The 72,089-nt window shown below is 44.1% G+C and overlaps 1 long non-coding RNA gene across 1 annotated transcript; it reads left to right on the forward strand.

Annotated features, from left to right (window-relative positions):
- Window positions 1-18,282: 18,282 nt before the first annotated feature.
- Window positions 18,283-57,370, forward strand: LOC308484994. Its single transcript, XR_013990277.1, has 3 exons — window positions 18,283-18,407; window positions 20,076-20,111; window positions 57,195-57,370. It is a non-coding gene; the product is annotated as an uncharacterized lncRNA (long non-coding RNA).
- Window positions 57,371-72,089: the final 14,719 nt, after the last annotated feature.

Below are 72,089 nucleotides of genomic sequence, written 5' to 3' on the forward strand. Positions count from 1 at the left end.
GTAAGATGAACATGAGCAACAGAATGTATAAGGAACCTTCTGCGTTCCTTCCCCAGGATCGTGGTTTAGCAACTTTGTAATGGCCATCACAGGGATAAGAACATGGGTAAGCAACCTAAGGCCTGGGGGCCGGATCCTGCTCAATCATCTTCTAAATCCGGCCATTGGATGGTCCAGGAATCAACATGTTTTTACATGAGTAGAATGTGTGCTTTTATTTAAAATACATCTCTGGGTTATTTGTGGGGCATGGGAATTTGTTCATTATTATTTTTCTCAAAATATCGTCTGGCCCCCCACAAGGTCTGAGGGACAGTGGACCGGCCCCCTGCTGAAAAAGTTTGCGGACCCCTGGGTAATAAGGACCTGGTGTGGTGTGCAGTACTGCCTTTTAAAAATCTGTCTTGCGTAGGGCAGGCCATCTGCTCTGCCTGTTGGCCTGTCTTCTTTTCTCTACACTTCCAACTAGCCAGTACAATCCCTCTTGTTACCAGTATAGCTTGCCAGCTTTTGGGCAAAGGTTGTGCAGTTTCAGGGCTATCCATTATATTATTTTTTTTAAAAAAATGATGAGGTCCCAAGGGAAAGTATATTCAAGCTTGGGCAGATTTGAGGGTAAACCACACACAGCACGGGTCTGCCCTTGTGGCTCGTTGAAAGTTGAAACTGTTTCACATGTACTATTACGTTGTCATCCTTATGAGGATATACGTTTGACTTTTATTACACCTGTTTTGCAAAAGTCCAGGAAAGAATCGGAACACCATAGTTTAAAATTACTGCTAGAGGACAAGAATCCCAAGACTACATTAAATGTAGCCAAATTCTGTGCGTCTGCAATTAATCGCAGGAAGCAAGTGGTATCCCATAATGACCAAACCCCCAAATGTTAATTACAGGGGGCACGCTAATAATTAACTTTAATTTTTTATATTTAAATCCTTGTTATATTCATATTGTCCTCTGTATTTCTGATATTTTATTTTTTTATGATCTGTGATATCGTGTGTGTTGACGCTGGTCTGTGACCGTATTAATAAATTCATTCATTCATATATTCAAGCTTTATGGGTCCAATAGTGGTTTCTTTGCAGGCAGGCAACAAATGTCAAAGGCTTTGTCTGCCTGCCTCTCCTGTCACTTTGGAGAAAGAATGGACTGGAACTGGTACACTAGCACAAAACTTTTTGGAAGGAGAGCAAGGCTGGCATGCAAAGACCTCAGGAGACTTTGGCCACTGAAAACAAAATGGTCCTATCCTCTTTCTTTTTGTTTCAGGTAGCCAGCTGGAACCTCCCCCTCTTGTTCAGGTATGGAAAACAGAGGTTGGCAAGGAACAAGGCTCTTTTATTTTTACAGGCATTTTATAGGAACAGCAAAGCTTATTGCAAGGGATGTAGTCAAAATGGGAGGGTGGACTTTTGAAAGAAAGAAAGAAAAGTGCTACTGTATATTCAGTTCCCAAATACTGTATCTACCAGATTGTCATCATGTTTCACCCATAAAAAGCTACCCCTGACCGTTAGGTCCAGATGACTCTGGGGTTGTGGCGCTCATCTTGCTCTATAGGCCAAGGGAGCCGGTGTTTGTCCGCAGACAGCTTCTGGGTCATGTGGCCAGCATGACTAAGCTGCTTCTGGCGAACCAGAGCACAGAAACACCATTTACCTTACCGCCAGAGTGGTACCTATTTATCTACTTGCACTTGAAGTGCTTTCAAATTGCTAGGTAGGCAGGAGCTGGGACCGAGCAACGGGAGCTCACCCCATCACGGGGATTCAAACCGCCAACCTTCTGATCAGCAAGCCCTAGGCTCTGTGGTTTAGACCACAGTGCCACCCGCGTCCCATAGAAGTGATATAGGGAGGGAAAAATTATGGTTTCTTCCGCTGTTCATGCAGACTAGGCTTTTAAAAACAGGAACAATCTTTTCCTGTATGCTTGTCCACACTTTCCCCTATTTTTTTGTATTTTGGTAAACATTTTCTTGCTTGGGGAACTGCATTGCAAAATTTTGGGGTGGGCAAAATTCAAATAATAGCCGCACTTCAGTTTCAACCCCATCACGGGGATTCGAACCGCCAACCTTCCAATTGGCAAACCCTAGGTTCAGTGGTTTAGACCACAGTGCCACCTGTGTTTCACCCATACCTATGACCAAACCATAGAGAGAATATGCTCACTGCAGGATAGTTTCTGTATATTCCTGTTGAGTGATAAGAGGAATTCTACCACACATTAATTGGTGATATGCCATAATATTTGCAGAACACATGTTATCTGCAGCCTAAAATGGTACAGGCCCAGACATCAGTTTACTACTAATATAATATCAATGTTTACTACTACTACTACTGCATTATCATTTAACTCCTTTTATGGAAGCTGATGTAGGCACTGGATAGAACAGTGGGGTGGTGGTGATGCTACCTTAAAGCGGACATTGTCAGAGAATCTACATGTTTTGGATCTCTTGGTATCTTTTTTCCTTTCCTTCCAAGCAGTCAAGGGGAGCTGCAAATTTAATAATGAAAGCTCTGCTGCTTCAATGGGAGCAGTCCCACTTTGACCTTGTAGAGCTGCTAAGGAATAAATGGTGTGCAGGTTGCAGCCAACATATCCAAGCCATGTTTGAATATGGATCATTGTGCAGTTACTGTGAAACTACTGATGAGCTCTGATCCTTGATGCTTGACCAGCACAATCCTGATTCACTACTTTGGATCTTTGTACCACTAGAGCAGTTCAGTGACAGAGTGGTTAGGAAAGGATATCATTTATGGACAGGCTTTCAAAGGCACCTTCAGAAATCTTACCCACCAAACGGAATTTTAATCAGGCTTTTTCTGCAAGGGCTCTGTTATGAATGTGCACAAAAGCCCACTCATTATTTTGGGAGAGAGGTGATCATCAAAACAACTTTTTATATGAATGATTCCCAACATACGTGCTGGACAACACTAGTGTGTCTTGAAGGGAACTGGTACGCCTTAAAGAATTAAGCAAGGGGTCAGCAAACTTTTTCAGCAGGGGGCTGGTCCACTGTCCCTCAGACCTTGCTGGGGGCCGGACTATATATTTTTTGGGGGGGATGAACAAATTCCTATGCCCCACAAATAACCCAGAGATGCATTTTAAATTAAAGCACACATTCTACTCATGTAAAAACACACTGATTCCTGGACCGCCGCAGGCAGGATTTAAAAGGTGATTGGGCTGGATCCGGCCCCCCATGCCTTAGTTTGCCTACCCATGAATTAAACCATGAGGTTGGATGCATCCACTGTCCCATGCCTCTTAGAACCTATGCAGAAAGCACCCTGAACCTTAAACTGATTGGAACAAAGAGGAAGGCAGGATGCTAGGAATCGATATTAACTGGTCTAGCCTACAATCGCAAGGAGGATGCCTAAGAGGTGACAGAAAAAAATAAGCATGTATATTTTTGCACATAAAAGGGTTCTGAATGCTGGTGGAGACAATATGTACTGAGTGTAAGTGTGCCTCTAGTTTTATTCCAGGGCGGGGAAAGACCTCTGCCTCAAGTATCAATAATTCCTGCTTCCACAAGAATTGGTGGCCACTGCTTCTCACACCACTGGGTAATGCGAGATGTCCCGGGACGTGTGGGAGGAGCCAGTGCCACCAGCACCACTCCCCCAGAAATGGCAGCATCCCTTGAATGGGGAGAAGTTGCCTTGGCCTTTTCCCATTGTCTGAGTGGCATGGGAAAATGTTGAACTGGACCAGCTCTCACACCACAAGCATACAATGATGAAGAGCCCTCTAGTGTTCAGACTGCAAGACCCTTGGAATATATACTGCATTGTGGCAGGCAAGCCACAGGCCCGAAGTTAGCTGGAATTATCCCATGGAAAGCTCACAACTTGAACATTCTCAGCATGCAGAGAGCAGAGGTGTCTGTCAGGAGCTCATCCTACACTTGAGTAGGACCCTGGCAGAGACACATGCCCGACTGGCATGTTCTCTCCCTCCTGGTCGATCGTTCAGGAGTTTCAATAGCTTTCTTCTGCCCAAACATCACAGCGATTGATGCCAACAGACACCGGCACACTTAGGGATCTGCAGAGTTTGCACAACTTGCATAACAGACCTCAGCAACTCAGCATTTTGGCTAATCTACTTTATTTACGTATAAACACACACGGAGCACTGCAACATGGCTCTCTCTCTCTCTAGCATCAGACAGCAAAGAGGAAAAGAACAAAGGACAATAGTCCCACTTCACCGAACACAGTAACACAAACATCCTGTCTCCATCACTTCCCACTCTGTGGAGTCAAAACATATACCGTCATGTGATAGACAACAATCCCATGGCTGCAATCATGGAGCAGGAATTCTAACAGTGTCAACATATTTGTAGTTGTGTATGTGTGTGTGTTGGGAAGGAATATTTCCTGTTTGGCTTGGATTAAAACTTCAAACAGACCCTGTCTGGGTCCATTTACAGGGAAAATCTCACTCCCATATTACAACACCTTCACTGGCTACCAGTCAGAGGTGCCAAGTTGCCCCCAAGATTGAGGGGGGTGGCGTTGTGCAGTACATCACAAGGTCTGGAGGAGGCTGAGCGCTCTGAAGGAGCCAGCCACTGAATTTGCATCACACTCAGCTCTGCACTCAACTTCCTTTGCCCCCTCAACATTGAGGCAGTTCAGCCCCCTTCCAACAAATATTATGGGGACCAATTATACCTCACCCCCCCTAGAGGTGGAGCACCTGCTACCAGTCCGTTTCTGGATTCAAAGTGTTGGTTATGACGCAGAAAGCTCTAATGGCCTGTGACCAGGCTATGGGAAAGATCATGTTCTCCCATAGAAGACTACATGGGTTTTAACATCCTTTCTTTTCTGCCAACATCTGAAGGCAGCCCTCTTTAGGGAAGCTTTTAATGTTTGATGTTTTATCGTGTTTTTAATATTCTGTTGGGAGCCGCCCGGAGTGGCTGGGGAAACCCAGCCAGATGGGCGGGGTAGAAAGAATAAATTGTTGTTGTTTTATTATTTGGTTGGAATTCAAAAGAAGGCATTTCTCCATTTTTATTTACACAGACCTTTGGCCCATAAAATGATTTGTAAATATAGCATCATATGGCTTTAAGTGATTGTTTTTAATGCTGTTTTACCTGTGAGGATGGTATGTTTTTAACGTCTTTATTTAATTGTATTTTTACCGCTGCCACCTTGAGCACCATTTGCTGGTGGGGTATACAAAATATTCAGATAAATAATCGTTAAAAACAACTTGTGGCTGTTGGATGGAAGTCTTGGGGAAGCTGTGTATTTTTTGAGGCAGGTCTAGCAGCTAGCTAGCTAACCTTTTTAATCTCATGGACTCCTTTCGCACATAATGCATCAAGGTAACTGCAAGTATCATGAAATGGTCAACCCAAACAAGCCCAGAAACAGGGAGGGGAGCTTGCTGCTTTGCACTCATTGGCTTGAATTAAATGGCCAATTCTTTGACTACGGGCTTCTGGCCACACTGGGAATGAGTACTGAGATGCAAGCTGCCTCTTCAGATTAACAACCTGAAATCTACACTCACAAGGAGAGGGGCTCTTTTATCTCCAGTCATATCAGCATCCCCTACAAGTTCATTTTTAAATGCAAAAATGATCACAAAGCAATGAAGAATTCAGTGATCTCCCCCCCCCCCTTTTCCACTCCACTTGCTTTTGAAAGTCTGGGCTCTATTTGTTATGGAAGTAACAAGGGTGGGTTTAGTTTGTTGTTATCAGAGGGAGGGAAAGAGAGAAAGAGATGAAGGGGGTGAGGTTGCTGAAATCTAAGCAGCTGGCTTATAGAATTTTTGCTGCCGTTGCTCGCGCACGTCAGCTTTATATAGTTCCTTGATCACTGGGGACGTTGTGATCTGTCTTCAGCTATTTGTGCTCCTACAATAACTCTAACTGCTAGCTCCATGATTTGTACAATTTGTAGGGAAGACTAAACTGTTTCTGGAAATAGGAACAAAAAGGAGATTTAAAAGGAGAGAGATGATTGGGATGAAGGAGGTAAACATTACAATGAAACTTATCAAGGCAATACTTCCTTTCTCCAATGGAAAAAAATCAGGGCTTAGTCCTGCCTCAATGATATTTCGACTGTCATGGTAGCCTTTCTTCTCAGAAGTATGGAGGCTGATACAGTGGTACCTCAGGTTACATATGCTTCAGGTTACATACGCTTCAGGTTACAGACTCCGCTAACCCAGAAATAGTACCTCGGGTTAAGAACTTTGCTTCAGGATGAGAACAGAAATTGTGCTCCGGTGGTGCAGCGGCAGTGGGAGGCCCCACTAGCTAAAGTGGTGCTTCAGGTTAAGAACAGTTTCAGGTTAAGAACGGACCTCCGGAACGAATTAAGTACTTAACCCGAGGTACCACTGTACTGCCTAATCCAGGCAAGGCCAAACTTGGCCCTCCAGATGTTTTGGGGCTACAACTCCCATCATCTCTAGCTAACAGGACCAGTGGTCAGGGATGCTGGGTATTGTAGTTCCAAAACATCTGGAGGTCCAAGTTTGGCCATGCCTGGCCTAATCAGATACATATGCCTTTATGCTCTAGTCCCCAGAGTATTTGCAAGAAAGGGGGGTATTTTCTCAAGGAGCTCCAATCAGACATTTTCCTAGCAATGAGAACAGATTCCAGTTAGTACTGCCTCTTGATGTCCTGCTCTTCCAGTTGCCCAGAATACACCAGAGCATAACATTATGGGGGAAATGGCCACCCCTATTACTATTCATGCCAATCACCATTTCTCTACCTTTTCAGTATCACCTACAACAGGACAACATGGAGTGGCAGCAAAAGAGAAAGAAGAAAAACACAACTGCTGCCACAAGCCACTGATAAATGTTGGATAACAAGCCTCCTATAACCAATATGCTTAGGTCTAATTAATGCCTGAAGGGGTTAATACCACAGAGTAAGCTGTCCTGTCAGGCTTAGCTATGTCTCTTCCTCTACCTTAGAAGGAAATAGGTAAGCTGATTGGCCCCCACCTGAGATACTCAGCCTGTGAAGAGGTTTGTTGCTCAGCTCAGCCGCAAGGCTCTCCCTACCCACTCTTGAATTCCTATACAAATAATTTAGGAACTTTCACGAAGCTAAGTTTTAATGCCTGTGCAACTTTTCTGACTGATGCATGGAAAAACACATGAACCAGACTTTTGAAGGGTAAGGAAGCCAATTTTTAAATTACTAAATATGTGGTCTTTTCCTATTCCGGAGGAAGGGGAAAATTTTGGAATTCACTTGGAAGGGCACATTTTACAGCCTATCTTTCCACACTTTCCTTTGCAGCATATGTTGTGATTTTAAATCTCTGTTGGGGTTCTTGCCCCAAACTTGGATCTGGGCATCTAGAAATTCTCCTTTCTATATATATATTTTGCACCAACAGACAATCCTCTCAATTTTGCCCGCAATCATGCTACTCCATGAAAAACAACCACACACACAATTTTGTTCCTCATGTTTGCCCCTGCTCCCTAATTTCAAGCCAATTGTTCAAAAATTCAAGATTTCAGCTTGAGTATACTAGATTTCTTCTGGCACATCCAACCATACAAAAACCACCATTGGTCTAGTGTGTGTTCTGGTTGCCTTGGCAACTGGTTGATAACTTGCTTCCCCCAAGTTATGCAGCTTAGCCTAATGTTCCAGGTAGCTTCAGGGCTAGGGACAAGGGTCACACACCTCCTGCAAGTGTCCATTAACCTCACACAATCATTAATAGACAAATGTATCTAGGAAGTTACCATTCCTCAAACACAGGACTGTTGTATTTGAAGACTGAGTTAAACAATGGCCATAGCCTGACCTATTTGAACAGGCCTAATTTTAGAGGTGCTCGTTTGGTTATCTTCATTATTGGTTTCATTTATGGCAGGTCCATTAGTTTCAGCTTCCATTTGTTATTGTATCATTTGTTTTATGTCTCTTTCATTTCTGTGCCACTCTTCCCCCAACCCCAATCATTTCAGTTCTATCTTGATTACAGTGGACATCCCGCCTGTTTTCTTACATGCATAACACAGGTGTTTTCCATGTGAATAGCATGTTATTCTGAAGTGCTACACAATTCACCTAAGACATCAGGCCAGCCATGTTTCATCACCCACATGGGACAAAGACTTGCCATTTTATAGGAATTTCATAAAGGGATATCATCAGTGCCGGATTTATGTATAAATCCGCCCCTCTATTGGGGGGCCCCCAAAATTTATTTGTTTATTTATTTATTACAATATTTTTATTAAGTTTCATACAAATATAACACATACTGCAACAAGTGTTGCACCACCAAAAACACAAAAAAGAAAGAGAAAAAAGAAAGCAAATAAAAACAAAAAATATAACAACAAACACATAAAGAACACAAATTAATCAATTATTTAAACTTCCAACCTCATGAACATATTATTTGACTTCCTCTAGTCCCTCCCATCTGAGTTTCCTTGTATCTGAATGTAACAGTTTTCCAATATCACTATTAAAACACAATATTCCAGTTATAAACAGATTTCTTAACATTTCTTAACGTTCTAAATCTCATTTATTTAACTAACTCCTAATTTAATACTTTGGCCTGTTTGGTACTTTCAGGTAACTTCTAATTTTTAATATTGGCCCCCAAAAAATTTAAAGAGAAAAAAACCTGATGTACATTTCCAAAATATAAGATAAAAAACAAATAAAATAAAACCTACATACAGCAACAGTGTTTTGTGTTGTGTAGGTTCCTATGATGTAAGTGATGGGCCCCACCTGCTAGCCTGCTCCCTAAAATATCACTGGTTTGCTCATTTCTATATATAGGGTACCTACATTCTGCATCCTATTAGGTCCATAAATTACCATATAGCATATATTCAACACAAAAAACAGCAACAATTTGTTGTTGACAAAGGACAGCTGGACATATAAAGGGCCCCATTACCTTTAGTAGCTTAGGGCCTCATCAAACCTAAATCCAGCACTGGATATCATCCTCTAAAGTTTCCCATTGCTTTATGCTTCCGACTGGACAGTTTTCATGTCTTGTCACACTCTGAGCATCCCAAGATCACCTCTCTCTATGGAACGTTCCCTGAATATATCAGTTTGTATCAATTTGCTAAGCAAAACAATACAACCCCTTTTGTCAATTTAGAAAACCCTCCTATGATACGAAACAAATGGGAGAAATGAAATGAAAGGATTTTCATACTTTCTGCCCTTCATTTTTATATTTTCATTCCTTACTCACATATGTGAATTAGAAGCAAAACCGGGGGTGGATGAACAATCATTTCATTTTTCATTCAGATTAAAAATGAATGCACTTTGTTACCTGTTTCTGAGCTTCACATATCCTGTCAAACCTTAGAACTGAGGCATAGGACTTATCTGCAATTCCTCTTGTCCCATGGCTTTCCCCCAGGGAAAACCACTCTTTAGTGCTAACTTGGAACAAACAGCAACCTGGTTTCCCACTGATAGCTGGTTGTTCTGATTTAAAACTAAAGAGCAGTTTTTCTCTGGAAAAGGAGCAGAGAAATGGGAAACCAGCTTGGACCTGTCCTTAGAAAGCCTTCTGGCAAGGGGGAAACCACTCAGACCAGTGCTTTCTAGGCATGGGGCATGTGGAAATGTGGAGAAGCCCATACATTAAGACAGCCATATGGAGGCAGCTTTAAAGCATTTCAGACAATGCTTGGTTCACCATGGAATCTCCCCCTCTCCGTACCACCACAAAATTTGCTCTGTGGCAGCATGCTATCACTGGATGTTCTCTGAACACTCAAATATTTGTCCAGGATATGTGATATCTGTAGTTGACATCCACAGATATATTTTTTTATGATTTCTGTTGTTTGGAATGGGGGGGGGGTTGCATATTCACAGCAAAGTATGTCTGTCCTAGACAAAGAAAAACAGGTATTCAGACATTTCCCCTGGATCCACAAAAGAGTGGTGATTTGTTATGAAAAATGATACACCGTTACGATAATCACACAGAGCAAGGAAGAAGAATCAGTTTTCTGCGCCCCATGTACAAGAGCAAAGTGGTCAGCACTTTGATGGAGAGCTATAAGATATAATGCCAAGCTGGTCAGCACTTTGAGTGGTGAATAACACTGTGCAAAGGCCTGGCCCAGGTGCATGAGGAAACAACTTAGCACTCTGAGTGAGGAGAGGGTGGTGAAGCAGGAATAGTCAATGTGGTGCCCTTCAGATGGTGTTGGACTCCAACTCCCATTGTCCTGGGCCATTTGCCATGCTGGCTGAGGATGATAGGAGTTGGAGTCCAGCAATATTCAGAGGGGACCACATTGGATACCTGAGGTCTAGACCAATTAAGTTTGTTATTGGTGTGAGCTTTCGTGTGCATACCAATAACAAACTTAGCTGGTCTCTAAAGTGCTACTGGAAGGATATTTTTTATTTTGTTTCGACTACGGCAGACCAACAGGGCTACCTACCTGTAACCAGGTCTGGACCGTGAGCCAACTACCGTATTTTTCCGTGTATAACACGACTCCTATTTTTTGGGACCCCAAATAAAGAAATCCCCCATATGCACTATCCGTATATAAGACAACCCCCCAATTTTAAGCTTGAATAAATCAGGAAAATATATGGTCTTGTACACGGAAAAATACGGTATTTGGAAGGCCCTTCCCAGCAAAATTTGCACATATTGTTTTTATGAACCAATGTCCTGGACATGTGATGTCACATTTTGGAAAGACAGAAATACCTGCGAAAATCACACAGGAACTTTCACTAGATATGGGTGACTCTGTCTACCTCTGGTTTGTTTTCCATTTGTTTGTTTATCCCCCACAGTTCCATTCCATTTCTGCTTTAATCTGTTAAAAGATTTTTTTTTTAATTGTACCAAAACGGTATTTAAATTAATATTTCAATAAGCGTGAAACCTGTTGCATAGCTAAGTTCAGACCCAAAGGTCCAAAGGTGCCAAAACAGGACATTTCATACAGTAATTTTCAAAGAAGGGGAGAATCAGCATTCACATTATTGGAACCTGAAGATTTCTGGTGCAAATAAATCTGAAACACTCTAAATAGTTAAAGCAAAACCAGACTGCAGAATGCATGTGTGTGTATTTTTATATTTTGTGCCTGTTTGAGGCTAGTGCTTGCTGGCATTCTCATTGCTTATTATTTCCATGTTCCTGAGTCCCCATCTCTTATTGTCAGCCTCACGGAAGCTTGTTAAAACTTCTTTTGTGTTACTGCATTTTTGTTCACCCCTGAACATTCAATGGTAAATCACATGGAAGCTAAGGTAAATAGAGGATATTCACATTTACAACAACAACAACTGTGGTGTCCCAGTGTTAAAAATCAGTTTTGATTGGTTTGTTTTCATTTAGTTTTGATGTGGGAGATGGCTGGAAGCACCTCTTTAAATAGTAGGCATGAAGTATCCAGTGGGTAAGATCTGAAAATTTCTAACAGAAAGGAGATTGGTTAAGAAAAGTTTTGGAACTGTGGGCCAGACACTGGCTATGATCCAGACGCCTGTGTATTGAAGCAGTGGTTCCGTTGCCAACAATGGCATAGTGGTTTAGTACAACGAGTGTGCTCTAGAAGTCAATAATGACTTTAACAATCAATAATGGTAAAGATTTGCCTGGGAACTGTCGCATTGTTCAGGGCCAAGGGCCAAATGCTTGCCAGGTCCAGCTTGCACTGTCTATAGAGACAAATCGGACTGTTGCTCGGAGGTAGAGGGGAGCCCCAATAAGGCTGTTAACCACAGAATCTAAAATCACCGAACTAGTCCACTAATTGCTTATCTGTCACTTTTCCATTTGTTCAGTCATTTCATTTTTTATGCTGTAATTATTTAATTTTTTTCTGATATAAGCCATCTCAAGGACTGGAAAGGCGAGGTAGATGTTTCTCCACATTAGTCAAACATCTAGTTTGGTCTATCAGTTAGTTTTACATTTATGAGGCCCATCTAAATGTTTCCAGTTTTCACATCATTGAACAGCTGAATAATGTAATCCTAACCATGTCTACTTAGATATTTTTAGAGGTTCTTAACTTTAAAAATTGTTTAAAATATTTAAAATTGCTTTATTTTTATTTTTCAAATAGTACTGTTATATCACTGTGGTGTTTGCCACCCTAGGCTCCTTTTGGAGAAAGGCTAGCATAGAAATTTAATAAATAATACTCAGAACCAATACTCAGAACTAAGTCCTACTGAATCCAATGAGGTTGGGGTTAGGATTGCAGCTGAAATATTTTACAGAGTAAAAACTTTTCCCATGCATAGAATTAGAACCCTTTTTAAGGAGAAAAACTTATTATATGTGTTTCATATTTTCTATTTATTAAAATGTTCCTATTTTAATAAGATGTTAATGTCAACCTACCCATCAAATGTTTCAGTGAATTATGCATTCTTGCAAGTCACATGATGCTCCATCCGAAAACTAGCCGTTCAAGTAAATGGGTGACAACCAACAGAAAATGACGTGCTGGCTGTTACCCTGTGTTGTTGGCTGTTCTAGTATTTCCTATGTGACATAAGATGCCATGCAGAACCATGTTTGGTTGTTTATTGTTTAGTCGTGTCCGCCTCTTCATGACCCCATGGACCAGAGCACGCCAGGCACTCCTGTCTTCCACTGCCTCCCGCAGTTTGGTCAAACTCATGCTTGTAGCTTCGAGAACACTGTCCAACCATCTCGTCCTCTGTCGTCCCCTTCTCCTTGTGCCCTCCATCTTTCCCAACATCAGGGTTTTTTCCAGGGAGTCCTCTTCTCATGAGGTGGCCAAAGTATTGGAGCCTCAGCTTCAGGATCTGTCCTTCCAGTGAGCACTCAGGGCTGATTTCCTTCAGAATGGATAGGTTTGATCTTCTTGCAGTCCATGGGACTCTCGAGAGTCTCCTCCAGCACCATAATTCCAAAGCATGGATTCTTCAGCGATCAGCCTTCTTTATGGTCCAGCTCTCACTTCCATACATCACTACTGGGAAAACCATAGCTTTAACTGTGCAGACCTTTGTCGGCAAGGTGATGTCTCTGCTTTTTAAAACCATACTTGAGTGTAAAAACAATTTGATTCTTTCCCATAACTTTGACAGTGTAGAATTCGGACTAGAATAAGCTCTTTAATATTTGCAAAATACTGCTCAGCCATTTCAGGGTTTTCTGTTTCCCAAAAACTATTGAGCTCAATGCCCAGTGGCAATTCCCAAAGCCACTTAATCCCTTCGTCCTGAGAGACTTAATGGGTTTAGCTGGCTTCCCATTGCTGATTACCAAAATAAGAAACTCCTGCCTGCGTCAACGGAGATGTGCTGGTATTTAACACAACAAAGCTTTATTGCGAGGTACAAAACAGATGGGATGAGGCAAAATCTGTGACTGGATTTCCCCACTTTAAAAAAAGAAAAGGGAAAAAAATCACAGTGGGGAGTTTGGATTTTGATCAGTGCAATGAGGAGGAGGGGGAAAGGGGCATTTAACTCTTTTTCATTTCAATTTTCCCCCAACCTAAATGGCCACTAGCCTGCTGGAGGGGAAGAATATATGTACTACACAGGTACTTGAGCATGTCTGAAGGCACCTAAAGCTAAGCAGTTCCAGGTTTGGTCAGCAACTGCATGGGGATGTGCCAGGAACAAGACAGTGGTACTTTGGTTCCCAAACTTAATCCGTTCCAAAAGTCTCTTCCAAAAACAAAAGCCTTCTAAAACCAAGGTGCGCTTTCCCATAGAAATTAATGCAAAATGGATTAATCCGTTCCAGACTTTTAAAAGCAACCCCTAAAACAGCAATTTAACATGAATTTTACTATCTGATGAGACCATTGATCCATAAAATGAAAGCAATAACCAATGTACTGTGCTATAAAGGAAAAAAGACAGTATTGTAGTTGATTAAAAAAAATTAAATTTTTTTTTACCTGCTCTGATGACAGTCATTGTTTGGATGGGGGGCTTTTATCCATTTCTGCAGTCACACAATCAATCAATCAATCAATCAATCAGTAGCTGAATTGGGTTCCACACAGTCACAAAAACAAGTCACAAACAAGTCACATTGTGGTCTGTTGAAATTTGGGCTGTTACCCAAGAGCGACTGAGAGAAGACCATTCGCTTACTATAAAAAGCTCAGTGTTTCCCCGCAATTCATCCCACCCTCTTCGAACACTAAATATAGCACCTACTGGTGTGCTCTGCAGAGTTGAAGTGGGGAGCTTCTTGAGTTTTCGAAAAGATACACTTATTTCTTTATTTCCCATTGTACAATTGGTGCATGTGCATCTGGGATCTCTTATTCCAAGATGTATATCACATGCACATGTGTGTTTTTGTGTGTACGTGTGTGTGATGTATTTATCTCGAGGGGGGGGGGTGTTAAAGAAACCCAACATCTGCAGGATAAAATGAGCCTCTTGACGCCAGAATTGTCATCAGTGATGACTTTGACAAAACGAGCAATACATAATTTGCTAGCTCCCTCGCAAAGCTGAGACAGATTGACGAATAAAACACCAGAGGAGTCACATATGGGATGAGTAGCGGTCCGGCTTCTGAATAGGAGCATGTGCAGGTTATAAGAAGCTTAGCAGTGGTTATAAGAAGCAGGACATCCCTAATTTGGAGGGCTGTTTGCATTTGAAAACGCTGAGCGCTCAAGAGCGATGAGTTCCCCACAGTAAAGCAGAGCTGATGCTTGCCAAAATAGCAGTTATTTTTGTTCCATGGTTAACTTGAACAAACCAGACAGCCCAAGGCAAAGCAGTGAGTGGTTTACACTCCAGCGAATTGGCCATTAATGGTGGCTTAGTAATATATCCGGGAGGCGGGATCGCTCTTCAGCAGCAGTCCCATGGTCCCTCATAGTTAATGATAAACCTTTCAGAAACAGAAGCATAATCAAGTTATTGCTTTTACAGGTGTAGACTGTATAATGGGCAGCCTTGGAACCATCTCTGCTTTCTGAGGCCTTGTATGAAGCAGATGAAGATGCTCAGAATTTAGCCAATCACCTGCCACATATTTCAGGACACACTTGCCTGCTCTCCATCCTAGTTTGAATTTAATGTGCATGCACCTCTCTGCAGTCCGTCATTTACTCTTCCTGTTGGAACTGCACTCATCATCCCTTTAATATTAATAATACTTGCTATTATTAAGGAGCATGTAGGTGTCTGCTGTTGAAAACGAAAACTGGACTTGGATTGCTTTGATCCAACAGGTCAGTGCTTTTGCTCCCTTTTTTAAATGGGAAAGGTAGTCATTTTTGTATACAGTTCCCAGGCATTTTAACACATTGTTGTTGGATTCTTTTTTTTAATGGATGGGATCTAGGCAAAACTAAACACCTTTTTCTATTTGTTCCAAGAAATCAAACATGCTTAACTTTGGCACAACTTTGCTCAGTGTTAGTTTTGGTATATATATACAGTGGTACCTCGGGTTACATACGCTTCAGGTTACAGACGCTTCAGGTTACAGACTCAGCTAACCTAGAAATAGTGCTTCAGGTTAAGAACTTTGCTTCAGGATGAGAACAGAAATCGTGCTCCGGCAGCGTGGCGGCAGCGGGAGGCCCCATTAGCTAAAGTGGTGCTTCAGGTTAAGAACAGTTTCAGGTTAAGAACAGACCTCCGGAACGAATTAAATACTTAACCCAAGGTACCACTGTGTGTGTGTGTGTGTGTGTGTGTGTGTGTGTGTGTGTGACCAACTCATCAGTTTAATCTTAGCTGCTTTCTATTGGATGATTGATAACAATATCGTGCTGCAAGCGGTCCCAATGGTGGCTGGTGCCCTCTTAGCCCTGGTGGGGCTGCTAGGAGATCATGTGACCAAAGGAGTTAAAGAGGTGTGGCTAAATTGTTCTCATTTTCTCGCCATACCTTGCTCAGGACTGCTCTTAAATCAGTCTTCCTCATCCAACAGAAAGACTGGACTTGCCTTATAACAACAAAAGGGATGGGAAATCAGTACAACCAGGGCCAAAGACCTGGCAGTCCTACTACTTCTCAAATTTCACATATTTTTTCTGCCCAGAGATATATGGAAAGGGGCACTTTGTCATAGCTACCTTTTGGATTAGCCAATCCTAATCCAAAAGACCTGATTGGCCAGAGAACAGCAGATTAATGGAAACATTTGCAGGTCTTCTCTGAGTTCAAATTGAACTGTAAAGTGTGTGAGAAATGGGAAAGAGTATGTGGCTTTGAGATTATTTTTGTGTGCATTAAAATGCTCAAAATTCTCCTTGGGAGGACTTTGGACCAGCCTTCACTCAACAGTCCATATAGACCATTCAGATTTGTTGATTCTCTTCCCTCACACTTCTCCTACTTGGTTAAGAGTGTATAGATTGGATTGGGGTGGGGGTAGGAAATAATAGGCAGTTCTGTTATTCAAAAGCCATTATTCTGAAATGAAAGTGACATTTTCCTTTCTTGTCTAAATGATCAAATCGTGGAGGCCTCATTTCAGCCACTTGCAGCTGGACTCCATGTATATTGAACCTGGCAGCCCAGTGGTATGCCGTGTCCAAACTAAAATGACCACAGGCCATCATAGGTGAATGCAGAGTGTCTTCCGAAATGGAATTCCTACACCCTGACTGGCTGTTTTTATTCCTTTTCATTACCTCCTATTAGTGGCTTTTCTGACTATCAGGGACATAATCAGAAACTCCAAGAGTCTAAGCTAATGAGTGTGTCAGAAGTCGGTACAAGAAACAGCATGGTGTGCCTTGACACTGAATACTTAATGGGCCGTCCTCGGAAGCCATGGAAAACTACAGTAATTGAGAAGCGAAGACGGTTTGACTCCTGCAGATGACGTTTTATGAGCACTGTGCAGGTTCTGATACACTAGGGATCTTTGAAATGGACAACATTACGTTATTACAAGCCCTTGTAGCTCTGTGATGTCAACAAGTCTTACACTTTGCTTTCAGGGGTCTCAGAAGGTCTTTCCAAGGCCGGAAAGCTTGTACAATCTGCTATTGTCATCTCAAGCATTTTAGCCTATCTAGATGAGTAAAGGATCAGGAGTGATTATACACAGACACAGGTGTCGCTGTGGTCTAAACCACATAGCCTAGGGCTTGCCAATCAGAAGGTCAGTGGTTTAAATCCCCGCAATGGGGTGAGCTCCCATTGCTCGGTCCCAGCTCCTGCCAACCTAGCAGTTCGAAAGCACAACAAAGTGCAAGTAGATTAATAGGTACCACTCCGGCGGGAAGGTAGATGGCATTTCCCTGCACTGCTCTGGTTCGCCAGAAGCGGCTTAGTCATGCTGGCCACATGACCCGGAAGTTGTACGCCGGCTCCCTCGGCCAGTAAAGCGAGATGAGCACCTCAACCGCAGAGTCGTTCATGACTCGGCTTAACTGTCAGGGGTCCTTTACCTTTTACTAATGCATAAGTTGAAATATTAAGAAATGTGTATTCATAACTGGTGACTATTCTGAATATTATTAATCTTGTGTTTGTATTAACTGTACTAGGAGCTGTACCCCTCTTGTCCCACTTGCCAGACACCCCATCACTGTCCCCACGTTAACCTCCAGAGCTTCACAATCCACGCAACTACTTAGCTCCCTTTTCACCTTTCCCAGAACCCTTTCTGAAGCCACTTCTCTCTTCTATTCTGCACCCCCACGTTGCACTCCTCTTTCCACCTTCACCCCATGCCTCCCCACTTTTGTGCAATCCCCCTTGCTCACAGGCCACCTCCTGCATCTTCTCCCACAAACTTCAACTACTAAACACCCCTTTCACCTTCCGCTAAATTATAAAGAAACAATTCCTTTCTGTTCTCCAGACCCTTTCATGCCCTTGCTTACATCTTCACCCCATTCCTATTCCTCATACTCTCCGTGTGCTTGCAACAACCCCTCATTTCCACCTTCACCTATTTTCCTCTTTCTCTTCCTCCTTCTTTCATTTGCTCAACTGCCCCCGCACACGAACTCGCCCCATTTCCATGCCTTCTCCTTTCTCTTATTTTGCATCCCCCTTCACACATGCACTCTCTCTCTCACACACACACACACACACACACACACACACACACACCATAATTATCAATGTTGCTGTGGCTGCAAACGCCTGTTCAATTGTGAAAATGCAGGTTATCTCACTATTTCCTGCAGAGCGTACCCCTTAACTGCCCTGACGAGACCACATAACACCAGTCCTGAAAGACCTACATTGGTTCCCAGTACGTTTCCTTTATTGCCTTAGGAGCAATGCCACATCACATGGCACCATTTCCAAGAATTCAGGGATGCATGACCAACAGGACGCTGTGCAAATCTCTCTACACATCTTCCTTCTGGCTGGAATTCCTGAGAGGGCCCAGGACCAGGTAAGAAGCATTCGCTTGCCCAAAATTTCAGAGAAATTTCTTCCCTCACTCCTGAAAGCAGAAGAGCAGTCCGTATTAGACTGTTAGACTGTTGCATGTCAAGGTCCCCAAGCCACCCCTCAAATAACTCACAGCACACACACAATTTTTGTTTAAGGTTTTTGGCATAATTTTGGCCACAACTTTATTAACATACATGATTGTTAGTGGTTGCTTAGGCATTGGTTAAGGCTATCTGTGTCCCGTCCCCGCCGCCCGGGGACAGAACTGATTTCCGGATTTCACCGAAAGCCAGTAAGGGAAAACAATATTGGGGAGAAATGGAGCTGAGGCACAGGCCCTCACTTCTCCCCGCATGCTCCCCAGGGTTTGCCGGCCCTAGCCCCTTTCCAGGGATTCGGACGAAAGCATGGCAAGCCCCTCGATTCCTTTAACGGAATTCCCTTTCCGCAGCAGCATTGGAAGGGCAGGCCCAGCCAATCCTTGCCCCTCCACCAACCAATTTATAACCATTGCCTCACCGCAACTTACAAGTTGTGACGATTTGCTACTCAGTAGGCAAAAACCAAATGGCCCAGCCAATCAGCCAGAAGGACAAAATTCCTACCAGGCCCCTGCTGCAACAGCAGATGACCCCATGACAGGCATAGCAAGGTCAATGCAAAAAAAACCCTAATTACAGGGTGGGTGGGCTGTTGTTCTGATGCACTCAGCAAAAGAGAACGTTCTAAAGCTGCATGCACAGGATATAAAGCCTTAAATCCCTCCCACCAAATTGCAACGCACCAATTGCCCCAGGAACTCGACCATCCAATCATTGCCACAGGCCGACCTCCCAATTCTGCCCGGCAACAGAGGGGCGGCCTGGCAGACCCCACCACAACCCACGTTCTCTATTAAGGAGAACACTCTTTCTAAGGGCATTGAGGGGGTTTGTCCCGACTTATTCTGCACAACTTGCAAGACAGTTCTTGGTTGCTAGCTCCTATTCTTCCAGGAGTGGCTTCCCAGGCTTGTAGCTTCTGAAAATATGGGCACCATGGGCGCCATCTCATACTCCCAGCTCTGCTAATTTACCTGGAGGTGAATGAATTGTTTGGCACGTCGAGTCAAGTCTTTTCTCTGCTTTGTAATGGCCCACCTGAAGAGTGGATTTCTTTTATGCTCTGCCTTTGTTGCATCCATTCACCAAGTGTAAAGGACCTGAAGGTTTAAATGAAAACTCCAGTATTTCACCAAAGCCTTAAAAGCAACAACAGCGCTGCAATGCATATATGAGAGGTTGGAATAAGAAGAATGCCTGGCTATAAAAACTCTGATAGCTTTAAGGCCAATGTGATTGTTAGAGGCGTTATTCACTGTCACCCTGTTTAGTAGGATGCAGGCATGAGTTTTTAGTTCTGTGGCATTTTGCTGACTTTACAGTAAAATTGGGTTTTCCTCCTCAGATTTTAATGTGCTATGTCAGGAGTAAATTCTATAATAGATGCCTGGGACTTTCTGTCTTATGGACTGATTTTATAACAAATTCCCCCCTTCTTTTCCTCGGAGAGGGTAATTAATGGGGTGTACCATTATTTCCATATGAGATAACGTTCACGGAAGTTTGTCCGTTGATGTTATGTAGCTTTGCAAATCCTCTCCCCCCCCCCCCACTTTTCTTTTTAGGAAGACAGCCAAGATCTTAAAGCGACACAGACTCAAGTAAGAGATCCAACTTTATTCTGTGGTACACTGAAAATTTCTGTTGGTATTCTGGTATTCTGTCACGAATACCATGATGTTCAATACAAGCGTGGTGGAAGTGTGGTAGTGACTATATCGTACCCTCCAAAATGTCACGGCCCAAAACCGAGCCACGTTTGTCAGGCCATGCTCTCAGGCGCGTCACAGGACGTGTGAGAATATGGAGCCCCAAAATGGGATGTTCCAAATGATGATGATGATGATGATGATGATAATTTTTATTTATACGCCACCCATCTGGCTGGGTTTCCCCAGCCACTCGGGCGGCTTCCAGCAAAATATTAAAATACAATATCTCATCAAATATTAAAATCTTCCCTAAACAGGGATGCCATCAGATGTCTTTTAAAAGTCAAATAGTTGTTTATTTCCTTGACATCTGGTGGGAGGGCGTTCCACAGGGCGGGCACCACTGACAAGGCCCTCTGCCTGGTTCCCTGCAACTTCACTTCTTGCAGTGAGGGAACCACCAGAAGGCCCTCGGCGCTGGATCTCAGTGTCTGGGCTGAATGATGGGGGTGGAGACGCTCCTTCAGGTCTACTTGGCCGAGGCTGTTTAGGGCTTTAAAGGTCAGCACCAACACTTTGAATTGTGCTCAGAAACATACTGGGAGCCAATATAAGTCTTTCAGGACCAGTGTTATATGGTCTCGACGGCCACTCCCAGCCACGAGTCTAGCTGCCGCATTCTGGATTAGTTGTCGTTTCCAGGTCACCTTCAAAGGTAGCCCCACATAGGCACTGGCGGAGGAAGAGGACTGTGGGAGGAGCACACTGCCCCCAGCATCGCAATCCCGGTGGGATTCCATCGCGGCTGCCCCCCCTGCACTGGGCACCACACCCCCAGGACACACGCCCCGCCCCTGTGGGCAGCGCGACATGTCCCAGGGACGCACGTCAGCCCCACCCCCGGTGCTGGAGCATGAAGCTCTGCCACTGCACATAGAGCGCATTGCAGTATACATACATACATACAAACATATATAAGGAAGGTAATCAGCAACCTGCTCATGACAACAACTAGGAGCTATAGGTGAGAGTTGAGTGCAGGCTGGGCACCAAACTACCCCAGAACTGGCATGACACGTCCCCCACCAGAGGTACTACAGCTCCCCTAACACCCCCACACCCCTATCTGTTGCACACACATTAATAAATAATTAAAATGACGCAATGCTTTTTTGTTATCCTTTCTTAAATCTTCCCCCATTTGGAGCTTGGTTCAATTTCCTATGACGAAAGCCCATTTGGATTTCCTATTAGGAAACTCGGATGGATTTGTTTGGAATCCTTTAGAAAGTATGCCAGGGTTCACCTCATCACAACACTGTTTGGCTAGCGATCAGTCAGAAGTCCAAAGATCAGGACACGACTCCATGTGGGCTTGTAAGCATTGGCGGCGGCGGGGAGGGGGAGGAGGCATCACAGAGACAACGGTTGGGACAGCACATTCTAAATCAGCAAACAGGCCACTTGTTTGTACTGCGGCGTTTACTGAGCAAGATTTCTACCACGTAGATTATGGGAGCATACCTAACAGAGGAACTGTGGCAAGGTAAACCCTGATGAGTGTTTCATTACATATTAGTCCAGTGGGGCCTCACTGCTCTCTACAAGTTCAACGTACTGAGGGATGAAAGGAACAGGGATCAATTTATAGAGTAAAAAAAGAGAGAGAGAGAAGGACCAGCTCTCCCTGAACTACCACTTTTTCTGGAAGGAGACGATTAGCTACTCTATAAAATACTTCCCCTTGGCCAGTTAAGATTAGCACTGCAGTGAGTGTGAGCATCTGATGGTGCCTTAGCCGCTGTTCATGTTTCCAGCAAATGAGCTGTAGAAATTATTAGACCCCTAAATGAGTATTTCAAAGGCAACTTCAAATGAGGAAAGTGCCAGTGTGCACATTGGAAGTATTTTTCAAGGAAAATAATAATAATGTCCTCCATACACACCCCACCCTTCCTCCAAGTTGTTTAGGAGTGAGCAAGCTGAGATGGAGGCACAGCAATGTTTATTTATTTAGCTAAAAGTGAGGCATGGGGGCAAATTATACTCAATAAGGGGGCACGGGTGAGGGGGGAACTCTCCTTTTCCCCTGCCTTGGCTCCCGCCCTCCAGCTGAAATCAATGGGACAGAAAAGCAATTAGGTCTGTCTGAATTTTGCCCATAATTTGTATTTACTGGAACTTCAAGGACATATTGCACCACAGACAAGCCGAGTTAGTAGTTGTTTCCTGTCCTTCATAAGCCCTGGAGATGGTATTCCTGTAACTAGCATAAGAATTGGTTAGGCAAGAGATCTCAACAATCTCTGGAACTACAATTCGCAAGGTTCGTATACAGGTCTGTCATGCAGCTATACCTTAATGTTGCAGAATAGTTATTTAACATGAGCTGGGCAGGGACAGATGCCAGTGTCACCCACACCTTAGTCTCACATTGTTTCTCTTCTGCCCATGCCTCTTCTTGGATTCACAAGTTGCTCCTCCAAATGCAATGCCAGCTTCCTGCATTGTCTCCAGTCCTTACTTTGTGTGTTGCTGTCCCTCTGCATTGTTGAACCAGCTGAAGTTCAAGGCAGCATGGGCAGCAAACCATGGACAGTGGGGTTGAACCGAGTCCTGAATTTCTAAAAAGAAAAAAGGGCTGAATCTGAACTACCCACCCTGTGATCTGGAAGCCTACCCTTCTAATCCCTGATTTGCAAGAGTCACCATAAAGGTAACAGACCCTTGACAGCCAAGTCCAGTTGCGAACGACTCTGGGGTTGTGGCACTCATCGTGCTTTACAGGCCGAGGGAGCTGGCATTTGTCTGCAAACAGTTTTTCTGGGTCATGTGGCCAGCTCTGGTGAAGCCAGAGCAGCGCACGGAAACGCCGTTTACCTTCCCGCCGGAGCAGTACTTTCTAACTGCTAGGTGGGCAGGAGCAGGGACTGAGCAACAGGAACTCACCCCGTTGCAGGGATTTGAACCGCCGACTTTCTGATCAGCAAACCCTAGGCTCAATAGTCCTCTATAAATATAGCCTGTAACGCCATTCAATTCATTCATACACACACACACACATATACATACAGTGGTACCTTGGGTTACATATGCCTCAGGTTACATACGCTTCAAGTTACAGACTTCGCCAACCCAGAAATAATACCTTGGGTTAAGAACTTTGCTTCAGGATGAGAACAGAAATTGGGTGGCTGCGGCGCGGCAGCAGCAGGAGGCCCCATTAGCTAAAGTGGTGCTTCAGGTTAAGAACAGTTTCAGGTTAAGAACGGACCTCCGGAACGAATTAAGTACTTAACCCAAGGTACCACTGTGTGTGTGTGTGTGTAAAGGAACGTGGGTGGCACTGTGGTCTAAACCACTGAGCCTCTAGGGATTGCCGATCAGAAGGTCAATGGTTCGAATCCCCGCAATGGGGTGAGCTCCCGTTGCTGTGTCCCAGCTCCTGCCAACCAACCGTCTGAAAGCACGTTAGTGCAAGTCGATAAAAAGGTACTGCTCCGGCAGGAAGGTAGATGACATTTCGATGCGCTCTGGCTTCCGTCACTGTGTCCCATTGCACCAGAAGTGGTTTAGTCATGTGGACAAACCCCAGCTCCCTCGACCTGAAAGCGAGATGAGTGCCGCAACGCCATAGTCGCCTTTGACTGGACTTAACTGTCCAGGGGTCCTTTACCTTTTGTATATATTAGATTCCTTCAACCTGGATAAGCCAGCTCATAGTCTGGCATTTGAAATCCTCATCAAACAAAGAATCATTGAACTGTAGGTTCCAACCCCCTGCAATGCAGGGATCCTGGCCACAGCCGTACTTGGGTGGACTCGAACCATCAACCTTCTGGTTAACAGCCAGAGACGCTTGGGCTTTAGAGATCTGATATTCAAGCCTCACCATGTTTTTCAGACAATCACCAGCTCTCCCCTTTTGAGATTAAACACATTACAGTTAAATGCAGGAAATAGGAGTAAGGCATGTGTATCACTAGAGAATCCTGAAAAAGATTTCATGACTTGGGAAGAGCCCTTGTTTGGGTAGGGTCATTGTGGCTTAAGTGCGAGGGGAAACCCCTGAGGTCAATTGTTTTAATGAGTTACTCAGTGGTGAAATTCACATTGCATCTCCTGAAAAAATATGCTTTCCTCTTCCTTTACCTCATTTGCTTCAGAAGGGAGCTGAGAACCAGCCGGGGCACAAAGATCAGATAAGCACACATGGAAATCAGCCCGTACTTTTAAAGGGGGTTCCTGATTTAAACAGTGGCAGGAAAACATCCAGAGTGAATGGATGTTCTGAATGGAACCAAGAGTGTCAACTGCCCTCTGAGGCAAGGTTTAAGGGGTGATGACGACAGCAAAGGCAGTTATGGGGTGGGGAGCCCGTTGTGTGTAATGTGTGCATGACAGCAACAGAGCAAACTAAGGAGAGTCTAACATCCTCTGGTATATTTGTGTTCCTTTGAACTCTCCTGGTTTCGGACGGAAACAAATGTCTAGTCCAAACAAACAGCATACTTCAGCTGTAACCCAAAAGCACGGGGATGCATCCAGGACCGACACCCCATCCCTTACCAGCAGCCCAACGAGGCTGTACCTTGGCCTTGCAATAAGAGACAAGCTCAGCTTCTATCCTAGGCCCTCAAGGAATTTTCCAGCACTGGGTGTCTCTGTGTCAATTGCATTCGAAAGCTGTCACAAGTTGTAAAAGAATCGAGAGGGAAGCTTGGGTTTTGCCTGCTCCAGCACATTTTAAAGGAGATACACACGCTCGCCCTCCCACTTTGCCCTGTTTTTTGTTTGTTTGTTTGTTTGCTTGTTTGTTTGTTTGTTTGTTTTCCCTGAACTTCATTTTAGGTCGTTTGCTCAGTGTTACGTATAGGATTTTTGCAAAGAAAAGAAAAGAAACTAATTGGCTTGCTTTAATGCCCCAAAAATATATCAAACACCTTTATAATTGCTTTTATATATGCATAAAAGTTCCCTGCTAGGTTTGCCATCAAGGTCTGCACTTTATCTGTCTCATCTGCTGCTTTTGAGATCAGAGGGTTGGGCTTCCCCCTCCCCCTCCTCTCTCTCTCTCTCTCTCTCTCTCACTCAAATCACATCATTGCCTTTTCGATATCGCTCTGTATGTATATTGCTATGGCCCCTTTCATATAAGCTAATAATCTTCTAAAAGATGAGAGAATTGTACCTTAAGCATTTACATTATTGTGGCCGGATTTATGTTTTCTTCTTTTTTTGTGTGCTGTCAGATACTGCGAGGCAGCAGAAATCTGTCTTTAGGGTTTTTCTTTCTTTAAATAATTATAATTTTCCTTAGACATTGAGATGTCTTAAGAGTGCAGCCCTATACACTTCTACTCAGAAGTAAATCCCACTAGGTTCAATGGCGTTTACCCGCAGGTAAATGGGCATAGGATTGCGATCTTATTACACGTGGTTTGATTTTGATGCCTGGCGGTTACTTCCTGCTTTGTTTGCAATGAGCAGAACTGTGTGTTATTTTGGACAATTTACACAATCAAGTATGTTGGGATAACAGCTCCTTGATTCACTCATTCAGCGTCTTTGTTTCCATATTCAAGGAGTGATTTACAGAGGGTGGAAATGAGAGATCTGCAATCTCAGGCAATATGAGGGACTCTTGGCTCTTTCGTCCACCCTAAGACGTGTGACCCTGCCTGTGAACCAAATACATCCACAGAATCCACTTGAAATTTTGAAGGAACCCCATTTCTCCATTGACATGTTTGCCTGGTGCACTGCGGATGATTCTGGAGGCACTTTCAAGTCACACAGGGCACTGAGAAGCCTCAGAGTCAACCTATGAGAAGGGAGAACTCCATCAGGAAAACATTCAATGTTCCTCTGTGACTTCACATTTCACTGGTCATAATGAGTGGGCTATATTTCAGGAAAGTTGATCCAGCATTATAAACCCTCACAGTAAAGCACACCAGTGTCAGGCCTTCCAAGTGTCCCTACTTTCCAGGGACAGTCCCGGATTTACAGAAGCTGTCCCAGTTTCTGACTTGATCCTGGAATGTCCGGCTTTTACTTAAAAGGTAAAGGTACCTCTGACTGTTAAGTCCAGTTGCGGACGACTCTGGGGTTGCGGCGCTCATCTAGCTCTATAGGCCGAGGGACCCAGTATTTGTCCACAGACAATTTCTGGGTCATGTGGCCAGCATGACCAAGCCGCTTCTGGCGAACCAGAGCAGCGCACAGAAATGCCGTTTACCTTCCCGCCGGAGTGGTACCTATTTATCTGCTTGCACTTTGACGTGCTTTCGAACTGCTAGGTTAGCAGGAGCTGGGACTGAACAACGGAAGCTCATCCCATCGCGGGGATTAGAACCGCCGACCTTCTGTTCGGCAAGCCCTAGGCTCTGTGGTTTAGACCACAGTGCCACCCGTGTCCCTCGCTTTTCCTTAAGATGTCCCTATTTTCATTGGAGAAACATTGCAGGGTGTGGAAGAGGACATCCCTATTTTCATCAGAGAAATGTTGGACGGTATGAAATAAGCTCCGAGGAAGTCTCAAGTTTCCTTGGGAAAAATCTGAAACCCACTGCTGTAAACCAGGGTCAACTGTTCTCTGTGAGGGTGGGGGGGAAACCCTGCTCTCCAGATACAGAAGGAAAGACTGGAACCTCATAATCTCAAAGCTCTATATCAAAACTGGTACCACACAGCAGCAAAGGCTTCACGGTCATGAAACACATGCAGTGAGGCCTAGTTGGGACAGTCTTGTATAGACACATAGGGCTGTATCCAGCCCAGAAGTCTTCCAAAACGGAAAATGCATTTCCTCAACTCTGAAACTTCCTGCCCACCCTCAATATCCGTTTCAGGGGGTTGGCACAGAGAGGGCTCAGGGAGGGGAAGGGCAAGTCGCATTGCACGAGTGGGTCTCCATGTATGCAACATTAGATACAAGCCACAACATTAAAGCCTTAGATCAGTGCTTGCTTCCAAACCTGACCTGCAGTTTCTTATGCCTGCTTCCGGACATACCTGTCTGCCTGCCCAGTGCCTGCTTTGCTTCACCTCCCCCAGACTTGCTTCCATTCAGTGATTCCTGACATTGATGCAGATGCACTCTGAGACTGCTAGCCTTGACACCTGACAGCTCAGAACTTTACAATCAGCAGTTTAAGCATCAAGCCACGCCATATGCTGTAGGCGAAGACAGCATTTGTCCAGACTTCATCCGAGTTAATGCTGGTGGGATCAGAGAATCGGAGAACTGTAGAGTTGGAAGGGATCTCGAGGGTCATCTACTCTAAACCCCTGTGGATGCAGAAATCCAGCCCACAGCCATCCCTGGGTGGGCTTGAACCTTCCCAGACTCCTTTGGGTAGTGATAAAGCGGGATATCAAATCCAAACTCTTCCTCTCTTCTTCCGGTTGGCAGCCAGGCACACTGACCCATTGCACCACAGATTCCCTTTGTTCATTCCTATCCATAATATAGTGTTGCCACTTTCTTCTAACACGAAGAAGAAGAAGAAGAAGAAGAAGAAGAAGAAGAAGAAGAAGAAGAAGAAGAAGAAGAGGAGGAGGAGGAGGAGGAGTTTGGATTTGATATCCCGCCTTTCACTCCCTTTAAGGAGTCTCAAAGTGGCTAACATTCTCCTTTCCCTTCCTCCCCCACAACAAACACTCTGTGAGGTGAGTGGGGCTGAGAGACTTCAGAGAAGTGTGACTAGCCCAAGGTCACCCAGCAGCTGCATGTGGAGGAGCGGGGAAGCGAACCCGGTTCACCAGATTACGAGTCTACCACTCTTAACCACTACACCACACTGGCTCAGGTGGTGATAGTGGCAGCAAAACCTGGGAGGTCAAGGGTGAGATCTATCAGACTGAAATGTTCTACTCCAGATTGCTTTCCAATGCAAAATAATTACCCTGCCTCCCTGTGTTGTTGTTTTTAAATGCATGGTTTGGTATCAACCTTTTGTTTAAGGCTGAAGCAAACAAAAGAGCAATCAGATTTTCCGCAAATCGCCATTTGCTGCGATTCAGCGGTTAAAAAGTTTGTTTTCCACGGGACACCTGAGGGGAAACGCCAAACCCCTCAGACCTGAGAGAGAACCCTAATGGAGAGAATCTTGGACAGCCTCTGAAAGTCAGCATAGAACTAGATGCACCAAGGTTTCAATCAGTAATAAGACAGCTTCCTCTGTTCCTGAGATTTATAGCATGGGGGGGGCAGGGGGGCAGCTGCCCCCCAATCAAGTTAATCAATAAAAAAATACTTAACAAACTGACCAAGCATGTGGCAGATAGCTCGGTTTTGCCCCCCACCCCAAGTCCTGCCCCACTAACATAAATCCTGGCTACGCCCATGACTCATGCTGTGTCAGACAATTGGCTCAGTACAGTGGTACCTCGGGTTACATACGCTTCAGGTTACATACGCTTCAGGTTACAGACTCCGCTAACCCAGAAATAGTGCTTCAGGTTAAGAACTTTACATCAGGATGAGAACAGAAATCATGCTCCGGCGGCAGCAGGAGGCCCCATTAGCTAAAGTGGTGCTTCAGGTTAAGAACAGTTTCAGGTTAAGAACGGACCTCTGGAACGAATTAAGTACTTAACCCGAGGTACCACTGTATTGTCTATTCCGACTGTCAGTGGCTGTTCAGGGCTTCAGGTGGGAGTTTTCACTGACCCTAGTACTTATATTACATTGGATTGTCCCCAAATGTGTTCAGGATGAAGTGGGATCAGACCTTCTGTTTGTTTCTGGCTGATTTGTTTTCCACACCACCCATTTTCTACCTACCGTGGCAAAACCCCAGTTGATTCTGAGGGAGCTAGATTACCACCCTAGACTTTATATAGGTCATGCTGCACTGTTTGAGCAGTGCTGCTCTTTCCTCTGTGCAAAGAGAGAGCGGTGTCACAGTCTTCTTGATGGAGAGCTCTCTGGAAGTACTTAACCAGTTGTTTTACTCTCTCTCTCTCTCTCTTTTGCTGCACCTTGGAAACTTTGTTCTTCATTTAATAAAAAGTTAAACACTTTAGCAAACAACTTGAAGTGGGTGCTCTTATATATCATCTTCAGTTTATATCCAGCATTCATTTATGATTTTATTTCAAGTATGCAGGCAGTGAGGACTAATCTAATCTTAAAATCTAGCTAAAAACAAGTTTAATTTCTACAGAGCCTTCACAGTTTCCAATTTAAGAAGCAAATTGACTATTTTGCAATACCGATACACCAACATCCTTCGCTTCCCCCCTTGTAATGGAACCGATGTGCCCGTCTTAATATTTCCATTTAGCTCAGAAAATGTGTCCAAAATATTCCTGTGGAAATTAGGAAATGATTTTCAATATTATCAATGCTGTAAATGCAATAATACATTATAATCTTCCATTTCCAGGCTCTTTCTCCATGCAAAACATCCCAAGGCAAATTGCAATCAATATGAAGCTAAACTTAGCACGGAGGCATTTGCCAAGCAATGACCACATGCTAGTTCAGACCCGTTGCTGTACAGGGGTTTTTAGAAGGATTGGGTTTATTGCATGGTGGTTCTGTACATTGCTTCAGAAGAGGCTAAGAGAAGTGGACTCTTAGGGAAGTGGTTCCCACACCATTTTGGCCCCTGTGCCCTAATGCAGTGCTAATGAAGCTGAAGACGTGCCTAGGCAGTACCAAGTCAGACTGCAGGTGGATGTGGATGTTCCTCTATGCATAAACAAAGTTTCTCTCCACACACAAAAATACAATATACGTTAGAGATAGGTGTGGGGGATAAATTTATTAGAGGTTGTCTACCAGCTCCCTCTGGTATGCAGGCAGAGACCCTACCTGCCCGCAGACTGTCTTGCCAGAGTGGTGCATGCTCTGGTTATCTCCCACTTGGACTACTGCAATGTGCTCTACGTGGGGCTACTTTTGAAGGTGACCCGGAAACTACAACTAATCCAGAATGCAGCAGCTAGACTGGTGACTGGGGGCAGGCGCCAAGACAACATAACACTGGTCTTGAAAGACCTACATTGACTCCCAGTACGTTTCCGAGCACAATTCAAAGTGTTGGTGTTGACCTTTAGAGCCCTAAATGGCCTCAGCCGAATATACCTGAAGGAGTGTCACCATCCCCATCATTCTGCCCGGATGCTGAGGTCCAGCGCCGAGGGCCTTCTGGCGGTTCCCTCACTGTGAGAAGCAAAGCTACAGGGAACCAGGCAGAGGGCCTTCTCAGTAGTGGCACCCGCCCTGTGGAACACCCTCCCATCAGATGTCAAAGAGATAAACAACTACCTGACATTTAGAGGACACCTGAAGGCAGCCCTGTTCAGGGACGTTTTTAATGTGTGACATTTTAATGTATTTTTAATCTTTGTTGGAAGCCGCCCAGAGTGGCTGGGGAAACCCAGCCAGAAGGGTGGGGTACAAATAATAAATTATGATGATGATGATGATTTGAAATTTACCTTACTTGCACTTCCCGAAAGAACATATGTACTGAAATTCAGGCAGCCTGAAAATTCACACTTTTCCAAATTTTGCAATGCAGCTCTCAAAAAATGCAGATACCATGGTAAAGTATGAATGAATGCATATATTTAGGGAAAATATTTTGCAAAAGTGTATATGTTAAACAAAACAGCACAGAAAAATATGAGTATCGGGAAATTCGTACTGAAAGGCTAATGAATTTTTGTGAGGACTTTAAAAAAGAACAACCCTCAAACCGTTATGGAAATCATAGAATCATAGAACCATAGAATCATAGAGTTGGAAGAGACCACAAAGTCCAACCCCCTGCCAAGCAGGAAACACCATCAGAGCACTCCTGACATATGGTTGTCAAGCCTCTGCTTAAAGACCTCCAAAGAAGGAGACTCCACCACACTCCTTGGCAGCAAATTCCACTGTCGAACAGCTCTTACTGTCAGGAAGTTCTTCCTAATGTTTAGGTGGAATCTTCTTTCTTGTAGTTTGGATCCATTGCTCCGTGTCCGCTTCTCTGGAGCAGCAGAAAACAACCTTTCTCCCTCCTCTATGTGACATCCTTTTATATATTTGAACATGGCTATCATATCACCCCTTAACCTCCTCTTCTCCAGGCTAAACATGCCCAGCTCCCTTAGCCGTTCCTCATAAGGCATCGTTTCCAGGCCTTTGACCATTTTGGTTGCCCTCCTCTGGACATGTTCCAGTTTGTCAGTGTCCTTCTTGAACTGTGGTGCCCAGAACTGGACACAGTACTCCAGGTGAGGTCTGACCAGAGCAGAATACAGTGGCACTATTACTTCCCTTGATCTAGATGCTATACTCCTATTGATGCAGCCCAGAATTGCATTGGCTTTTTTAGCTGCCGCGTCACACTGTTGGCTCATGTCAAGTTTGTGGTCAACCAAGACTCCTAGATCCTTTTTACATGTACTGCTCTCAAGCCAGGTGTCACCCATCTTGTATTTGTGCCTCTCATTTTTTTTGCCCAAGTGCAATACTTTACATTTCTCCCTGTTAAAATTCATCTTGTTTGTTTTGGCCCAGTTCTCTAATCTGTCAAGGTCGTTTTGAAGTGTGATCCTGTCCTCTGGGGTGTTAGCCACCCCTCCCAGTTTGGTGTCATCTGCAAATTTGATCAGGATGCCCTTGAGTCCATCATCCAAGTCGTTGATAAAGATGTTGAATAAGACCGGGCCCAAGACAGAACCCTGTGGCACCCCACTAGTCACTCTTCTCCAGGATGAAGAGGAACCATCATGTGGAGAACTGATCTCAAAATTGGAAAAATGAGAAACTGAGAGAACCTAAACAAACAAATTGACCCATCTCTAGTTAGGGAGAAGGGTTCTAGCCTACTGTATTCCCTGTGTTTTTCGGAAAACTTCCCCCCATAGAGAACCGTTTGATCAGATGTTTTTATGCCTGCATTGTGAAATGGTACTGTGCCAACACCAGTTTACCACGTCAGTGGGGTCAATGAATTGTGTGTCTCTTAAGGCCAAACTCAGCAAAAAGTTGGAGTTGCATGACTGGACCTTCCAGCTTTTAAACAACCTTTAGAAAGGGGAGGGAAGTGGCAGGAGACCCCAAAATGCATCATGACTACTGTGCTGGGAAAGCTGTTTATCCCCCTGCCCTGGACTCCTCCAGGCCATGTTCCCAGTGTAAATTGCTTCCCCTCCCCACAAAGCTGTGATTTCCCCAATGAGGGGAAAACTACAGGTACCTGGGGAATATTGGAAGCTCCTCAGGAATGAGAATTTCAAGAATGTAGCTACATTTTCCCGAAATACAATTTTCTCTTTGATCATCCCACAATGTGTACTCACACAGAATGCGTTCCAGTGGACTGGGCAACAGCCAGGCCAATAACCCACGTGAACCAAATCTGGAACCCAAAACACACTCACAATCCTCCCAAGAATATTAGAGAATTGTGAGACTTCCGGGTTAGCGCGATCGGCTAATGGCGGATTCCCTCCGAGCTCCGGAGGGAATCGGCTTGACAGGGGCTGGGTCTTGCTGTGCCGGCGACACGGGGACCCTCAAAAACCACGGGCATAGGAGCCCGTGGACATGGTGACTCGGCGGGCACCGTTAGCGCCCTCCCGACGCGTGAAGGAGCCTTTTTAAAGGCTACGGAACGGGTGCCGGGGAGTGGCGTGGTGCTGTGAGTCTTCTGCTTCCCCTGCCGAGCGAAGCCGCATGCCATTTGTCGGAGAGCGCTGACTTCTTCCTACTAAAATTTGGACTCAAAATCAAGAACAACAACTCGTGAGTAATTTGGAAATTGGATTACAAATAATTTGATTTTGGATTCGGTACGAGCGAGGGAGGTGAAAAAAAGGGAAGTCCGCCTCCCCCTTATTGTAAACAGTTTGAAGCAAGGATCTGTCAGCTAAGGTTGCGAGAAGAATTGTGGTGATTGGATTAAAGATATAAATTCCACAGATTTAGGACTAAGTTAATGTGCCGGAGGACAAGAGTTTAATTGTTTGGATTAAGTACCACCTTTCTCAAGCCCGGGAGTAACCCGTGAAAAGAGCCTGCGAGGATTTAGAGAACTTTTGACAGCTGTCAAACTAGCTGTCAAAGACAGGAAAAATAAAGCTTAAATTTTAACCGGTGATATTGCTACAAAATATTGAAAGTAAAGAAAGACTGTTACAAACAAATCTGACTTTTGGATCGGAAGGGAAAAGAATACTAAGTAATCAGAATCCCTCTAGAGGGGATTCTAGGATATTACAAGAATGGAGCTAGGTCGGGAAATACGAGCTGATTTGCAAGAGCTTACCTTTCTCATGGGAAAGCTGCAAGAGAGGATCGAGCAAGGCCATGTTTTGTCTACAAGTCCTACAAAACCGAAGTTAATAGAAAATATATTTACTGAGCTGGAAAGGGACTTGATGCTCAAAACACAGGCAGCTAGACAAGAAAAGAAATCAAAGATTAAGACATCAGCTGAACAGGAGGAACAGAAAGAAGGGATGGTTGAAAAGTTACAGAAGATGAAAGAGAGCCGGAGACCTGCAAAGAAGAATTCGAACGTGACTAAGATGAAAACTGGACTATTTGGGACATATAGACTTAAGAAACAGAGTTGGAGCTCCACCTTTAAACAAGTAGGCCTGGCTGGAAGAAATATGGTCAGTATTGAGAAGGTATCTCTTCGATTTGGGGTGTCCAATATGAAAGATCCTCGAAGAAGCCGGCTGAAAGGGACTGAGAGAGATTCGAGAGCCTCGGACGTAAGGTCACCAGGCTAAAAAGATGGACTAACTGGATTTTGATTTGGGATTGAAACCGGGAAGAGAAGGGTGGGGTTTAGGAGTCCAAAGGGGGTTTGATTTTTACTTTGTAGTGTAAATTTATATATTCTTTATTATTATAAGAATGGGGAATCTGTGGATGGGAACCAGGGACAATCTTAGGAAAGGTATCTTTTTATTTGTTGCTATATTTCTTTTTTCTTTTTTTTATATATGATTAAGGTATATATCTTAAAAATTGTTAAACAAATTAAATTGATGGATAATAATGAATTAAGGTCTAAACTTATTATAAAGAATCATATTAACAAATTATGGTTAAGTAAATTAACAAATTATGATTAGGACATTAAGGATAAAAACTTGTTTGAACAAACAATTGGAGTTGGAATACAATAAGGGGAGGCGTGGGGAAGTCTTGAAAAGAAGTAATTGAAAATGAGATCTAAAAGGTGAAATCTTTTATGTTGTTTTTTTTGTGTGTTTTCTTTTGTGTTTCTGTTTTGTTTTTTGTAACCTTTTGAAAATTTAATAAAGATTATTTATTAAAAAAAAAGAATATTAGAGAATTGTACAGTTGGAAGGGACTCTGAGGATCATCTAGTCCAACCCCCTTCAATGGAGGAATATGCAGCTCCCCTGCTGAGTGCTTGAGGGCCCCAGTCCTGTCACTCACCACCTGGCCTAGGGTGAGGCCTGACGGGCTCCATAAAGATTTTGATTTATGTGGGAATTGTTTTCCATTTGGTTGTGTGTTTTTTTGATGTGGTTTATTTATTGTTTATGACTTTTGTAATTATGTAAATCTTGTCATGTTGTAAGCCACCTTGAGCATTGTTTTTAACTGTGGAAAGGCGACATACAAATAAAATGATGATGATGATCCAGTATACCTGAAGGAGCGTCTCCACCCCCATCGTTCTGCCCGGACACTGAGGTCTAGCGCCGAGGGCCTTCTGGCAGTTCCCTCACTGCGAGAAGCCAAGTTACAGGGAACCAGGCAGAGGGCCTTCTTGGTAGTGGCACCCGCCCTGTGGAACGCCCTCCCACCAGATGTCAAAGAGAAGAACAACTACCAGACTTTTAGAAGACATCTGAAGGCAGCCCTGTTTAGGGAAGCTTTTAATGTTTAACAGACTACTGTATTTTAATACTTTGTTGGAAGCCGCCCAGAGTGGCTGGGGAAGCGCAGCCAGATGGGCAGGGTATAAATAATAAATTATTATTATTATTATTATTATTATTATTATTATTATTATTAGTTAAACCTGAAAGCTTGGCATTATCAGCCCCACACTGTAACCAACTGAGCTACCCAGGCTGACTTAACCCATTTTAGTAATTTTCTCAACAAACTGGATTCAGGCCTCCACTCAAGTTGGGCTTGGCCGTCTGTCAGTAACCATCTGCTCCACCCCATTCTGATGTCCCCCGAACTTTGGCACCTCCTTCCTTTCTGATCCTTTTCTCTTTTCACTCCCCATGGCCAACTGATGTCTAAGTTTTGTACCACTGCCCCTGGACTGTCTAAAACTCAGTATGGCCTTGTGGTGCCCTGGACAGTATTGGGTTTAGAATGCAGGTATCAGGGGGCCAACACAACCACTTTGAGGGCTTTGGTTTGTTTTGCAATCAAGCAGCATGTACATTTTATGAGGGACATGGGTGGCAATGTGGGTTAAACCACAGAGCCTAGGACTTGTCGATTGAGAGGTCGGCGGTTTGAATCCCCGTGACGGGGTGAGCTCCCGTTGCTCGGTCCCTGCTCCTGCCAACCTATCAGTTCGAAAGCACGTCAAAGTGCAAGTAGATAAATAGGAACCGCTCCGGCGGGAAGGTAAATGGTGTTTCCATGTGCTGCTCTGGTTTACCAGAAGCAGCTTAGTCATGCTGGCCACATGACCGGAAGCTGTACGCCGGCTCCCTCGGCCAATAAAGCAAGATGAGCGCTGCAACCCCAGAGTCAGCCATGACTGGACCTAATGGTCAGGGGTCCCTTTACCTTTACGTTTTATGAAATAAATTAAAAGGATTGTGGCATAAAACAGTACGTTGGCCCAGATGCCCTGTAATCCATGGCCAACTCTGCAAAAGCACTTGGCATTCAATGCCTGGCAATGACCATATCATCCAAGGCCCATCATTCTTTTTCACATTGTATGTTGTCAGAATCAGCACCCGTCAGAGAATGTGCCTCTTAGGGATGGTGTGGGAGGTACTGTATACATCTTGCTATCTATGCACATTCAGTGTTTTAGACTACATGTGTTCGTAGAGAATCGTTGTTCGTTATTGTAACATAAAAATAATTATAACAAAAACAGCTAAAATAACCTGCAGGGGCTGGGAGGAGACAAATTTTAATTATCCAAAAGCACCTCACCCCTTAGAATCTTGCTGTGAGTTTTGTCCATCCCACACTGGAACCAATTCCCTCTTCCCCACTACTGAAACCTAAAGTGGTGCCTCTGCCAGCAGAACTGGAACCATCTTGAATGCGGACTTCAAAATGATAAAATGGTCTGGGTTCCAAAACTTCTGCTTGTATCAGAAAAGGCAGCCCGATCACTGCCAGCCACAAAAATCCCAAGAGGGGGCAGGAGATTTTGATAAATTAGCAAAGTCAGCTCTCAGCACTTTTGTTTAAACCTTAAAATATATGCTCTGCCATCCAGTATTTGTACTCTGCCAAAGTTGGATGACAGAGCAGGTTCTCTGTCTTGGGGCATCACTCGAACGAGCAAAATAGACTTGCCTGTCATTTCCAAAGCAATAATATTTCACATCATACTAGTATCTAAAAATACGTGTAAGAGGAGAATTTAGATGCAAAGCAGGGGAGGGTAATAAAAAAATATGGAGAACACCTTTCACTTCACCATTGCGTACGCCAGATATAGCTACATAGATCAATAATGAAATGTATTAATTCTTAAATGCTGTACCTACCAGAAGTGAAAATGTAGGAGAAGAAAGAGGACCAGAGTCTGGGGAGAAGAAGGAAATTATGCCCATTTGCTTATTTGGGAGAAGGGGAATCAAATGCCAAACGTATTTGACTGATCACTGTTGGGACAGAATTCAGGATGATCCTCTGGTTCTATACAGTTAAACAGTTCTTATACTCTTATGAGTAAAAGAAAAGTTCCAGAAGTTCTAGGGGATGAGGGACAGACATACTTCTCCCTGTCATGCTTGTGTGATGCACAATATGTTCCACAACCACCCACCCCCCACAAATGTGTTCAGGAGCATTTAAACATGCTACAAGAGCCAGTGTGGTAGTGTGGTTAAGAGTGGTAGACTCGTAATCTGGTGAACCGGGTTCACGTCTCCGCTCCTCCACATGCAGCTGCTGGGTGACTTTGGGTAATAGTCACACTTCTCTGAAGTCTCTCAGCCTCACTCACCTCACAGAGTGTTTGTTGTGGGGGAGGAAGGGAAAGGAGAATGTTAGCCGCTTTGAGACTCCTTCGGGTAGTGATAAAGCGGGATATCAAATCCAAACTCTTCTTCTTCTTCTTCTACCTCACAAATGAAGTAAGTTATCAGGGACAAATTTAGGTTTGATGAGGCCCTAAACGACTGAAGGTAATGGGACCCTTTATATGTCCAGCTGTTCTTTGTCAACAACAAATTGCTGCTGTTTTTTTGTGTTGAATATATGCTATATAGGGACGTGGGTGGAGCTGTGAGTTAAACCACAGAGCCTAGGACTTGCCGATCAGAAGGTCGGCGGTTCGAATCCTTGCGACGGGGTGAGCTCCTAGTTGCGGTGCTCATCTCGCTCTACTGGCCGAGGGAGCCAGCGTACAGCTTCCGGGTCATGTGGCTAGCATGACTAAGCCACTTCTGGCGAACCAGAGCAGCGCATAGAAACGCCATTTACCTTCCCGCTGGAGCGGTACCTATTTATCTACTTGCACTTTGACGTGCTTTCGAACTGCTAGGTTGGCAGGAGCAGGGACCGAGCAACGGGAGCTCACCCCGTCACGGGGATTCGAAACGCCGACCTTCTGATTGGCAAGCCCTAGGCTCTGTGGTTTAACCCACAGCACCACCCGCGCCCTCCCCCAAAAGCAGTGTGTACCAGGCACTAAATCTCAGTGGGGCAAATCCTTTAAAAACTGATGGTTTAGCGGCAGATAAGCCTATGGAAACTTAGTTTTCAGCTCTGCCCTGGCCAGGCACTCTTGAGGTGTGACAGTAAACTGCAATCAGAAACCTAGACAATATCCCATTTTTGGAGAAACCCACCACCCAAAAATATAGTTTGACATACCACTGACATAGCTAGTGGAAAAGCCAACTTAAAATGAAGTGTAGATTTAGCTTTTAGCTCAAGTTCAGTGTAATATTCAGCTTAGATTGTAAAGGACAGCACCATAGGCTATGTGTCAGGGTAAACCCCAGTCCAATTTAAAAGTCTCAAATTTCAGTTCAGTTGGCTAAATCTGGCTACATCTGGTTGAGTTTTTAAAACTAGAAGGTAACTTGCATTTTAACAAACCTTGGTTAAAGATGGGTTTGAGATTAATTAAGTGCAGCATATAAACAGAAGGCTGAGGCTAAATTTCAGTTTGTCACAGTCCAAGTTAAATCTCAGTGCTTTATTTAGTTTCAAAATCATTTAAAAACTAGTCCAGTTTGCAACCTTCCGCTAGGAGTCAGACTCACGCATCCCTTGAGTGGCTTTAACTTCCCACATTCTCACCTTAAATCCCCACTTAATTACCACCCGTTTTCCACTCCCCTGACAAAAACCTCAATTCACAGGGGGATAAACTGACCTAGATCCATCCCTGTTTCAAATTTCTACTCACCCCTTTGTGCTTTTCAAACAAGGCCCTTCTGATCTAATTGGCTTACACAGCACCTGTAGAAATCCGGTCGCCGCAATAAATGTAGGGCAACCTAGCAAGGGAGCCTTCGCGGATGTATCATTTTGGCTTCAGTGACAAAGCAGCAATGCAGCAAGCAAGTTAGGCAGCTGCATGAGTTCAGCATCAGGGAAAGGAGGCTAGGGCACTAACCCAACTTTTGAATCTAGCAAATTCCAAGTTCCAAATAAATTAACTCAAACAGCAATAGAAGGTGCACAGGTAGAAAGCCAGCAAGGATGTCTAGACTAGGCTTCCTCAGCCTTGGCCCTCCAGATGTTTTTGGCCTACAACTCCCATGATCCCTAGCTAGCAGGACCAGTGGTCAGGGATGATGGGAATTGTAGTCTCAAAACATCTGGAGGGCCAAGGTTGAGGAAGCCTGGCCTGGACTAGCCAGTGAATTTTGCAATATGTCACTGTCATATGTGTAAAGGTAAAGGTACCCCTGACCATTAGGTCCAGTCATGGCCAACTCTGGGGTTGCGACGCTCATCTCGCTTTATTGGCCAAGGGAGCCAGCGTACAGCTTCTGGGTCATGTGGCCAACATGACTAAGCCGCTTCTGGCAAACCAGAGCAGCACATGGAAACACCGTTTACCTTCCCGCCGGAGCGGTACCTATTTATCTACTTGCACTTTGATGTGCTTTCGAACTGCTAGGTTGGCAGGAGCAGGAACCAAGCAACAGGAGCTCACCCCGTCACGGGGATTCAAACCGCCAACCTTCTGATCGGCAAGTCCTAGGCTCTGTGGTTTAACCCACAGTGCCACCTGCGTCCCTGTCACATGTGAGTGTGGTGTAATTTGCTCTTTGCACTGGAAAATCGTTCTCTTGAAAGCAAGGTTGCAGACCTGTAGATCGTAGAATCATAAAACTGTAGAGCTGGAAGGTATCCCGAAGGTCATCTAGTCCAACCCCCGTGAAATGCAGGAATCTTAACTAAAGCATCCATGTCAGATAGCCATCCAACCTCTCCTTAGAAACTTCTAAGGAAGGAGAGTCCACAACCTCCCAAGGGAGACCATTTCACTGTCGACCAGCTCTTAACTGTCAGGAAGTTCTTCCAGATGTTTAGTCGGAATCTCCTTTCTTGTAACTTGAAGCCATTGGTTGGAGTCTTATGCTTCAGAGCAGGAGAAAGCAAGCTTGTTCCCTCTTCCATGTGACAGCCCTTGAGATATTTGAAGATGGCTATCATATCTCCTCTCAGTCTCCTCTTTTCCAGGCTCAACTGTTCCTCATAAGGCTTGGTTTCCAGACCCTGAGAAAGTTTTCAAATAGTTTTCAGAAAGCTTCACATCCACGGCATACATTTAAAGCATATGGCTTCCCGCAAAGGATCCTGGCTCCTGTAGTTAACCCCTCAAAGAGCTACAGTTCCCAGATTCTTTGCAGGAAGCCACACGCTTTTAAATGTCCTATTCCATCAAGGCTCTCCTTGTGGCAACCATCATGTATGTGTGAATTATCCCTCCGTGTTGAGCAGCCTAATGCTGAGAGATGCTTCCCACCTCCTCTTCTTACACTTCTGCCTTCTGTTCAAGAGTCAGCAGCATTGCTCATGTTGATTATGTCACCTATTTGTTCGGCAAGCAATTTACTAGCTTCCTTTAAGAATCAGGATACCATTTAAGGTTTAACTTCTAGTATTTAAAGCACTTAAGGTGCCAGATCCAATTTACTTACGGCTGCTGATCGATGGGGACTTTCTCTTTGGAGCTTACTCTCATCTTTGGGGTTCTTCTTGTTTGTTCTCATGGCGTTCTTGTATGTGAGATATACGTGTTTCTTTAACCAAGTGCCTGGGCATCATCTGCTCCAAACACAAACCTGCAACACGGGCCCTTTCCTCGTGAAAGGGCCGTGGCTGTTTTGATAAACTGGAAGACTGATCTGTATCCTTAATGCACTTTTGTTTAAGCTCTTTGGCTTTCAGGCTACTTTATTGGTGTGCATATGGCATTTTTATATGTTAATTATACCCATGTGACAAATGGGCTATAGTGAGTGTCCCCTGTCTCCGCTATACATTAATCAAGTGAAGGCAGCTTCACACAAATGGAAGGAAATGGGGCCTTGCCTCTGGCCCCAGCCACAGTGTCACTGAGTTTTCGTAGCTCCTACCTCAACATCCAGGGGACGCAGGTGGCGCTGTGGGTTAAACCACAAAGCCTAGGGCTTGCCGATTGGAAGGTCGGCGGTTCGAATCCCCGCGACGGGGTGAGCTCCCGTTGCTCGGTCCCTGCTCCTGCCAACCTAGCAGTTCAAAAGCACGTCAAAGTGCAAGTAGATAAATAGGTACTGCTCCTGCGGGAAGGTAAACGGTGTTTCCGTGCGCTGCTCTGGTTCGCCAGAAGCTGCTTAGTCATGCTGGCCACATGACCCGGAAGCTGTACGCCGGCTCCCTCAGCCAATAAAGTGAGATGAGTGCCGCAACCCCAGAGTCGGTCACGACTGAACCTAATGGTCAGGGGTCCCTTTACCTTTACCTCAGCATCCATACATTGAACAGGTGGATGCAAGCAACAGGGGAGCGTCTGTGCATAGACTTTACAGGCACAGACTTCCATGTGAGCTAGAACACAGGGCTGTGAGAGTTCCAGCCCAGGTGGAAGACTATGTGCATAGACATCTTCATACATGGCTTTCCTGCATTAGGTATCCATACTCAAGGCATGGGTGCTAGGGGTAGGAATGCAACAAAACATCAGGCAGAGGGCAACAGAATGACTATACTTCTGGTTAATCACATGGAGCTTCTCCACCCACCCGCTGCTGCATGTGGGGCTGCCCTTGAAGCTGGTCCTGAAGTGGAAGCTGGTGTGAAATGCAACGGCACAACTGCTCACTGGGCAGATACTTTCAGAAGCAAGCCAGCAGTAAATCACACCACTCACATTGGAGTCAACTCTTTATTAGCAAAAACATCATCTGCAAGGACCTGGTGCACTGTCAGGCCTAATGAGCACAGCAACTCAGTCTTGGTTGGTCTTGCCCCCCATGAAGCAGTTGCTGAGGACCCTCTCCTCACAGCTGCCTAAGTCCCCTCTTCTTCAGGGCTTCCCCAAGCAATCAGAGACTGTGCCTGTGTGTGTCTCTTTGCTCCTCCGGCTTCATGCCTCTTCTGTTTCTGGGACACGAGGGAGAAGGGGAGCATTGCAGCAGGGGTGGAGACACCCATAGCTATTCACCAGCCTGACTTCTCTCTGCCTCTTAGTGTCTCACTCTCCTGCTTCAGCTTATGCCTCTGATTCTGAACTGCTCTCTTCCACAGACTCTCTCAGCTCACTAAACCCTGTTATATCCTGTAACCTTCCAACACTCTCTTCCCAGTCTTCTCCCTCTCCTTCCTGTGACCACTCATCATTGTCCCACCATCACTCTCTGGGCTCTGAGCCTTCTTCCCTTGGTGCTTCTCCAGCTGGTTCCTCCCACCACCCAGCCAGTCCATGACAGATACTCTCTTCAGTTAAAGCACCCCATCCCCAAGAATCACAGAGCTAACTCTCTCAGAGTTGCAATTCCCCAAACTCAACAAAACAGTTCTCAGAATTCTTGGGGGTGCTTTAAATGTATGGCATGTGCACAGCTTCTGATTCACTGCAGGACATAACTTGACCAAACCAAAGAGGCAGGTGAGCAAGCGAAACTGGGAAAGATTTGGCCAGGCAGCCTAAATAAATAAAGCCATGCAGACCTGGAATCCACCAAGCTTTCTTCCTCAGGCAGGGACAGAGAGAAGTGTCAGAGAGCTAAAACAGTAGCAAAGGAGGATGTCTCAAAAGGTACTCACTTCCAGATATACCCCAAATGCCAGCATGTTGGTCTTCTCCCATATTTTCCCAGCTATTGTCTTTGCAGATAATAAAATGTTGCTGAGTTAGCTGGAGTCAATAGAGTCAAGAAATATCCAGCCCCTATTTCCACATACAGCGGTACCTCGGGTTACATATGCTTCAGGTTACAGACTCCACTAACCCAGAAATATTACATCGGGTTAAGAACTTTGCTTCAGGATGAGAACAGAAATTGTGCAGCGGTGGCACAGTGGCAGCAGGAGGCCCTATTAGCTAAAGTGGTGCTTCAGGTTAAGAACAGTTTCAGGTTAAGAACGGACCTCCAGAATGGATTAAGTTCTTAACCCGAGGTACCACTGTACTAGGATGTGCAGGACTGAATCCTCTAGAACTGACAACTGTAGGAGCACCTTGAACAATGTCACTGCTTGTTTGGTCCTATACCTACATGCCTGAGGGGGCAGGTATATGAAGAGTTTTTGTGAGAGAATGGTCTGTGCCCCTACATACAACTCTGTGGACCTGTATGGGAACTGTATAGCTAAAGGTCTTCATAACTTTCACCTAATAAGGCGCAAGGATACTCTGTGACTTGCAAGGTGCTTAATCAACTATTTGCATACTCAGTCCCAGACATGCAGGAAAATTTGGGCAATTTTCAAACCCCTGGTGGGTCCCTCAAAAAGTGTGGGGAGGCAGAATGTTAAGCACCTGGGAGTCTTGGCTTGGAGTATCTCAGGCTGTGTGGATGAGAAATTTAACCACCTGCATTGCAAAGAAATGCAAACGTTGCAATCGCTGCTAGAGTGGTTTATATATTGCACATGCACCTGATGAAACCACAAAGAAATTGATTACAGTAAAATTATCACTGAAGGCCAGGATACCAACCCAGCCCTCCTTTTTTCCCTGTAAGGGTTGGAGATGTTCAAGTTTTGTTTATGCGTTTTTAGCTTTTATGGATCATCCTATCTGAACACTCATTATTGACACTAGCAATCAGATTTTAAGTGCAGCTAAGTACACCATCTGGCTTGTCTTTCTTGTCTACTCCTTTGTAGACATACATGGAGATCTGCTAATCTAAGAGTGTCTGGAGCTCATTATAGCTGCACCAGTTGCACTGCAATCAGCTTAGTATGCATTTCCCTCATGAACCCTGATTTTCAGTGTTTAACAACTTGTGCAAAATTGCATCAGACTAAAGCACAGAATACAGATTTCCTCTCTCTCCCAGACCACACACACACACATTTATTTCCCCTTAAGAATTACAGAAATTAAATGAGTTTAATTGTTTCATTTAATTTTTTCCCCTTTTTATTTCTTACACCAGCAACTGTCTGATATAGCAGGTCAGTCATTGTAGCAAACTCATGATTAAGGAACTTAGATGAGTTTGGTGCAATATCTGAATGGACAAATCATGGTTTGCGATCAACAGACAAACTGGAACCAGAAATGGATTTATTTAATTTTTAGGTATAAAAATATTGATAGACTGCCCCAATATAAAATAGCAGGGTGGTGCACAGCTAAAATTTACAAAAAGTGTAGAATGCTGTAAAAACATTGCAGAATAACCGTAAAAATGACTGGCTCATCTTAAAAGAAGTTAAACAACTGTTTAACTGTTGTGATAAAAGTATTTGCACAAGCTTTGAAGGTTAGCATTGAGGGTAGCTGTTGAATCTCTGATGGAAGAATTTCTCAAGGCATGGAAGCAGCAACGCTAAATGCCCATCTTCTAATTGGAGTTAGTCAGGCTTTTAAAACACAGGGGGATAGCTAACAGTTGTTAAGTTACTTAGTTTGTGGTAACTCTGGTTTGGCATACTGACCCCACTGACATTATGGCCATCACTTTGTCTCCAGAGGCTGGTGAAGCAAAAGCCAGGAGTGCCCTTCTGAAGTAGAGAGGAAAGAAAAGGTATGGAGGAAAGGCATGGAGATATTTTGTGAAAACTGTGTAGGGGTGGAATCAGGTTAGTATACAGTGGTACCTCCGGTTACGGATGGGATCTGTTCTGGAGGCCCGGCCATATCTCAAAAAGTCCTCAAATGGAGGCACCCTTCTGTGCACACACGTGGCGCGATTGAGCGCTTCTGCGCATGCGTGCTGCACACAGATCGCTTCTGCGCACGTGGTGAAACATGGAAGTATACACTTCCAGGTTTGCTGTGTTCGCAACCTGAAGATTATGTATCCAGAGGGCTACATAACCCAAGGTACCACTGTATTACAAATTGGGGTTGGAGCTTAAAAGAAACATATACAGGCCTACTAGTGATGTATGGAAGTGAGAGCTGGACCATAAAGAAAGCTGATACTTTTGAATTATGGTGCTGGAGGAGACCAATTTCTGTTCTTATCCTGAAGCAAAATTCTTGACCTGAAGCACTATTTCTGGGTTAGCGGAGTCTGTAACCTGAAGCGTATGTAACCTGAAGCGTATGTAACCTGAGGTACCACTGTTTTGTCAAATTGCCCTTGGCTAAACTGTGATGTAGAGACATCACCTTGCCAACAAAGGTCCGAATAGTAAAAGCTATGGTTTTCCCAGTAGTGATGTATGGAAGTGAGAGCTGGACCATAAAGAAGGCTGATTGCCGAAGAATTGATGCTTTTGAATTATGGTGCTGGAGGAGACTCTTGAGAGTCCCATGGACTGCAAGAAGATCAAACCTATCCATTCTTAAGGAAATCAGCCCTGAGTGCTCACTGGAAGGACAGATCCTGAAGCTGAGGCTCCAATACTTTGGCCACCTCATGAGAAGAGAAGACTCCCTGGAAAAGACCCTGATGTTGGGAAAGGAGAAACGGACAACAGAGGACGAGATGGTTGGACAGTATTCTCGAAGCTACCAGCATGAGTTTGACCAAACTGCAGGAGGCAGTGGAAGATAGGAGTGCCTGGTGTGCTGTGGTCCATGGGATCACGAAGAGTCAGACACGACTAAACGGCTAAACAACAACATACAGGCCTACAGCTCTAAAATTCATATACAGTTGTACATCGGTTTTCGGACATCTCCATTGCCAAACGTTTCAGTTTTTGAAAGCCGAAAACCTGGAAGTAAATGCTTCCATTTTCAAAAGCGCATTGGAAGTCAAACGGCTTCCGTTGAGTTTTTTCCAATTATCTCCATAGACTTTGCTGACTGCCCTTTGTGTCTCAGTTGTCGAACGTTTTGGAAGTCGAACGGTCTTCCAGAATGGATTATGTTCAACAACTGTATGTGGTTCTCATTGGGTCAGAATGCGTCAGGAATTTCCCAGAATATTGTAGTTGGCAGCAGTGTCCAGACCGAAATCGGCAAAGTGTCCAGGAAAATCCAGACATATGGCAACACATGTCAGCAGTGTCGTTTTTGCCAATTTTCCATAAAAATGGCTTTTGAAAGTCTCTCTTTTTTGCAATTTTGCCAAAAAAACTCAACAGCTTTTCTGTCTGGATTGTCACTGATTGAAATATGGCAAGCCTATGTTCTCACAGAGGCCAAAAGTCAATTGTTTTATATCTACCACAGTCCTCCTCGCTCTATGGCAGGGAAGTAATTCAGCCATTTTGGAATTACACCTTAATCATGAGTCATAGATGTGTGAAGTACCGGTATGTCCTACCAGGAAACACTGTTGAGTGTCAGCCTTGCAGAAAATGTGTACCCATTTAGGGCAACAAAGGGTAGATGAAGTTAATATTTCTGGCACAGGAGGAAGAATGATTCAGGATGTTCTCTGAGTCTTTGGAGGAAATTGTCACACCTGGGAAATTGGTTGGATACTGATTAGAAATGTGCCTGGTGGTTTTTTATTTTTCTTCTTTTTCTTTCCTAGATGACTCAGTATAAAACAACTGCTTAGAAGTATTTGACTTGCTTCAAACACTTATTATTGAACAAATTGCACAGTCAAAACTATCCTGATTTTCAATTTCCTGTTCCTTTTTCTGCCAATCCTCCGTTCCTGCATGTGAGACATACCTAAATTTGACAATCTTTCTAGTTTACATTGGGCACTAAAGCTGCAACTCCAATCACACTTACTAGGGAGTAAGCACTACTGAATATAATAGGACTTAATTCAGAGTAAACCAACAGAGGATCAGGCCCATGAATTGTCTCCAGGAGAATTCACACTTAAATTGCTTTAGAAGGGAAACATATTTGAGCCTTTAGGGGAGAAGACTTCCCAATGAATTTGTGAGCCTAGGGTTGCCATATGCCTGGATTTTCCTGGAACCGTCCTCTTTTTCAGGGGTAAAATTTGACTCCGGATGGTATTTTGAATTTGCCAAAATGTCCGTGTTTTTGCAAACAGGAAGTGTGCATGCAAGGATCACTCTTAACCTTTTCCTATCTCTATGAATGCGCCCTCATGGTACATGCTGAGATGTGGCTCATGGTTGAATGGCAGGTCCAAGGCTGCTACCTAGACTTCTCTGAGCAGCTCCCTCGATCTGAAAGCGAGATGAGCGTCGCAACCTCATAGTCGCCTTTGATTGGACTTAACTGTCCAGGGGTCCTTTACCTTTACCTTTTTTTACATATGGACCCTAGACCTGAAGATCGGACCCTCACTCTGGGGTACTCTATTCATAAAATAATAATAATAATAATAATAATAATAATAATAATAATAATAATAATAATTTATTATTTATACCCCGCCCATCTGGCTGAGTTTCCCCAGCCACTCTGGGCGGCTCCCAATCAAGTATTAAAAACAATACAGCGTTAAATATTAAAAACTTCCCTGAACAGGGTTGCCTTCAGATGTCTTTTAAAGATAGGATAGCTACTTATTTCCTTCACATCTGAAGGGAGGGTGTTCCACAGGGTGGGTGCCACTACCGAGAAGGCCCTCTGTCTGGTTCCCTGTAACCTCACTTCTCGCAATGAGGGAACCGCCAGAAGGCCCTTGGCGCTGGATCTCAGTATATATAAAAGTATATTCACAGCTCCTTCTCCTGCCTATATCCACCATTCTGAAAATGAGAGGCTAGAGAGCCATTACCCTGTCCCAAACCTATATTTTCCATTCATTTTAAAATGCTTATCCAAGCCTTTTGTCTTCAACATGTAACAAAAAGTATTTTTTTCTGACCCTAGCAAGGCTATGGTCAGGCAGCAATGCTAAGCCCATTCTTTTTCTGTGATGCAGAGGTTTGAGGTATCACTGCAGGTCTCATTAGTACTGCAGCACTAGTAGAAACTTCTGGGATGGCTGGAAGGACCTTTCCATCTGGAAGTCGGAATTTTGTGTTTTTCTTGCAGTTCACAGAGCAGACATCTCTCCTATAAAACACACCGTGGAGTCGCCTTGGATGTGGAACTTTAAAAAGGAAAAAAAAAAAAAACCTGAAAAGGCAGGAGCTTGAGCAATCATTTGTACATATTTAGGCAAAGCAGACTGGACAGATAGGTGAAAAACAGAACTGTCACATTACGTTGCTTCTGTTCGATGCATATGTGTTTGTTGATTTGCAAACTGCCATTTTAAGTGAAAATAGTATTGGTTCACCACTGGGGAAAGAGCTTTTTAATTCCGAGAAATTAAGCTTCATTATACATCTGCCAATATTATTGTTAGAATTGCGTTAATCTCTCTCTCTGCATGTAACATTGGCACGAAAGTGTGTGAAACAAGGAAGGAATAATGGTACAGAAGTTCTGTCTGTCTGTCTGTCTGTCTATCTTTCTCTCTCTCTCTTTGTGTTTGTATGTGTTGAAAAACACTCTGAAGAAGAAGAAGAAGAAGAGGAGTTTGGATTTGATATCCCGCCTTTTACTCCCTTTAAGGAGTCTCAAAGCGACTAACATTCTCCTTTCCCTTCCTCCCCCACAACAAACACTCTGTGAGGTGAGTGAGGCTGAGAGACTTCAGAGAAGTGTGACTACCCCAAGGTCACCCAGCAGCTGCATGTGGAGGAGCAGGGACGCGAACCCGGTTCACCAGATTACGAGACTACTGCTCTTAACCACTACACCACACTGGCTCTTTCCCTTATTTTACATATGCACTTTCCAATACCCCAGAAAATATTTCCTATGTCTCCTTCCTCCTGTCCTTGAGTATTGTCAAATTGCCCTTGGCTAAACTGTGCTGCATCTATCTTCAGCCTATTGCCCTCCAGACGTTGGACCAAGTCAGCATCAGTTCCAGGTAGGATGGCCACCAACTTGGACGGCTTTAACAGGAAGGTCATTTCAGTGCTGCTAATGCAGTGGTTTGACTTCACCCCGGGAGTTGCACTCCATTGTCTCTTGAGACAAATAGATGCCTTCATCATCCGACAAAGGCATGGAGGATAAGGCTATCAGTGCCTACTAATCCTGATGGCTATGATCTACCTCCACTGTTGTAGGCAATATGCTTTTGATTACCTTGTTGCTGGGAACCACAGGAAGAGACAGTGCTCTTGCAGACTCCTTCAGGCACCTGGCTTGGCCAGAGTGAGAGCAGGAAGCTGGACTAGATGGGTCATTGGCTTCATCCAGCAGGATCTACTTACGTTCTTATGTCATATTCAAAGCATCTAAAGCGTTGGGTTGGGGAAGGGCTGCTCTGTTGGCTAGCCAACCATTCATCAACATCTAATAGCAGTGTCTGCAGATTCAAAGAGGAGACACAGGGTAAGTATGTAGGATGAAGAATATCAGTGGCCACGAAGCACCATCTCTCTTGGGAAGGCCAAGCCCTCCACTCCAGCCATTATCACCAAACATTCTTTCAGGGCCTTCTCCATCTTTGATGCCACCTAGTTGAAGCTTTCACATTTCTGCTGCAATTCCTTGGTGGACGGGGATCCTTAGTATGGGACTGGGGGAGTGGGCCGCTCAATGGACTTCCCTGCTACCAGAACTCAGGGTCTGCATCTTCTCCATCCTCTGGCCACCTGCGCTCCAGTCAGAGGAACTTGTAAGTGATTATGGTTGATCAGTCATTTCTACCCTGGTGAACAAGGCAATCTGTGATGGCCTGGGAATCTGATTCAGAGGCTGAACCGGAGGAATCCCAGCCTGCACAGGAGTCCCCACCTCCAGGGCCGGCTGAGCCGGGGCAGGGCCTTGAATTCTCAGGAGCAGACACCAGCTGAATCCGCTCTGGCTCCGGGGGCGATTGAGGACCCATTGCCTGCAGGTGCTCCTCTCCCAGCCCTGTCAGGGGAAGGTGAAGCTGCCCCTGGGTCCAGTAACCCTCCAGCCTCTCCTGAGCTGCAGAGGCTCAGGGCAGAGAGGCGGAGGGAACTAAGTTCTCTCAGGAGGAATGCTCGCCTCCAGGCCAGGAGAGGCAAGTCACCTGTGGACTGGGGCCACCCTATGCCCCAAGGAGATAAAGGCCAGTCAGCCCAGTCCCAGGTTGTGGGAGCAACGTTGTTGGAAACCTGTTTCTGCCAGCACCCAGACCTGTTTTTCCAGAGTTCCCGACCATGCCCGGCTTCTTGCTTTGGACCCCGCTTCGCCCTTGGTGGACAGTCTCCAGACCCTTGACCCAGGACCGGACTCTGACCATGCCTCACAGTAACCCCCCCCCCCAGGACCAGCACACAATCATTTGACATATGGGAAATAGGGAATGAGGCACTCAAGCAAGGACCAAAAAGGGTTGTGTGTCATGTGGCCTGATTCAGATTGCACAGAGTAATTCATGCTCTGTTGGGAGTGTGCAGAATCCCAACTAAGATACATGGATGTTGCAATAGCAGAAGAGGGACTCTAAGAGTCCTCTGCTCGCCCCATTCCACACACTGTACAGGAAGCATGGCGCCCCTTTGGTTTGCTTCCCCCACCCTTGAAATTCTGAAATCGCCCAGAAAAAAATAACAGAAACACACAAAATTATATTAGAACAAGTCGATGCCTATGAAGGGAGAAAATCTATATATATCTTTTGTTTACTAAAGAGCCACCATGATTACCCACTCTGTGAGTATTAAATAAGATTTTGCTTAATTTTCTGCATTCTTTGTGTGGTATAGAACTGAATAATAGAAGTTCATCTCTCTGAACAGAAAATCATATTACTGATGCACATCTAGCTTTGCAGTTGATAAAACATAAGAAAATATTCAGCAGCAAAAAAATAAAATAATGAGTTTATTCATCTTATAGGCAGAAACACTGTTTGCCTTTGCATAATTCCATCTAGGCATCAAGAGGTTATCAAAAAAGGGTAGAAAACGCAATTGACTTTTCTATGCCTATTTTCTTACCCCCCAAATCCTCTTAATTTGGGGGCAGCCGACAATTTAAAACCCATTACAATACTGTTTTATGATTTCAGAAAATGAAGGAACGCCAAGAAGTAGCCTCCTAAGGTTTCATCATCAACTTTTTCAGTGCTCCATTTCTGTAACCTCTCTTCATTCAATCAAATTGCCAGCCTAGTATTGTTCAAATATATGCTCTTCATAAAAACATCATTCCCATTCTGAGAGAGGTCATAACCCTCATGTATTTCCTAGAAGAGTTCATTAATAAGAGCTATTAGATCCAGTTCACTTACACCTTCTAGTGTATTTCCAATTTCACAATTATTGGAACAGTGTAGGCAAGTAGAAAATAATAGTATTAAAGCAAACAATATGGAAAGTCTCTTTCAGGATCTGAAAACATAGTTCATGGATTGAAATTGACTAGCACAAACAATAGCCTGCTATCTACCATAAAAAGCTAATTAGCAAATCCCTTTGATATTGAGCATTCTTAAAGAATGGAGAATTTAGTTGGATCCTTTCCATTGTTTGGTACATATTTTCCATGACAGCCTCTGTGTTTACCCGGGGGGGTGGGGGTGGAATAAGGCAAGTTTGTGCCTTCATCAAAATCAATGGCAGTGCTCCTAATAAGTGCAATAATATTTCTGCTTGTCATTTGTAAATATGTATCTGCTTTTGCAGCGAATACATAGGCAAACAGCTAAAGCCATCAATGAATGCGTAATGATAAGGCTAACAACAGCTGTGACGCCTAGCAGCTTTGCTAAAAGTAAAATACTTTCCCTGCAATATTCTGTAATTCATTGGTGATGGAATGGCAGGAAGAGTAAGGATGAGGCTCCCCACTTTAACACCCCCCCCGATAACTGTTTGTTGCCAGAGAACACAATCTTGCATCCATTTTGTGTCCCCACCCTTTCTTGGCAGTGGTGGAGTAAGGGGGAGGCGGTCTGTCCTGGGTGTCATCCTGGGGGGAGGTGACATCACCGCAGCACCCCCCAGGATGCTCGCAGCTAGCCCTGGCCCTGGGTCCACAGTATGTGCGCCGCTCCAGGAGCCAGAGCAGCTAGCTCCATCTCTGCATCTTGGCACACATGTCTCCATTTTGTCTGGAAAGGTTATCTCAGTGATTGCCAACACAGAGCCCATGGCCACCCACCAGTACAACCTATGGCACCTGTGAAACACCTCCATAAATATCCCCTCAAAGCCACAAATCACTTCTGGTCTCCATTGGCTCACTCTCTCTACACATCCCCATGGCAGCCAAGTTATGTTATACCACGTGCCATTTTGTGACTGGTGCCCACGGCACTTTCTCAAAATTCTGAACACACCCACTGTGTCAGCTAGTGTGTGTTTCAAGCTAGGACAGCATACATTTGCAATTTTATTGAGAATGTAAGAGAAAGGGCAATTTGCAGATCAACTCCTAGATGCCTCACTAGTAATAAGTGAGGCAGTGGCAAAACAATGCAAGCTGCACAGCCTTTCTTCTGGGCATTGTCGGCCAATTGGTGCCAAAGAAGGACAGAACTTTTTTTATGTATGCTACAACAGCAGCAAGAATACTCATTGCAAAGTATTGGAAGACACAAGATCTACCCACTCTGGAAGAATGGCAGATGAAGGTGATGGACTACATGGAACTGGCGGAAATGACCGGCAGAATCCGTGACCAGGGAGAAGAGTCGGTGGAAGAAGATTGGAAGAAATTCAAAGATTATTTACAGAAATATTGCAAAATTAATGAATGTTAGAAGGATGTTGGATTGAAGTTAAGTGGCTTCTAGCTGTACAGGCACAAAAAAAAACATGGAAAAATTGGTTTTTAATATGTAAAAGGTAAAATTTAAAGTTATAATATATTAAGATTAAAGATTAGGATTAAAAAGGAGGGAAAGGAATTGTTGGATTAACATATTTAATTAGAATACAGAAGAGGGAGGTAAGAGGAGGTCCGGGAAACAAATAAACGTAAAAGAAGTGAGGAAAGGATGAAATTGTTTTAAATTGTTTTTTCTTTTCACTTTGTATTTCTTCTTTTTATTGTTAACTTTTTCTTTACTAATGTGGTGTTTTTTTTCCCCTGTGAAACTTTAATAAATATCATATATATATAAAAAAAGACAATGCAAGCTGCATAGCAATGCAATGCTTTCTTTATGGGACAAAGCCACAGTGTCCAAGCCCTCTGTTCCCTGGCATGAAGCCTCCTGAGATCATTAATGCTGAATCTCCCTCCATGTCCCTAATCTGACCCAAATACTGTATCCCCTACCAATTGGCTATTGAAATTTTGAGTGCCGTTGTAAGTGCTATAAAGGTAAAGAACCCCTGACAATTAAGTCCAGTCGTGAACGACTCTGGGGTTGCAGCACTCATCTCGCTTTACTGGCCGAAGGAGCCAACGTTTGTCCGCAGACAGTTTTTTCAGGTCATGTGGCCAGCATGACTAAGCCGCTTCTGGCGAAACTAGAGCAGTGCACGGAAATGCCATTTATCTTCCTGCCAGAGTGGTACCTGTTTATCTACTTGGACTTTGATGTACTTTCAAACTGCTAGAATTAGGTTTATGATGGGGAAAGCTCTGCATTAAGCTAACTCATCTTACCCCCCAGTCATTCATGTTGCAGAGCACAGATAAGTAGTTTGCAGATGTGTTTAAAGACACATCTCTATATACGTTACAAATTTGTTTAAAGACATGTGCCCAAGCCAAGCATGGAAACATGTTTCTTCTCTTATCAAAATTCTTTGAGCTTCTCTCAAAATTTTTGCCAAAGTTTTGCCCAAGCAGAATGCTTCAAAGGGTGCTTTAAATGAAATTCAGTGCAAGTTCTGCCCACCCCTCTGCAATAATTTTGCTAGTCGCCAGATCTTTGGCCAGCCCAGGATCCTCTGCATTCTTTTCTGAATTTGCCAGATCCTGAAATTGCAAAAACGCTTTTCTTCTTTCAGTTTCTTGGAGGTGGAGAATGTGATTTTTCGGGGTGGGGTGGGGGAAAACTTACCAGAGTCCTTCAAAGTTTTATCACTTTAGATTTTGCATAATCCCTCATTCCAAGACGTATGGTTGGTTGTTGTTTTGGCTATTGCTATTAAAGGAGGGCCTCCGGATTCCCAACAACCAATTAGTGACAGTGGTGTACTTATTGTGCAGATAGCCCTGTCATTTGGGAAAGCCCCTGAATGTGAATGTATAGCTAAAAGATTGCCATTAACTTCAAGTTGAAATTGCTGTGGAACGGTTTAAACATTAGCCCAGAAGCTGCCATGATACGCCTGATGGATCATTCAATGCAGAGCAACATAAAGGTTTGCCATGCATTGGTTAATAGTTACACAAGCTATTCATCCTTGATTAGGTGTTTCATTTCCATTTCTATAATTGTATGATAATCAACTCACCTCCTTTTCTTTTATTTCTATGAAATCAGAGGGGTGAAGGAAATGAGAGGGAAAACTCCTTAAAGGGCACAATCCACAAAAGTTAGTTGCAACGTGGGCCTAGTTCTTTATGAGGTTGTAAATCAGGGGTCGGCAAACTAAGGTCTGCGGGTCGGATAAGGCCCAATTGCCTTCAGGATCCGGCGCACGGACTGTCTGTGGATCAATGTGGGGATTCTGTTTGTTCAGGCTGCGCCATTCCCCCCCCCCACACCATTCCATTTCCCCCCCTCCCTCACACACACCATGGCGGCGCCTCCTCCCTCCCTCCTCCTGGCTTCTCCCCGCCCTGCCTAGAGGAGGAAGGGAGCTGGCTGAGCACCATTTTAAGTAGCCCCTCTCTGGAGCTAGCCCTTTCCCACTGCTCATCTTCCCACCGCTGCTGCCCTGGTGCTCCTGTGGGCCAGAGGGCGATGGTGCTGGTAGCAGCCCCTGGGAAGGTAAGCGCAGCAGCTGGGGGGGCTACTTGCCCCCCTTGCCTCTTCTTCCAGCTCCCTCCCCCCATTACCGTTTCTCTGGCCCACCACAAGGTCTGAGAGACAGTGGACCGGCCCACAGCTTAAAAAATTTGGCGACCCCTGTTGTAAACTGAATCATAATCAGACCTACAGGCTGTTTCCTACAGTCAGACCTACCCACAGATTGAAATTGTTTCAAACTGATACTGGTCACTGGCCCTCCCAAATAATACGCCAAAGAACACCTTGAAAAACATGTCACCATCAAGGTAGGCCTTTTGAGACAATGCCACACAAACGCTTGTTCTTAATTATTGCAGCATTTTGGACACCTTGTTAAAGATTGCCATTGATTCCAAAAAGAAAGCGGTGGTTAAGTTAGAAGCACATTCTTTGGTTAAATAAAATAAAATTCTGAAATCATTTGAAATATATATTTTTGAGGGCATTAAGGCATAAGATCCCCCACAGATTTGTCTCCATAAATAAAATTCCAACAAGAATGCTATGTCCAGGGGAAATTTGTATTATTCCCTCATCACCTTTGTCAATGACATGTGGGACAACTCTGGTTTCTCTTCGGATCGTGTGTGGGACAACTTTGAAGAACTGAAGAAGATACAAAGAAAAGAAGCAACAAGTGGAAGCCACATACACTGGTACCTCGGGTTACAGACGCTTCAGGTTACAGACGCTTCAGGTTACAGACCTGACCCAGAAATATTACCCCGGGTTAAGAACGTTGCTTCAGGATGAGAACAGAAATCGTGAGGTGGCGGCACAGTGGCAGCAGGAGGCCCCATTAGCTAAAGTGGTATCTCAGGTTAAGAACAGTTTCAGGTTAAGAACAGACCTCCGGAACGAATTAAGTTCTTAACCCGAGGTACCACTGTACTCAGATGAAAGACCAACATCATGGATACACAAATTAGCTTTCCCAAATGGAAAAAAAAAAGTTATTGCAAGCTAACTGGCAGAGACAAATTCAGGGTGGAAACATACTACAGTATTTTAGATAAGCTACATATGGAACTAGAGAGGTACTCGTGCATTTACCCAGATGTCATGGATTTATTTGGATTCCTGGTAAGTGTGGACCATTCTTCTGCAAATCATGGTGCACCGGGAGCAGTCAAATACAACATTCCTTGTTTTGCTAGAGTGGACATGCAAGGGAATGTTTGGTCCAGCCAGTCGAAGCTTCCTGTTCCCCCTGGCCTAGAGCATCCTTCCTTGCATGTGACTGGTGGGTGGGCGTGACCTTTCCAGACCTGGTAAAAGGCCAAGGCATGCTCCTACTCTCTCTCTTTTCCATCTTCCTTTTGTCCTGCGAACTTCCCGGACTGCTAACTGCAGTCATTAGGTCAACCCACATATGGGGCAAACCTGTTTGTATATGCTTGAAACTTTAAGCCTAGCGGCAAGAGTCTTGTTAGCACAAGGATGGAAGAATGAGGAAATCCCAACAAAAGAACAGTGGCAAGAAAAATTGATGAGCTATGCAGAATTGGCTAAGCTGACATACAAAGAAGAGAAGAAGAGTTTGGATTTGATATCCCACTTTATCACTACCCGAAGGAGTCTCAAAGCAGCTAACATTCTCCTTTCCCTTCCTCCTCCACAACAAACACTCTGTGGGGTGAGTGGGGCTGAGAGACTTCAGAGAAGTGTGACTAGCCCAAGGTCACCCAGCAGCTAGCTGCATGTGGAGGAGCGGGGAAGCGAACCCGGTTCCCCAGATTACGAGTCCACCACTCTTACCCACTACTTCAAGGAAGAATGGGACCTTTTTACAAATTATCTAAAAAGACAACAAAACGACTTGGACTCCTTGGCAGGTTTTGAATAAACATCCACAAAGTTATTAGTTGAATATATGATAGATAAGGTAATGATATGTACAATTTTATAATATGCAGAGGATAATATGTGTAAAGAAGCCAGGGAGGGGAGCTGAGAGAAGTCCGGGGGGGGGGAGGAAAAAAAGGGGGGTAAATGGTTATGTTGATTGATAATTTGTTTGCTAAAATTGTTCAATAAAAATATATTCAAAAAAAGAAAGAAACTTTAAGCCTAAAGCCTGCCTTCAGGGATCACACTGTGCTCTGCCTGATCGTGAGTAAACTTTCTTTTTACTGCTTATGAACAAGACTGTGGTGTCTTTATTCTTTTAGGAGGGATTCAAGGGGTCTGACCAGAGAAATATTAGAACACATTTCAATCTGGACAAGCCAGATTGTGTATTGTCTTAAGAAACTCACACGAGTTTGCAACTAGTTTTCTGCTGTGTAAAGGGGAATGCACTCTGCTATGTAAAGGAACTTGCTAGTGCAAGTTAGGAAGGATATTAATAAACAATATACCCTCTCCTGCCACCCTGAACTTTCCGACAGAAAGGGATGCAGAAGCTTTGGGAATGGCTTCTAATCTCTCTGCTCTCTGAGCTAAAACATTTCACTCATTTCCTAGATGCTGAAGAAGAATGTGATGGATCTGAGACTACAGCACAGCGTGGTTTGAAGATAATTTACAGTAAAGACCCAGCAGAAGCTTTTTCCAAATGTTACCATAGCTTCCCTTCTTTATCTCACTCTGCCCATTTCAAATTGTGAAGGAGAAAGAGGATTCTCCAAATTATCTTTTATTAAAAATAAATTATGGTCAACAATGCGGCAGTCAAGACTATCATCATTATCTGTTCTCTCTATAGAATACGATCTAATGAGGGAAATGTCTTTGATAATCTCATTTTTGAATTTGCTGCCAAGAAATGTAAATATGAGATATAACTTATATAACTGCATAACTTTTACATTAATATGAAAGTATCTCGGTGTTAGGTGTAAATATTTTCTTTGTTTATTTTCTATATTAATTGATGAAACATGAAATCCATATGCAGAAGGACTGAAGGAGAAATATTGCAAATGAAATCTTTATTTTTTTATCTTTGAGTTTTAGAGACATAAAACCTTAAGATTCTGTTTCTGATATAGATGCTTTTTGAAATGATTATATTCATAATTAGTTTGTTTGGGCGGGGGATAAATAATGCTATACTGAAGGTGATAAGGTGACTGAATTGAACGTTCTTCCCCTGAGCCTCTCAGATTTTAAAAAGGGCTCTATCCCTATGTCTGAAGTGGTAAAGCCCAGAAACTGGTTTACTCTGTGAGATTGTAAATTTCACCCCACTGCTTTCAACAAGAATTAGAAATTACTAATATTGGCTGGCTCACGCCATTTGGCTGCGCAATCTGCCATGTAAAATCAGATGTATTCTATCACAGAGTTAAATTTCAAGATGTTGAAAATAAATAAATAAAAGTACATTGTGAGCTCCAGCCTCATACCATTTTTCACTGGTGCCAACTAAAAAAGGTAGACAATGGAGAAAGATCTTGATTGATGAACATTACCAAGTGGTATGAAACAAGAACAGCTAATGTAAAACAGTGTTGGCTATTAACATGGAGCAGAAAATGTAGCTCATTGAAATACAGAATTTATCCATACACTGAATATTAAAAATGATGTATGGGACATAAATGGAAATAGTGATATATGTAAAAATAAATAAGAACTGCAATCTTGCCGAGATGATACTTAATCACTGCATTGGATTCTTGAGTATCAAAGGCTGCACTCCATGAATCAATTAAGCCACTGTATTTAGGTTTAAGTCAATTAGTCCAACTGAAGAAAAAGAGACTAATAGTCCAAGTGATCCAATTTGATTGATCAGCTTCAAATCTGCTCATATATCCTTACAACGGAGATCATTCTAATGGGAATAACTATACCAGACCCTGGTTGAACTGGGTCCTGAACTGCCACCTATTGATGAAATTATGAGGTGTGGCAGCTAACCTGCTGCTGTGTAGAGGATGAAGACACAAACACCAGTGTTGATCAAAGAAGTGGTACAGCTAAGCCTGGACTTCTGGGCCAAGTCCTGGACCCCACAGCCCAGCCCCCCATCCAAATGACCACCTGGAAAGTGACAGATGATAGCCAGTGGCAAACAGGGTCTACATCACCACTTAGGTCAGTGAAGGCTAATGCTGGCCACCACAGCATCTATTCTTCTTCCTCCTCCTCCTCCTCCTCCTCCAGCCAGCGTGGTGTAGTGGTTAAGAGCAGTAGACTCGTAATCTGGTGAGCTGGGTTTGCTTCCCCGCTCCTCCACATGCAGCTGCTGGGTGACCTTGGGCTAGTCGCACTTCTCTGAAGTCTCTCAGCCCCACTCACCTCACAGAGTGTTAGTTGTGGGGGAGGAAGGGAAAGGAGATTGTTAGCTGTTTTGAGAATTCTTTAGGGGAGTGAAAGGCGGGTTATCAAGTCCAAACTTCTTCTTCTTCTTCTTCTTCTTCTTCTTCTTCTTCTTCTTCTTCTTCTTCTCTTCCTCCGATCATCATATTATTATTTTACGCTTTAAAGGAGGGCAGCCAGCCAGCTCATTTGGTCCTTGTTACTTAAAAGAATTATTAACCTTTTCTACGACAAAATGGTGCTTTGCCCCAAGCAAATGTGTTGAGTATGTTTTACTTCATTTGGGATGGATTGTGCCCATATATTGATCAGCCATTGGGTGCCAGCAGCCTGCTGACATCATTCTTGCACATCAATGGGGGGGGGTGCTGATGTCACTTACAGATGCCTGTGTGTGCAAGTAGAATCGGGTGCGGGGGGTTTCATTTAAAAATGGTAGGTGCTGGGGCACCCAGGACTGTGCAAAGTCAGCACCCCTGATCTGGAATCAATAAAGTTGTGGCCCTTTTTATCCCAGATCGTTGTCTGTCTGAGTTTGTTCACTACACCTTAGCTAGAGTCACTGCACGGTGATGAGGGATGCTATGAGTGGGACTGCAATGCGTTTGCATGACCCTTACTGAACTGAGATACGTTTTTAGGAAATAGTTGCAGGGAGGGATCAGTTTAGAGATTATTTCTAGCTCCTTTCTAATTGTCTCTATTAGAAAAGCCTGGTTATAAATATGTTAACAATAAAACAGGTTTTAGAGCATGCACCTGCCTAAAGCTATGCTGGCAGAAACACTATAAAAAGATAAGGGGATGCATTGGAAAGGGTGAGGGAGAAGCGAGATGAAGAAAGAACAAGCAGCATCTAGGCAAACAGTTGTGTTGATCGGCTGCTGAATAGCCTACTCAAAAGGCTGACAGAATAAGATGAGTCTTTTAGAACGAAGGAAGATTTAATTCAATAGAGAATGCAAAGGGAAAAAATGGCACTCTATTCATTTGCATGTTAGTTATTAAGCAGATGGGGAAATGAGACTTCTCTCCCTTTAGCTTTCTACAGAAATTTGGAAGTTTCAGTATTTACTGCAGCTGCGATTTGTCTTTCTCTGTTTGTAATTCCACTCATGTGATACATACTTCGGAAAGAGAGAGAGAGAGAGAGAGAGAGAGAGAGAATATTAACTTGATGTGAAATAGTGATGTATTGTGTTCTGGTTTTGTTGGTTCTGCTCCATTGTTCGTTCACAATCAGTCAAGAACCATCATACATTTGGGTCACAAGAAGACAGCGAATGGTTCTCAGTTACATTTGAGGGCACCTGAGTGTCCAAAATAACTAGAAATTCCTTTCTATTGCTAGTGAGAGAGGACTAAGAAGGGAAGGGCTGATTGGCAGCACCCTGGCCTCTGCCTGGTTGGCTCCCCCAGGCAGCAAGAGTGCATGCATGCTTTTTTGTCTGCATTGGTTTGTGTCTCCTGTGAGATATCGGCCTGCAGGTAAGAGCATGTTTATGCTGATTGCAGTGAGTGAACTGTTTGATTGCTGACTGACTACATGCAGCTGGGATGTGATCCATAGCCTGCCTTACTATTACAGCAGCCTCTGCCACAGGTGGCTGAGTTGTCCCAGAGTGGTGACACGCGATTATTAGAGAGGCTTGTTTTTTTAAATAATCATCATCATCATCATCATCATCATCATCAAGGAGTATCTAAATTTTGTTTCATTAATATAAGGTAAAGGACCCCTAACCATTAGGTCCAGTCGTGACCGACTCTGGGGTTGCGGCGCTCATCTCGCTTTATTGGCCGAGGGAGCCAGCGTACAGCTTCCGGGTCATGTGGCCAGCATGACTAAGCCGCTTCTGGCGAACCAGAGCAGCGCACGGAAATGCCATTTACCTTCCCGCAGGAGCAGTACCTATTTATCTACTTGCACTTTGACGTGCTTTCCAACTGCTAGGTTGGCAGGAGCAAGGACCGAACAATGGGAGCTCACCCCGTCTCAGGGATTCGAACCGCCGACCTTCTGATAAGCAAGTCCTAGGCTCTGTGGTTTAAACCACAGCGCCACCCGCATCCCTGTTTCATTAATAGATACTGCTTAATCCCAGAGTTTGCTTCTAAGCAGTTCTGAGTTCTAAGCAGTTTTAAGCATAGCCCAGTTGGTTAGAGCATGGTGCTTATAATGCCAAGGTTTCAGGTTTAGTGCTTGTATGAGACAACTTGCATATTCCGGCAATGCAAGGGGTTGGACTAGATGACCCTCCGGGTTCCTTCCAACTCTACAATTCTATTTCTCATGGGACAGAAGATCAACGAAATCAAGATACACAAAGCTTTTAAAATATAGATATCTATAGCTGAAATACCCAAACAAAAGACAAAAAAAAAACCCCAGTAAACATAACAAATAAAGCAATTAAAAGACAGGAGATTTGGGTCGAGAAATCAATGGATTGCCTGAGCAAACAGGTAGTGAAGTTCTAATAATGACAAGGCCTCTTGTAGTTCCATAGAGAGGGCCTTCCAGAACACTGGGGCTTGCAATTCCTTTTGGGTTTTGTATAAATCAAGCATCAGAACTTGAGAAATAATATCTAGAGAGGCATTTCAGCCAAACTAAACAGACACATGAGATGTCAGCCATGAGCCCTCTCCCTGCCACAACAGATGATGGTCAGAGGGTTAAAAAGGATTTCTAGCTGTGATCATAGAACAGGCAAAGGCAAACTTGGCCCTCCAGATGTTTTGGGACTACAACTCCCATCATCCCTGACCACTGGTCCTGTTAGATAGCGAACATGGAAGTTGCCATCCCAAAACATCATAGAATCAAGGAGGCAGATTACTTAGAAAGCTGGTTTTCGCCACCAAATTTCATCAAAAGTGAAATTTCAAGCAAATTTAGAAAGAGAAGACGTCTGTAGGAAGTCCAAGCAAAGGCAAAAGAACTGATTCATGAAATACCTTAAGAAGTGTTTCACACCTCCTTACCTATAGCCTCAAGAAAAGGAAGCCTTGTAATTCAAGACCTCCCACAAATCTGGAAGATAATATGTCAGGAAGACTCTCCAGTCAGTTCAGCGGAGGAACCAGTTTCCCAGGCCCACATCTGAGGTGATCCCTCCATTAAAGTAAAGGCAGAAGCCTTTAAGGATGAGGGAACTGGGCGTGTGCAATGGAGCACCTCTGCCCCCATGAAATTGCTGTCCTGAAGTGCTAGAGGTGACTGGAAAGAAACCCTGTTTATTTCTGGAAACGGTAATCTTGCGGTTTTGAAATAGGAGACGCAAATGCTCTCAGATTTAGGTCTTTTTGATCATGCGGGCTTCGGCTCAGCCACAGAGGATCCTACTAGCAATTTTCTAGATATACCCATATGCCCTTCACACTTAGATCCAAGTTTACTTATCACATGTGCAGCTTACATTATTATCAAAAGAGATAAAGCGGCTCCAAAGGAAACAGGATTACCCATGAGAGTGATTAGATTTTAAATTACCAGAGTAAATAACAAACTTCCTGAGCAGCCACGCAGAATATCTGACTTTTCTTGAAATCTTGTTAACACAGGAACATTTATCAGCAGTTAGCAATGCATGATTCCAACAGGCCCGGACTAATTACCGCCCTTGATAGTTCAGTCTCCAGTTCAGTGGGTTGAACTGATATACCTGGTCCTGTCACGGTCATGTGGTTTGGGCAACGTACGTAAGCCAAGCAGCGGCCACCGTCATTCCATTATCTGGGAAAAGCCTATCTGCAATACAAGGTTCGGGCCATTGGGCCACCATACTTCCTGAAGTGGTAAGAGGTTCCAAGGACCATGCTACAAGGTCAGTTTCCTTGTGAAGAAGGCAGCGCCAGCAACGTCTGGTGCCTGCCTTTTGAAATAAGGTTACCAGATTTTTTTCAATGAATCTGGGGACACCATACATACATACATACATACTACACGTTCAGGACATTGATGCTGCAGCGATGGTGGTGGCAGAGGGCCGCTGCTGCCTTGACCTCAACCACCACATTCCCCCTTCCTCCGAGGCATCTATCTCCTGTCTCCATGAGCCTGGGCAGCCTCTGAGTTCTTGGTTTTTTGTTGGTAGTGGTGGGGAAGCGGTGTGCGGTGGGTCAGGCATGGAAGTCGGAGAAGGAGGATTGAGAGTGGTGGCAAGGCTCAGGTAGCACAATGCCTCCCTTCCCGTCAGAGCAGTCCTAATCCCATTCCTACCTGCGTGTAAGCAGGAGGGGGCGAGGATCCCTTAGCTGGGAAGGAAGGCTTCACACTGCCTTTCGGAGCAGACCCATCCCACCTCCTACTTGCGTACAAGCAGGAGGGGGCAGGGATCTCTCAGGCAGCGCAATGCCTCCCTTCCCATCGGAGCAGCCCCAATCCCATTCCTACTTGCGTGCAAGCAGGAGGGTGCAGGGATCCCTCAGCTGTGAAGGGAGGCATCCCATTGCCTAACTGAGAGATCCCCGCCCCTGCTTGCATGCAAGTAGGAGTTGGGAGGCTGCTCTGACAGGCAGCATGAAGCCTCCCTTCACAGCTTAGTTGCTGGGGTCAGGGAAGGTAGAGGCAGCCCAGAAGCTGCACCACCATCATATGGGGACTTCCAAGTAGCTCCTGAAGTCAGCCAGAGCCAACTGCTCCGGGCTGCTGAGACTGCCACTGTTGCATTTCCCAGGGACATTAGATGAAATCCGGGGACATTCCAGGGATGGAATTTGTCCGGGGACTTATTCGCAAATCTGGGGACTGTCGCTGGGAAACGGGGATGTCTGGTAACCCTAAAATAAGCTATTTTTTGAGAGGTTGGACCATAAAGAAGGCTGATCACCGAAGAATTGAAGCTTTTGAATTATGGTGCTGGAAGAGACTCTTGAGAGTCCCATGGAAGGCAAGAAGATCAAACCTATCCATTCTTAAGGAAATCAGCCCTGAGTGCTCACTGGAAGGACAGATCCTGAAGCTGAGGCTCTAATACTTGGGCCACCTCATGAGAAGAGAAGACTCCCTGGAAAGATCCTGATGCTGGGAGAGACTGAGGGCACAAGTAGAAGGAACAGCAGAGGACAAGATGGATGGACAGTGTTCTTGAAGCTACTAACATGAGTTTGACCAAACTGCGGGAGGCAGTGGAAGACAGGAGTGACTGGCATGCTCTGGCCCATGGGGTCACAAAGAAATGGACATGACTAAACGACTAAACAACAACAACAACAACAACACTGAGAGGTTGACTAGTTAGCAATTCATAGTACATACATGTAGTACTAATCTGCCGGCAACATCAGTCCAGCACTATAGTATTGTAAGAGCTCTCAGAGGGCTATTCAGTGGTTCCTGGAACGCCTTCCCAGGGACCACAGTATATATCAGAAAGCACCACACACAAACACACAAGCATCCCTTAGGACTGCAGCTTTAGCACCCTTTTCCAGCCAACTCCAAATCTCAATTTCGTTCTCTCCCTCTGTCCAAATTTAAGCACACAAAAGCTGTTCTTAAAGCTCCCATTCTTGCAGGTCGAGCACGATGCAAATTATAGTGGATTGGAATAGCCACCTGCCATCAAAAGTCATCAAAAATCAGGCTACTATTTCCCACCTTCAAGTGCCAGTCTCAAAAGAAAAGAAAGAGAAGGGAATATTTTGAAGAAGCACAAAATGAGATTCATGCTTCTTTTCCTGTTTCTGGTCAGAAGTGCATTTTCATCCCTGTAAGATCTTTGAATCTTTCATGGCTTCCAGAATTGCTTTTTTACAAATTCTGATTACATCTAGGAGGTACCCGAGAGGTACACCCAGGGTCCTTTGCAGCGTCTGGCATGGTGCTTTGTTGCACCAGTAATTATACCAGCCGAAGTGGCTGTGTGGATGCCTGGGCATCTGGGGCAGAAGCCATAGGCAATCCCAGCTATTTGGAAGTCATTCATTGTGGCCTTTTCTTGAGCCATTTTTCATAGCAATGAAAAAATTATTTGTCTCATGGCCCAGGCGACTGAGCCATGTATAGATTGTCCAGTATGCAGACTCAATTTTGCACTGTTGGGGAACATCATCCAGCCCCAGCACTGAACTCGGTGCAGCACCCTCTGCCTGCACAAAACTTCCTACTTGCATTAGAGCCTTTGTTGGAGTTGCTGTCAAAATTTGGCCTAAAGTCAAGTTGAATTGAATTTGGCTGGAAGATGGTGTGACGTTAACATATGAGAGTGCTGGAGGTGAAATAGTTAAACAGGTTACCCAATCAGAACCCAGGGGGTGGAGTCAGTGGGACTATAAAACCAGCTCTGGGAGGGGCAAAGGGGAGAGTTCATTGGGGAGTTGGGTTGTTGGTTGGAGTGGGAGTGAATTGGGATAGAGTCTGTGGATAGGTTGAGTTAGTGTAGCGAAATAAGTTGAGTCAGGAACAGTTAGGGGCTAGGCAGACAAGTAAATATCTGAGAGGTGGTTTAGTGAGTGAGAGCAGGTAGAGGAAGTTATAGGTCTGGATAGGCACCCCATGATTGTAATTGACCGATGCCGTTTATGAAACCACACGCTTGTTAAACTGTAATAAATAAACAGAAGTTTATGTTCCAATTTAACCCTGACTGGACTCAGTATTGTACCAGGTAGGGCCTGGGTGGTGGCAGCGAGAAATAAAGTGGTGGCACAGGGATCAATAGACGGTGAAACGTCCGGGGACCCTGTGTGATCGCCACAGATGATAGATAAGAACAAAATTTCTTGGAACAGGTAGGGACATCCCAAGATTTTTCCTGAAGCAAATGTGGAGGCAACATCTTAGGTAGAGCATCTGAAGAATTCGAAGAAAGCCAAAATGGCAAAGACTAGCAAAATGTCAGCAATGCTGTTCACACACAGCCCTAGGCCCCACGAAGCTTTGGATTGTGGTCATTAGTCATAGATAGAACAGTGTGTTTAATACATTTCAGTTCTTACTGTAGGAGATAAACACATTTGAATATTTTAGAACAAAAAAGGGAAACAAAGAGACATATGGTTTGTTAAAACTTTGTTTTCCACCACAATTCTAAAACTTGAGCAAGATAGTAATGGTTAGTCAGATGGCTCAGACAATTAATCTGGTTCCTTGTATTAAAAAAAAAAGGAAAAGAAAGAAGGAAAGCACTTGGTGCGTCAGAAATCATTAAGACTGCAAACGAGAAGCACCTTCCCTTTCCTCAGAATTCAAAGGAACAAGGTGTTTTTCAAGCTGATAAAAAAAAATAAAAATCAGCTGGCTAATTCTTCTGGGGAGGATTGTCAGCCTTCCAGCTGCCTGCAACGCTGAATCATGTGCTAACCATCCCGTCTGAGCCAAAGTTCTGTGAGATCTTTTTGTTACGGAACTTGAGATAACTCTTCTGGAACTCAATTTAATTCTGACATCCTATTCATCTTCCTGCTTATTTCCCATCGCTGACCCTGATCTTATTAAAAAACCTCAAGGAATGCCAGCTACTGCAATATTTTTTTTCTCCTTTTTTTGACAAGTTGCTCTGGAATGTATTTAATGTCTTAAAATTGTCATTGATTGAAACTAGCAATTCTAAATGAGTAATTTAAATCTAATTTCACCTCTCTTTTTTTATTTCTGTGCCTCCCCTGCCACACATTTGACATTTTCTGGAGTGACTGCAAAAAAGAAAAAAGGGAAGTGTGGTTGACCATTAAAAAAGAGAATATTCCTCTCTGGTTTGTTTAATTTAATTTTTTTAGTCCCCTTCAGGATGTTAATGTGGAACTGAACATTTAGGATATTTTCAGGTGCAAACAAGACACGGTGCAGGAATCATGTGAAGTGTCTCTAGATGTAGTGGGTGTTTCTAAATAAAATAAAAATCAGTGTCACAGAAGGTTCAGGGAGAAGTGTCATTTGCCTGCTAAAAAACAAACTTCTAAATATTCTTTTTTCCCCCGCATAGGGAAATGTACATGGAATTAGGGCAGGGGTCTCCAAGCTTTCCTTGCCTCAGGCTGGTGTCTCAAGCGACGATTGCACCGTGGGCTGGAGGGAGGGGGAGTGTGCGTCCGTACACTCACGCATGCTATTTCTGGCACACTTTTGGGTTGGAGGAGGTCCATGCGCATGCGCACAAGCTATTTCCGGTGCTCCTCTGACCCAGAAGTGGGTCCCCGCACTGCACCACACCCGTAAGAGTGGGCAGCAGTGGGGGTCACCACAGGCCAGATAAACAAGTCCCTCGAGCCTTATCCGGCCCCCGGGCCATAGGTTGGTGACCCCTGAATTACGGTCTCTCTTTTCACCACGGGTGTGAAAGGAGTTCGTGGATGGGCAGGTAAATTTGAATGGCAAAATAGCTCTCAGAACCAAACAACCCCAGGAAAACTCATACACAAAGAGACACACACACAAACTATTTTCCTTTGTATAAAAATGCCAAATACATTACTTTGACTTTCCCCCTAATATACATGCTTTGGTAGGCCGTTTTTATTTTAGTTGGAGAACTGTATCACAAAATTTGGAGAAGGGCAGATTTCAAAGGAGAGCTGTGTTTCGATTAGCACTCGGTGTGCCTTCTCAGTGGTGGCACCTGCCCTGTGGAGCGCCCTCCCATCAGATGTCAAGGAAATAATGTTTTTAATCTGTTGCGAGCCACCCAGAATGGCTGGGGAAACCCAGCCAGATGGGTGGAGTATAAATAATAAATAATTATTATATTATTATTATTCTGTCCTATCCCTGGCTGGGGTCACAAAAGGGAGAAGCTGACCACGGGATTCAAGGGCTTTGCCTCCATCTGAACTGAGTCCAAATACTGTACAGTGGTACCTCGGGTTAAGAACTTAATTCGTTCCGGAGGTCCATTCTTAACCTGAAACTGTTCTTAACCTGAAGCACCACTTTAGCTAATGGGGCTGCCCGCTGCTGCCACACCGCTGCTGCGCGATTTCTCTTTTCATCCTGAAGCAAAGTTCTTAACCCGAGGTACTATTTCTGGGTTAGCGGAGTCTGTAACCTGAAGCATCTGTAACCTAAAGCGTATGTAACCCGAGAGACCACTGTATATTGGGGAAGGCTGTGGGAAGTTACACAGTCTGCTATTGATCTCTTTGATTCACCAGAAGAAACTGTGAATCAAACGTACCCCTGGAAGGTGCATCTGTCAGGACATTTTCTCAGTGAGGAACATCCTATCCTGGACTACCCTGAGTCAAATGGCATCAATGTCCCTGCAATCTCATACTTCCTTCATTTCACTGATATAGGTTCCTTGCATCTGGCACACTGAATATTGACGCATGTTGATTTGGGCGTAAGCCAAGTTTAAATAAAGACGACTTATACCTGAGTGAGTATGCAGACAATTACATCTGTAGATTATTCTCTCCTCTTTCCTCAGGATCTTTTCAAGCACTTTCAACCACTCCTAGCGATGGCGCTGTGGTCTAAACCACTGAGCCTCTTGGGTTTGCTGATCAGAAGGTTGGCAGTTCGAATCCCCGCGACGGGGTGAACTCCTGTTGCTCGGTCCCAGCTCCTGCCAACCTAGTGGTTCAAAAGCATGCGAAAAAGTGCAAGTAGATAAATAGGTACTGCTCCAAAGGGAAGGTAAACAGTGTTTCCGTGTGCTGCTCTGGTTTCGGTGTTCCGTTGCGTCAAGCTGGCCACATGACTCGGAAAACCTGTCTGCAGACAAACGCCAGCTCCCTTGGCCTGTAAAGCAAGATGAGTGCCGCAACACCATAGTTGTCTGCGATTGGATATAACTGTCAGGGGTCCTTTACTTTTACCTTTTAGCAATCCACTGCAGTTAAGATTCCATTCCTTTTCCTTCCTACCTCAAACATCATCTTCCAGGGAGCACTAGGTGCAGACTAAGGAAGAAGCTGTCACCCTAAACAGGTTACAAGTATGCCTACAATATAAATAATGTCTGCAACGGCTGTAAAGGTAAAGGTAAATGGACCCCTGACCATTAGGTCCAGTCATGGCCAACTCTGGGGTTGCAGCGCTCATCTCGCGTTATTGGCCGACAGAGCTGGCGTACAGCTTCCGGGTCATGTGGCCAGCATGACTAAGCCGCTTCTGGCGAACCAGAGCAGCACACGGAAACGCCGTAATTCACATAATATCCCAACCTGTTTTGAAGGGGGTGGTGGAGAATTGTCAGTGGGTATAGCTACATTACACATTATGTTGTAAGTGTGGCAGGAGGACTTGAGTGTTGACACTTTCCCACCATGCCCGTAAAAAGACCGTTAACTATAATCGTTTAATTGTATTCTGGAATTGAGAATGCTGGCATGTGTATTGCTGAAAGGCTTAACATTGGAAAATGTGGTATACAAAAACTAGAAGAGAACTTTCTGAACTTCTAGCTGGGTTAATGATTAAGTGTTGATGTTCTCTGCTCTTTCACATGAGTGTTTAACCTTACATCATGTCATAAAGGTATTCAGTTGCAAAAGGTCATTTTGAAGGGAGTTGCCTTTTGGTCTTTTGTTCCCAGGCACATTCAGAGAAGGGTGTGCTATTGACTGCCTCAGGTTGGAATGCAGGCTAATGGAGTTTGCGTAGGGAGAGAGAGAGAGAGAGAGAGAGAGAGAGAGAGACCTTTGATTCTTGTTCTGTTTAGAATTATAGTATTTCTAAGAAGATGCTGTGTCTCTGCTTTGGCAAGCATATGTCTTATGGAACTATTTGGATGTACCATTGATTTATTTTTGTACCTCTTTTGAAGAAGCTCTGGTTAGTAAAGCTTTGGATCATATTGATGGTTCTGGAGAATTTTTATTTCAATAAGAGTCAGCTTTATGCGCCCAATTGCTTCAAGCTGCACAATATTAGTATCTGCAATAAGGACCACTTCAGGGGAATGTATGAACTATTCCGCACGGCAAACAGTTCGTGGGTCAAATGTCCATTTTCTTGCTCCATACACTAAGTCATTTATAAATATTGTATGACGAGGCCCAGCAACAGAGTTCTCCACTGGTTTGGTGATGCCTCTCAAATCTATCTCCTCCTTTTGCCTGAAAGAAGTCACCTTTGGCTTTTCATGTCTCACCACCTCCAGCTTACCCATCCCTCAGTTATGGGGTCCATTAACATTATTGCTCTTTTCAATTCACTGTCTGCTGCGGCCAGTGCTCCTCAAATGTCAGTACATCCATATGCTGAGAGGCGAACAGAGAATGGCGGTGAGAGTGAAACTTGCTGGGCATTAGAAAGGTTGTAAACCAGGGATATGCAACTGGCTTGTTCTGAAAAAAATGAGATTTGTTCTGCCAGTGCCCCACAGTTTCCATTTTTTGTAATTTCCACAGAGAAATACTGTTTGCCTGTTATGGTTCTTGGTAGCTTCTTAATCAAAAGAAATAATTGCAAGCTAGAGGTGCCATCTGGCTTTTATGTTATGAGAGAATATGCATTTTGCCATTTCTTATTTACCTTGTCCCAGGGACTTGCTGAAAATAAACTATGTTTATTATTTGTCATCCAGCCCCAAGAAGGGCTATCTTTCTTTATAGCTGAGAGAAGTGATTAGCGCCCATGCTAAATTGGACTTCTACTTCTTTTACGGAGAGGCAGCCAATTCTATGTAATTGTACAAGATGGTTGAACAACGCAGGCTGCTATTCACTGAGAAATGAACTGCTCATTTTAGTTAGGCCAATAATGAACTCAAACTAATTCCCTGCCATCCGCAAAGAAGGCCTTGTGTTGCATACAATGGGCATGTATGCAGGTGATTCCCTCCTATTCTTTGATTAACCTGATCAATCACTACCTGCTTTGATCAAATAATTTTGACAGTTTTCTGGATATTCTGCAAATGGGGGGGGGGGATCAGAATTAATTCTTATAGGGACTAATTCCTCACAGGCCTTTTATTCGAGATGACAAATACAGTGGTACCTCAGGTTACATACGCTTCAGGTTACAGACTCCGCTAACCCAGAAATAGTGCTTCAGGTTAAGAACTTTGCTTCAGGATGAGAACAGAAATTGTGCTCCGGCAGTGCGGCAGCAGCAGGAGGCCCCATTAGCTAAAGTGGTGCTTCAGGTTAAGAACAGTTTCAGGTTAAGAATGGACCTCCGAAACAAATTAAGTACTTAACCCGAGGTACCACTGTAATGACTGATTACTTAGGAGTGGAAATAGCCAAAGACATTTCAACAAAAGTGAAAATATTTTTGTACCCTTTGTTATGACAGGTGAAAACAGGGCTAGAAAATTTTTGGTGGTGAGCCAAAACCCCATCCCCACCTCGGTTTCCTTGCCTATTAACTCCCAGCACCCTTTCCTTGTCCCACCACACTTTTATTTATTAATTAGATTAACACCCCACCCTTCTTCCCAAAGTAGCCCAAGGCGGCAAACAAGCCCAGTACAAATGCAGACAGGGCAAGTCTATTCGAAAGAAGAAGGTCTTCCTTAGGTGCCAAAAACACAACAGGGATGATGGCTGCATAACATCCAAGAGGAGGGAATTTTGTTTAATTATTACTGAAATTCTATTAGTATTGTGAAGTGGGTTATGAAACCTAAAAACCTACTCAATAGCAAGTACAGTGGTACCTTGGTTTACGAACTTAATCTGTTCCAGAAGTCCGTTCTTAAACCAAAGCGTTCTTAAATCAAGGTGTGCTTTCCCATCACAGCAAGGGACTCAATTTACAAATGGAACACACTCAACAGGAAGTAAAACATGTTCTTATTCCAAGGCAAAGTTCACAAACCAAAACACCCACTTCCGGGTTTGCAGCATTCTTAATCCAAGTTGTTCATAAACTAAGCTGTTCTTAAAGCAAGGTACCACTGTATAAATAAAAGCAAGTACCTTCTTATGTGGTTCATGAAAATAATCAGGGGGGAAATAATTTAGGAGTGAGACTCTTGATGCATTCTACCATTTGAATGGAGCTTGACTTCCCTGTCCTGACCTGCATTAATCTACAGTTCAAAGGTTTGGCATGACAGCTTTAAGGAAGCCCAAAGTTTTTCAAAGTACTCTTGCAAAGATGGCAATCAGGTCACAGATCTAAATGTCACTATTGTACGCCCGATTTGCACATTTCCAAAGCCATTTGGTAATTTTTGTCGTTTTTATCTG

The sequence above is a fragment of the Podarcis pityusensis genome, assembly GCF_964106645.2.
Source record: "Podarcis pityusensis genome assembly, chromosome: 9".
Classification (NCBI taxonomy): domain Eukaryota; kingdom Metazoa; phylum Chordata; class Lepidosauria; order Squamata; family Lacertidae; genus Podarcis; species Podarcis pityusensis.